General features: G+C 40.9%; 4 protein-coding genes and 1 long non-coding RNA gene across 6 annotated transcripts; all 5 read right to left on the bottom strand.

Annotated features, from left to right (window-relative positions):
• Window positions 1-4106: 4106 nt before the first annotated feature.
• Window positions 4107-17145, bottom strand: dpysl2a (dihydropyrimidinase like 2a). The gene is made up of 14 exons (XM_012881309.3): window positions 16761-17145; window positions 13762-13850; window positions 13495-13679; window positions 13230-13394; window positions 12954-13015; window positions 12731-12811; window positions 11178-11246; window positions 10949-11069; window positions 10689-10845; window positions 10327-10468; window positions 10083-10253; window positions 9107-9286; window positions 7182-7380; window positions 4107-7095 (listed from the first exon to the last, which is right to left on the bottom strand). Exons 1-14 carry the CDS (start codon window positions 16800-16802, stop codon window positions 7004-7006), a joined length of 1755 nt encoding a protein of 584 aa, XP_012736763.2. The 5' UTR covers window positions 16803-17145; the 3' UTR covers window positions 4107-7003.
• Window positions 17146-20229: 3084 nt separating this feature from the next.
• Window positions 20230-28122, bottom strand: bnip3la (BCL2 interacting protein 3 like a). Its single transcript, XM_012881300.3, has 6 exons — window positions 28013-28122; window positions 25427-25694; window positions 25241-25322; window positions 23284-23390; window positions 23034-23183; window positions 20230-22746 (listed from the first exon to the last, which is right to left on the bottom strand). Exons 1-6 carry the CDS (start codon window positions 28062-28064, stop codon window positions 22698-22700), a joined length of 708 nt encoding a protein of 235 aa, XP_012736754.2. The 5' UTR covers window positions 28065-28122; the 3' UTR covers window positions 20230-22697.
• Window positions 28123-29019: 897 nt separating this feature from the next.
• Window positions 29020-42907, bottom strand: ppp2r2aa (protein phosphatase 2, regulatory subunit B, alpha a). 2 transcript variants are annotated; one of them, XM_036144495.1, is made up of 10 exons: window positions 42538-42907; window positions 42124-42201; window positions 39577-39674; window positions 38310-38475; window positions 38030-38142; window positions 37719-37896; window positions 36111-36275; window positions 35128-35297; window positions 33765-33856; window positions 29020-32759 (listed from the first exon to the last, which is right to left on the bottom strand). In XM_036144495.1, the coding sequence occupies exons 1-10, from the start codon at window positions 42563-42565 to the stop codon at window positions 32480-32482; spliced, it is 1368 nt and encodes a 455-aa protein (XP_036000388.1). In that variant the 5' UTR covers window positions 42566-42907; the 3' UTR covers window positions 29020-32479. The 2 variants fall into 2 exon arrangements, with proteins under 2 accessions (XP_036000388.1, XP_036000389.1); XM_036144496.1 differs by having other exon boundaries at window positions 42559-42906.
• A 4096-nt stretch (window positions 42908-47003) lies between these two features.
• LOC110366508 lies at window positions 47004-51159 on the bottom strand. Its single transcript, XR_002426743.2, has 2 exons — window positions 50602-51159; window positions 47004-47340 (listed from the first exon to the last, which is right to left on the bottom strand). It is a non-coding gene; the product is annotated as an uncharacterized LOC110366508 (long non-coding RNA).
• A 156-nt stretch (window positions 51160-51315) lies between these two features.
• Window positions 51316-60740, bottom strand: vps33a (VPS33A core subunit of CORVET and HOPS complexes). Its single transcript, XM_012881308.3, has 13 exons — window positions 60594-60740; window positions 59357-59422; window positions 59125-59252; window positions 58846-59032; window positions 58547-58663; window positions 58258-58432; window positions 57958-58151; window positions 57285-57411; window positions 55742-55809; window positions 55511-55648; window positions 55289-55426; window positions 55019-55187; window positions 51316-51854 (listed from the first exon to the last, which is right to left on the bottom strand). The coding sequence occupies exons 1-13, from the start codon at window positions 60693-60695 to the stop codon at window positions 51661-51663; spliced, it is 1803 nt and encodes a 600-aa protein (XP_012736762.2). The 5' UTR covers window positions 60696-60740; the 3' UTR covers window positions 51316-51660.
• Window positions 60741-62798: the final 2058 nt, after the last annotated feature.

Genomic DNA, 62798 nt, shown 5'->3' with positions numbered 1-62798 from the left:
TGGGGAAATTTCCAGTGTAGGTGCAGCAAAGTGACAGCTTGAAATCAGCCATGATAATAATTGAAATAATCATCGTCTTCTGCTGCTATTTGTTGGGGCAGCAGTATTAGAACCAGCAATTTAAAAAAAAAAAGCTAAACAAACAGGCTGGCTCTATTCTGGGTACCACTCTGCAGCCTCTAGAGATAATTATCCAAAGAAGAATCCTTCATAAAGATGAAGGAACATAATAGCCAACCGTGAGCATCCTCTTCACATGACTGCAATTCAACAACAATTTGTCTTTAGTCAGGTGTGGAAACTTGAATAGTTAGGATTGCACAAAACAAAAACATTGGATTGGGTTTTTGGCATTCATTAAGTTATAACGCTAATCATAATAAGAAGAACAAGAAAGCTCTATAGTTGACAGAGAGAGAGCAACTCGGCAATGACTAAACAGAAATGTAAATGTCCCTCAGGTGTGAGGGGTTGCATGCATATTTATGAGTGTCTGTGTCTTTCACTCTATACACCTGCCCCTAATTGATTACTCAAGATAGCCCCCAGCTCCCCCGAGAGGATAACGCAGGTACGGATGCATGGATCTGTTGGCATATTGATTAACTTAAGCTATGATTATTGCTCCGTTCACTCCTAATTGGGCAGTTTTGGACTCATTTCAGTGATTCATCTTTCAAAGTGAGGATTAATATCCATGTGTCAGAGGATTCCGCATGTAGACGCTGGAGACTGCGTTTGGCCGGTGGGATTCCCATTAATCAGTCCCGACTGCTTGGATTTCCACCAAGAGAACTTTTTAATTGTAAAATGGAAGAAGTGTTAGGATTCTTTGGGTGAAATTAATTAAAATAATTACTCATGATTCTACTACTCATGTCCTACTGAAGAACCCTAAAAACAGTCCAGCGTCCGCCCTGCCACCCTTGTGTCTGAGATAAATATAGATTTAATTTTAAACGTTGGAGACATTGAACATAAAGCTATACTTACTGAGACAGCGCTTCTATGTGGAGCTTTTCCTGTGAAGCTTGACTGGCAGGCGGATCAAAAAAACGTAATGTAACGGTAAATGTGCCGTCGCCGTCAGATGAGTGTGAAAACCGCCGCCGTCGTCTGTCAGTCTCTGCCGACTTATTCGTGTCAAACTTCTCAGCCTGCATTTGGAAATAGCAGGGGAGCAAGATTAGTCGATATCTGAATATCTAATGTTCCACAGTACCTTACAAAAGCATTCAGACCCCTTAAACCGTTTCACATTTGGTCACATTATGACGTCTGACTTCAGTCTGTTTTGATGGGATTTGATGTGATAGACCAACACAGAGTGATTCATCGTTGTGAAGTGGGAGGCGACTCATGGATGGTGTTCAAAACAGTTCCCAATAAAAAGTTTGAAAAGCCTGATGTGCATTCGCATCCATCCACCGCGCTCCTCTGCACGACCGCAGGTCTTCTTGGGTATGTCACTACCAGACATGCATACGGGGACTGGGATTTCTTCTGTGCATATAATGGCTCAAGCTCAGGCAGAGTTCAGAGAGTCTGTGAACATCAGGTTTTCTGGCTTCCCGCTGGGTTTTGTTCTGGACTTTGATTGGGTCATTGATTCTAACACAGCCATTCCATTGAATCCATGTTCCCAAATCCACAGTAGCCTCAAACTGGATTGCCCTGTATTTAGCTCCATCTATCTTTCCATTTAAACCGCAGAAGGAAAGAATCCTCACAGCGTGATGCTACCATAAGTCCGTGCATTCTGCACTTGGTCAAGAGGTTTACTGTCGACTGTGCCTCCTTTAATACGTCTGCTGGGTTCCCCGTATGGGTTACGTTGTTTTTAAACCTCTTCTAACCCTGTCTGGGGTGTTCCTCTCTCTTTACGGTATACTTTGTTCAGTAACGTTCTCTGATCTGAGGCCTCAGCAGAACAGCCGCATTTAAATTGGACTGCATTTATCAATTAGGTGATTTCTAAAAGGTAAAAACAAGTTGCTCTGGATGTTTTGTAGGGTATCAAAATAAAGAGGCGTGTTTTTATTTGTAAAACTGGTAAAAATCCATGTCTAAAATCCCTTCTACTCTGCCGTTATGCGTTAGTTATGCTCTAGTGAAATCCCTGTAAATACTTAGACTGAGTCTTGTATTGTAAAAATGTTTAAGGAACATGAATCTGCACAATAAGCATTAAACATGTCAAAAGTTTTTCCCAGTAAATATATTTCTAATTAATCCGTCTCCACCAAACTCTCTCATCCATGCCTTCGTGGACCTGGCTTTGTGCGCTGGTGCAAAGTCCTGTTGGAAGAGGAAGGGGCCATCTCCAAACTGTTCCCACAAAGTTGGGAGCATTTAAAGTCTAAAATCTCTTAGTCTGCTGAAGCGTTCAGAGTTCCTTTCACTGGAACCGAGGGACCAAAGCCCAGATCCTGAACAACAGCCCTGCACCATAATCCCCCCTCCACCAAACTCTACACTTGGCACAATGCAGTCAGACAAGCACCGTTCTCCTGGCAACCGCCAAACCCAGACTCATCCATCTGATTGTCAGACAGAGAAGCGTGATTCATCCCTCCAGAGAGCGCGCCTCCACCGCTCTAGAGTCCGGTGTGCTTTACACCGCTGCGTCTGATGCTTTGCACTTTGTGACGCATGGATTGGAAGCAGTCGATTGGCCATGGAAACAACTTCCACTAAGCTCACTACGCACTGTTCCTGAGCTAATCTGCAGGCCACAAGAAGCATGGAGGTCTGCACAAAGATTGCAACCGCTGCGTGTAGTCAAAGGCAACACTTCTCTGAGCTCATGAGAGAGAGCCATTCTTTCACAAAAGCTTGTAGAAAATCAAGCACCTGAATGCCTACAGGTGCTTGATTTTATTCACCTGTGGCCATGGAAGTGATTGGAGCACCTGATTGTGAACATTTGGATGGGGGACTGAACACCTTTGCCAGTGTGGTGTACTTTTAGCCAAAAGCCATTGACAGGCGGACAGTGCCAGACAACATGTAGTCATCAGGTCTCACATGCAGGGTGGACATGTTTGCTTTGAATCCTCTGTGTGTGTAGATTACTTAAGTTATTATAGACATCTGATATGAATTCTAAAAATGTTAATATATTTAAAGAGAAAACTCCCTTCTGTTCCTTTTTGACAAAGCTTATAGTTAGAGTGGCTCATGTTACCCTGAGCCATCTCTATAGTTATGCTGCTACAGGCTTAGGCTGCTGAAGGACATCAGGATCTATTTCTCTCACTCTGCTGAGTTCTCCTACTGTTCTCCAGTTTGCATTGTTTGTCGTCATTTCAGCTTTTAACTTTTTGTTCTCTGTCATTTTTTTTCTTCATTGTAGGTACACCTGGTGTGACGTTCTGTTAGCTGTGACATCATCCAGGGAAGACAGATCATTCACTATTACCACATAATGTAGAAAGGATTCCTGGATCAATGTGTGCTTCTGTGCTTTTTTGTCTCTCTTGTTGTGTCTCTGCTCTTTCTTCTCTAACCCCCAGTCGGTCGAGGCAAATGACCGTTCACACTGAGCCCGGTTCTGCTGGAGGTTTTTCCTTCCCGCTAATGGGTGGTTTTTCTTCCCACTGTCGCTTCATGCTTGCTCAGTATGAGGGATTGCTGCAAAGCCATGGACAATGCAGACTACTGTCCACTGTGGCTCTACGCTCCTTTAGGAGGAGTGAATGCTGCTTGTCAAGACTTGATGCAATCTGCTGGGTTTCCTTAGATAGGACTTTTTTTTTTTTTTTTTTACCAATCTGTATAATCTGATTGAATTTGACTTTGGAAAGTGCCTTGAGATGACATGTTTCATGAATTGCTGCTATATAAATAAAACTGAATCGAAAACTTTGACATATTTAATACTGCTGTATGTTTTGAAGGGACAGTAGAGCCACTGCCTTCCAGGGCTGCAGTATACAACTAACATGAGGGCATAATTTTTGTTGAAGAGTAATGTTCCTTTAAATCTGCACCCGTTTGTTTCCTATAATTATGGTCACTTCTTGTTACATCATTAGTAAACTAGAGGTGAATTTCTTTAAATTCTTAAAAACTATTTACTCAAAAAAAAAAAAAAAAAAAACTCATAAAGCCAAGTTTGCTTTTATTATTTTAATCCATTGAATCCGACACAGAGAAGGTCAAATGCTGACGGGACCGACGGTTCCCTCCGAACTCTGGTTATAGCCAAGTAAAATAAAACAAGCAAACATGAACGAGAGCGTCACAGTCAGTGGAAGAGGTCAAACAACAGTGCTCAACATTACAACTCTAAACAATTTTCCAAGAAACTTCCCCAAATGTAAATCACTTCACAGTATATAGCTTTGCATACAAAAAAACCCCCAAAAACAACCTACATTTGACAAGGCAATGAAGAGAAATAATCCAGCGTTGTGCCGAGGAGCTGTACGCGCGTGGCCGTGAATACAGTTATTAGCTTAAGTGAATCTGGTGTTTATGTAAATAGGAAGGTAAAGGGACAATATACAGCATCTTAATACTTCTTTCACAGCACTAACACCGAGAACAGAGGACACATCATCAGCACACTGTGAGGGACTTCATGTAAACACGCACAGAAGATTTTTCATCAGGTCTCCCAAAAAAAAAAAAAACAACCAAAAATACACAAACAAAATCACTTCTTTAAAGAGCCTTCATAGATACAGTGTGCTATCAATATCTTACAGAACAGGGCAGGCAACACGTATCCGTAAAACGTACAAATATATCCGATACAAAGTTGCTATCTCACGTACACATTTACTACTTTTTGGATTGTTGCAGGTGCAAATACATCAAAGAAACTGGGTGAAACTACCCGACCGCTGCACGGATGTGGACATCGTCTGCCGTTGTACAGCAAGAAGGTCAGAAAGCACCAGGCGGGGAGAGGTGGCCGGCAGAAACCTCCAATCAAACTTCCCCCGTAGGGTCCGTCTGTTTCCTGAACGACAAACGTCTGGAGATTGGAGGCTTGTTGGCCTGACGACCCTCCAGGAAAAAAAAAAAAAAAAAAAACATGAGGGTGAAAAAAAACAACTAAACACGACATAATGAGGGCAAAAGTTCACGTTTCTCCACCAAAGTGTCACGTCTACCCGAAGTTGTCAGGGCGACGCCGAGTGAGCGGCTCGACCCCGATACGCCCCTTTTTCTTTTCCTTTTCAGTCTAAGTTAACGTTTCACGACATATACCATCCATCAAAAAAAAGGGAGGAAGAAGAAAGTGCAACTGTAACGAAACGGAGGAATACAGCACAGAAAACAAACACTGAATACTGCAAGCTTAAACGGAAAAAAAGAAATAAAAAAAAAAATACACAACCGCGAGGAAGTTAAAGAAGACAACGTCCTGCTGATGATTCAAGCTTTTTTTTTTGAGTCAGCAGCAGTCGTGGGCCGCTCGCCGGCTCAGATCTTTCATCAAACAATATAAGTCCCTTTGATGAAACGCCAGAGAAAGTGGCAGAATGATTAGCATCCCAAGCCTAATAGAACCCCTCCCCCACCCGTTGCTGCGCACTGCCGGTCAGCTGGTTAAAAAAAAAAAAAAAAAAAGCCCATTTCCTTCACAAGAAAAACAGATCCGCTGTCTGCTAACGTTTCAGTTTGTGGGTAAATGTGTGGAAACTAAAGCAGTCTCGTTACACCAACACAATTTTAAAACTACGGTGGCTCAGAGTAGCATGTCTGCGAGGCAGCCTACTGAGGATGGGCTACAGGAGCAGATAGCCCCACAAAGTAAGCGCCTAATTTCTGGTTGTTAATCTATGAAGACCAGAATGACAAAAGGTAGATTTTTAGCATCTAATTAGTTTTGTGTGTGATTTTTAATTTTTTATTATTCCTGGGTCTGCAGATTTCCCTGCGACCAGCAGGCCTGCATACAAGGCCACGGTAGCTTTGCGTTGTCTCTGATTACATAAACGTGAATTAATAGGGCTATTGTAAGAATTAGAAGGTGTGCTTAGAAAACTAATGCTAAATTTAGCAGGGATTTAAAATGAATTTCATTAGATATATCAAAAAAGAAGAAAAAAAACCCATAAAATGGTTCATATATTATTGATTGTTATAATCAACATTTTACAGCTTTTGTCACAGCATCAAGATAAATTAAGTTTTTTGTTTACACATTTTTGCTTTAAATCTTTTTACAAATACTGTCAAATTTACCCCTGAAGGTTATAACTCATGCCAGCCCATGCCTCATCAACAGTGCAGCATAACATGGTCTAAAAAAAAAGGAAACGTATCCGAGCGGATCCAAGTAAGGATCCACGCTGCTCAGCTCCAGCTGTACCCAGGCTCAAAAACGAATGTTGATCACTTGATCATACTGCTGTTAACTTTATACTTTTATACGCACCAAATTAGTTTGGTGATTTCTTGGCAAAACAAAGAAGTCATACTATAGACGTGGGTCGCTGTTTTCTGACCTACGCCACTAAAACTCTTTTGCTTCCGTCTTTTATCAAGAGTCGAGAGTATTTTTACGCGGACAGGCCGGTGCTTTTTCTGGCCAAAAGCGCTTTCTGCTACGCAGTCATCAGAACATTCAATCATCTGCAATAAGAACAACACAAAACTGAACATTTGTTGCTGTTAAAATGTCATAAAACTTTCCTTCCCCTGGCCTTAAGCTTTTATCTAGCGTTCTGATCTATTCTTGGAACAGCTTTAACATGTAGAGCAGACATTATAAAACTATGTAAACAACTGAAATCATCAAAATTCAAATGGATGTGCATAAAAAAATCCTAAATTCCCTTTCTCCTACGTCGATACAGGAATGTGGCAGGAGGCATGAAACAACATGAAATAGTGTTTTTTTTTTTTCTTCCTTGAATGAGGTGACATGGTGGAGGTGGTGAGAGTAAAAATGGACAGAAGGGATGCAGGGGAGCCAGGAGTGATTGTGGTAACCGTGGATCCTGCTCCCATGTTCCTCCCCGCGGCTCAATCGAGGGAAAGCGGCTTAACCAAGGCTGGTGATGTTTGCTTTCCCACCAGGGGGTGCCACGATACGTTGAGTGGTACGACGGGGAACGTTGTCGTCAATCTGGGCGCCTTAAAAAACAAATAAACACGATGTCGGTCAGAAGAACGCAGCTCGTCTCCGACGGGATTCGGCAGCGATGAGGAGATGCACTCACCGGACAGGCTGAAGCCAGACTGGTGGAGGTTGCGTACTGGCTGATGAGGGAGCTGCTGCTGTTGTTGCTGCTGCTGCTGCTGCTGCTTGGCGGGGGAGGTCTTCACCAAAGAAACTGTGGACATCATCTTTGGACTCACGGTCACCTCACACACCGGCCCGTCGTACTGGCCCCTGGGGACCCCTCGCAGCTCTGTGAGCTAAACAGGACAGGTGACCTCTTCAGGGACCATGGTCTGCATGATCTACAGCAGGCACGTCCAAATCCGGCCCGGGGGCCATTTACGGCCCCTGGACAGATTTTGGGTGCCCCCCCTCTCCTAACTGCATTCAAGGAAAGTTTTGGTCCACCAGCACAGATAGCTGATGCAGATGGAAACTTTTTATTTTTAATAGGGCAAAATTATTACAGGTTAGGATCTTATAACTGAAAATGTGAGATACAACACAAGGTATTCATATTTTAATAACCACACTTTTTGTAATCTGTTTAATCTCTAATAGTAAATAGGGTTATATCTATCTGAGGACTTTAACTCAAACGTTTGTGCATTAAAACCTGTTTAGAATTCATTTATTAAAAAAGTGTTTTCAAAGAAATACTGGCATAAATCCTGTTCTTTATATTGCTAAAATGATCTGCACAATGGGCGACCGCCTTTTCATAAAGCAAATAAGCAAAACCTGTTTTTGAACTTTGGATCTACAGTTTTTTACACCCATTACTTCAGAAAATCTGACAAATTTGTTCAATTAAAATTAATATAATTTTGTTTTTTTTTCTTCTTTTTAATGAGTTTTTTGGCCCTCGAGTACTTTTGACTAGTGTTGCACCGATACCGATACCAGTATCGGACGGGGTCCCGATCCAACACTAAAATGGTGGTATCGGTATCAGCGAGTACCAACAAATAGGGCACCGATACCATTTTGATGTTTGTATGTCACTTAAACGCAGCCTTCTCTCTCCTGACTAGTATTATACATGTTATATAAGTTCATAAAAGTTGCACTATTTTGGCATTTGAGAGCCAAAACTCAGGGTTTAAAAGAGATTATTGTAATTTTACTGTCTTACTGTTGTATTACTATTATACATGTTATAATTTCACAAATGTTGCACTATTTTGGCCTTTGAGAGCCAAAAGTTTATTCAACTATTGTCACCCATTCCAGGTAGGCAATAAAAAGTTCTACTACCCTAAGTAGTATGCAGTTCTTCATATATATACACACACACATCAATTTCAAACAGATGGTATCAGTATCAGCCAATACTGCACAGCCAGGTATCGGCCAAAAATTGGCATCGGCGCAACACTACTTTTGACCTGACAATTTCGCCCCGCCTGCCGAAAGGTTTGGACACCCCTGGTCTAAATACACTCAGCGCTGGCAGGGATGCCCTCAGTTTGGAGCTTTTATCAATACAACGAGCGAGGAGTGCCTTCAAATTCTTCAGCTTCCCCTCAAATCAACAGCTAGATGACTAAGACTTCATCAGGTCCACCACACATAAAAACTAGCTTTGCAACAGATACGCTCTACCAATTCTGATGGGAAAAAGGGACAAATGTTCATCAAGAATAAGGCCAGGAGATTGCTGATGGCTACATAATCTGTCGGGTTTCTGTGCAACTTGCTAAATTATGCTTGATAAAATAAGAGCGGCGGTTGATGCGTTTGACCCAGCCAAGGTGGAAACCCACAAGAAATGGAACATAATTCTTGCTTTCTACAGTAACTAATGTTAAACATTCAACCTTGAAAAAAACAAGAAAGAAAAACAGCGGTTAAAACGCATCCGGAAAAGCCTAAAACTAATACAGTGATGAGTGTGAGTGTCTCACTGACCAACGATGTATCCTTTAGAAGAATACCGAAATAACTTGAAATCTGGCGCACCTGCGTGAGAAGAGAACCCACCCTGCTGCGAGCCTTTATCCTCTTGTACACGTGGTCTGAGAAGGGTTTACGGCTGATGTAGCGCCCGCAGCCCTCCGTGGTGTGAAGGGAGCCCTCCTCCAACACAATCTTACCCTGGCTGATCACCACCAGAGGCCCCCCGCGCACTTCGGTCCCTTCAAAGATGTTATACTCAACAGCCTGCGGAACGAATAGGTTAGATCAACAACACGCTCCTTTACAAGGCGACATATAACCCACAAGTCTTTCAGCTTATTAGAAAGAAATCCCTTAAAATAATCCCTTAAAGGTGACCTATTAAACTTCCTTTTAAACATTTAGGATAGGCCTTAAAAGCCACATTGTCTGCAGTGTTAAACTATCCCGCCATATCTTTTCATCTGCTCACAAACATCTGTCTGTGTTACGTTTTTATAAAGCGTTGGTTCGTGTAAGATACGTCGAAGAGGTCGGAAGAATCTGAAAGAAAATAAGACGCTAACGCTGTTAGCGTCCCCATGCAACTTTCACAGCAAATTAGCGTCATGCTAACCGTTGGCCGTCTGTCTTTTCAGCTGTAGCTAAGTGGAAGGGAATTATACGCACATTTTTGGCATTAATGTTAAGTTTTGCATGTGATTTATTCCACTAGGGATTGTGGCGTAAATGTAAGATGTGATATAAAAGCCATGTGTTAAATTTTTACATGTAAAGGCTGGTTTACGCGACAGCATTCTTAGCCCGATCTATCCCGAACTTTTTTTTTTCAAACGGCTCCTTTTCAGACACCAACAAAAACATTTACGTATTGCCAAACAGCTGCAGGGTTTTTTTTTTTTTTTTTAAGCTCTTGGACTGTTTCTAGAATCAGCAGAGACCCAAATGGAAGTACAACATTTTTTTATCATAGGTCACCTTTAAAAGTGTGTGTGGGGGAACAAAGAAAGACGCTGTGAGGATAAAAACGAATCAGAACGGGCTCGTGTAGAAAGCTGACCAGGTTGTGGCTCTTAGCGGAGAGGATCTTCGTCAGGTCGGGGTCCCAGAGCACCAGGTCGGCGTCAGAACCCACAGCGATGCGACCCTTGCGGGGGTACAGGTTGAAGATCTTGGCTGCGTTCGTGCTGGTCACCGCCACGAACTGGTTTTCGTCCATCTTTCCTGTCACCTTTTAAAGACAACGACGCATGTGTTTTCTTCCCTCCTGGTTCGACGGCGTTCTAAAATAAGATCCCACTCACCACGCATTTGTCCCAGACCAGAGACATCCTCTCCTCGGTGCCGTTGGTGCCTTCTGGAATCATGGTGAAGTCATCTTTGCCTACTGCCCGCTGCGACGTATGGAAGGTGCAGTGGGCACTGCCAGTCACCTGCAAGTCCCCGCTGTAAACATGCACGCAGAAACCAAAAACGACATGTTCGTCTCGTGCCGCAAGACAAATATGTCTAATCTTTGCCAAATGACACCAGATAGGTTATAACTAACTATCATCTGCGAATCACAACTCTAAGAAGAGTCAAGCGGGTAAAAATGATGTGGAGTAGCAGCAGCATCGTGCCGCTGAGCTCCAGCTTTTTTTAGGCGGCGGCCCTCAGCTCCTACCATGACAGCAGAGAGTTGAGGTAGTCGGGGGTGGTGGGATCGGGACTGAGCGGCGGAGAGGTGACAAAGGCTGCTGCCTTGGCCCAGTTCTTACTCCAGTAATGGGTGCCATCCGTGCCCAGGCTGGCAGATATGGGCTCGCCGTAAACCACAGCACCTTCAGGAGCAGACAGCTCGGTGTCAGTGCAGAGAACGCGGGATCCAAAGTATCCGCAGAGAGAAAAAAAAAGTTTCTCTAGACTTTTTTTTTTTTTTTTTACCCTTTTTCCGAGCGAGAGCAATGACATCCGCCGCGCTCTTGCTCATCACCTTGGTGATGTATAGGGGGCAGTTGGTCTGATTGGCTATGGTGACCGAGCGGTTGACCGCCTCGGCCTCCACCTGTGGATAATGACAGGAGCAACCCGAGGTCACACACATAGGTTTTATGACGGGAAATCAAGGTGTTTGGCCTTTTTATTCTGCGCCCAGCACAGAGCACATCCCTACCTCTTCTGGACGGCTAAGAACGTGGCCTTCAGGACCCGTGATGCCCAGCTCTAATATGCGTTTCTGCTCCTAGAGACAACCACGCAAGCAGACCATTAGAACAGAAACTCGTCACATAGCAGAGACATGACTTTATACATTTTAATCTTTAAGGTTTTGGCAAAAAAAAACTTCAATCCATGGGTTTTTCAAATACCAATCAGGAAGGTGTGCATTTGTATTCAGCCATCCGAGTCAATCCGTCATAGAGACACGTTTTACTGCCATTACAGGTCCATTACAGGTTTTCTTTGTAGGAAGGTCTCTAGCAGCTTTGGAGATCTACACACTGACACTTTTGCCCATTCTTGTGTGCAAAATGGCTCAAGCTCAGACAGACAGATTGAGAATCCGTAGCTACGTTTACATGAACAAAAGTAATCGGAATAAGGGGCCAATCAGGAAAATAAACGTCATTTAAATACGGCAATCGGAATATGATGATCAGATTAAGCTCAATAGGAATGAAGTTGTCATCAGAATGAGAGGAGGTGGGGGGGAGAGGGGGGGGGGATTATGCCGGTTGATAATCTGATCAACATGCATGTAAACTCTTGTCGGGATCAAGTTATTCCGAATGTGGCAAACTGACCAGAGAGCGCATGTCCGCCCGACGTTAAACGTGACGTATGTCCGTGTTGTTGAGTTGCAGAAATACGTCGGGAAGAATATTTCTATTCGAAACATTAAAAGAGCTCAAAATGATCATTTATTCAGTGACGACTCAATCGTAATTAGTACCTCGTGCAAGTCCAGCCTGGAGGATGAACGAACTCAGCAAAGATGTAATTTCTTCTTCTTCTGCGAGCTTTTTCTTAAGGTAAATTTGATAACTGCGCATGTCAGAGTGGGTCTATTCTGAATAAAGCCAGGTGCACATGCACGCACATTACGATTGATTGTGTGCCCAAACAAACGACACGATCCAATCGGTTCTTTTGGTTTTTAATCCGAATACATCTCAATCCCATTGTGAAATTTTGTACGTGTAAACATAGCTTCTGCGAGCGAATCACGGATTCTCGGTTCGGTTTAGGCCTTTCTAACCATTTCTGTCCTTTGCAGCTTGTTAAGAAGTTTTTCCTCCAGCACTGCTCTGTATCCACCTCTCCCATCAGCGCTGATCCGCTTCCCTGTCCTACATCCTGACACGCTCAGCCCCGTGGGGACGGTGCGTGTTTTGCACGTGGGCCAAAAAGTTACATTTCTATCTCGTCTGACCAGAGCATCTTCTCCCACAGGTTTGCAGAGAGGCCGTCGTGGAACAGCTGTATTCATCCTGGGATTGAATGACATACAGGCGGACTCTGTGCAGAGTTCATGGGGAATGCTTGAGCTGGTTTAGGAAAGGAGGCTGAATATAAATGTAAGCAACACTTCCTGCAAATGTCTTCGTAAAAAACTTTTGTTTCCCCATTTTACATAAAATCCCAATAAAACACCCTGGAGTCTGTGGTTGTGCCGTAGCAAAACGTGAGAAAGGTCAAAGACTACGAACACCGCAGCCCTCCCACCTCTGCGACGATGTCTCCGTTCTCGGCGTGAACCTGAGCGACGGCTCCCAGGTCCCTGATGACACTGAACACCTCGTAGATCTGCAAGGACAGGAAGCGCCTCGGTTAGCCGGGGGCGTCGCCATGTGCACCGGAGCCAACCAAGCAGCCCTAACAACGACTAGCGGTTAAAGAAAAAGGCCGGCAGACGTCTCCTCTGAGGCGGGCCACGGTCAAAGCGTACCTGAGAGTCAGAAAGCTGGAAAACGTCCTTATAGGCCAAATAGACCAGGAAAGAGTTGACACCTGAAGATAAAAAGCTTATGAGAGAAAACAGCCAAAAGGGTGGAATAAAAGAGAGCGAAAGGGGGCGGGGAACTCAGAGCAAAAAGTAAAAAGGAAAGGTCAAAAAAGAAAAAGGTAAATAAGATAAAATAAAAAAAGAAGCAACACTCAGCCTTTGTCTCCCGATCGTTTAAAGGACGCCTCTGACTGGAAGCAATCAGCGCTGCCTACATACCGTGATCCTTCACCAGCGTCTCCATCTCCTCCTGGGTGCCGTGGTTCCAGTCCGTGATGTCTACATGCAGGGAATAGTCACAGCAGGACTTGCTGTCAGCCCACTCTCTCCACTGTCTGAAGGCAGCCACCAGGCTCACACCGGGCTCCGGGACAACATGGTCGACTAACGAGGGGGGAAAAAAACAAACAACATTGTTAGTTTGTCTCTTCTGGTACAGAGACGCACAGCGCTGGGCAGCATTAACGGGACCGCTGCTCGTAACTGATCATGGTTGTGCCACCAGCCAGGGCGGCCCGGGTGCCCTGATAGAAGTCATCCGCCGCCACCATGCCTCGGTCGGGCATCTGGAAGCGGGTGTGCACGTCGATGCCCCCCGGCATCACCATCCTGCCTTGGGCCTCGATGATCTTGACTCCGCCCGGGACAATGAGGTTGTCTCCAATTTGCCTGGGAAGCAAAAACAAAAAACGCTGAGCCACGGCAAGAAGGAGCGCAGATGCGGTAAAGGGAATCCTAAAGCGGCGCTTACTTGATGACTCCATCCTCCATGTAGATGTCAGCCAGGAAGGACTGATCATCGTTCACTATCTTCGCCCCCTTGATGAGAAGACGATCGCTCTGTAAGCAGATATTTCGTTTAAGTCAATCACCCTCTACTTTTCTGTAATCGAAGAAGCCAGAATAGCCAATCGCATTTTTTTTCCCACTTACAACTTGATATAACGGTGTACCGACACATAATCAAGCCCATTTAAGATCTTGAAGCTTTTTCAAGGACCTCAAGCACCAATAAGGACCCAGCCCTGTTGCTTAAGCAGCTTTTTCAACCAAAGCTTTTCCTTCCACTCGACTTTCCTTTAATATGCTTGGCTACGACACTCTGGACATCCAGCTTCTCCGATAATTACCTTTTTTTTTTGTTTGTTTGCTCACGAGAGTCACTCACTGTATGCAGAAAAACTGTCAAGTCAGCAAACTATAAACGAACCCGTCCCACTTTTTTTTCTTTCTTTTTTTTTTTTCTGACAGCAAACTATTCAGAGTTACTCCGTGGGACTTATCAGTCCTCCGTCGTTCCTCTTTGATCGAAACCCTGAAGCGAGAGAGCAAAGACTCCTGCACGCCACAATTAGCTCCGACCGAATGAGATGAAAGGGACACGCAGCACGGCTGCCCTACTTCTTCTGCGGGCTTTCTGGGCCTAGGAGGCCTAATGAAGGCAATAAATGTGTTGTGCAAGAATCACAGCAGTAAATCTTTGGCTTGTCAAGGCTGCTGGCAGGAAGAACAGCGACGCATTGGGTTTAGAAACCACGGCTGTGGATAAAGGATCTGGGTCATTTAACCTCAGCTGTAAGGACTAAGTGGTGAACAACAGGAAGTCCACAGTTTTAACTTTATTAACCAGTATTACGCATTAAAGACAATACAATTTAACTCTTTAAATTACACATCACAAAAAAAATGGATCAATCTGATGATCTACAGTTGTTGAACTGGGCAGATTGCTAGCAAGTGGATTTTGGTTTAGACAAAAGTTAGGGACACATGCCAGGATGCAAAACTGGGGGGGAATCGTGTTGTTTTCTGTTGGATTCAGAGCTACCGCTTCTACGGAAGAGCCTCCGCAACATTTTCCTGCTTTTTTTGAGCCGCAGTCATTAGAAAAAACAACATCTGCATTGGCAGGACAGTGAAAATCAGCATCGACCAAGAAAGGCCCAAAGACTGCATGATCGTTTCATTTAACTACGAAGTGGCAGTAGCTAAAGAACGTGTGGCTAATTCGGTGTAAGCCTGGTATTTTGTCCCCCCCCCCGTCCCGTCCCGTCCCGACACCAGACTCTGAAGGCCCGAGGGCTCTGCTGTGGAGCTGCTGCTGTCTGCATGCTGAGTCCAGGATTTTCCTGCTGTGCGTTTACATCCCTCAGCAGGCGTCCTCAAACTACCTGAATATACTGAGCAAATGAAAGCTACTATCGTTTTTTATTATTTTTTTTATCATAATAACACAGCTGGGTGACGAAGGATAAATCAGCGGGTAATTTACCACAAGATACAGGAGACTTGAAAAAGTGCACGGCGTGGGAACAGCACTGCTAACTCTGCTATGTGTGTGTTCAGAGATTCAAGGTGATCAGCTCCCAGAGGTAAAAACTACGGCAGGCCAGGGACTCCTGAATCAATCGCACTGATCTGATGCTGCCGCGTGGCCTTTAAGACGCAGGGCGCTCCACCTGACGTGACGGATATAGCCGGGGAAGCTGAAGCAAACGCTGCTGACAACGAACACGGTGATCTTCAGGACTTAAATGCTGTATTCTGCTTGAACCGCCTTAGAAAAGGAGCACGTTTTGCCATTACAGCGCTACTGCAGGCTATCTGAACTCATGCTACTTTAGCTGACACAGGAAACTTCTCTTTATCAAACTATGGAGGGTTTTGATTTAAAAAAATCTTCTAAATGGAGCAAACCGATCAGGCCGTACAGTTCCTCACAATAACAGCCGCTGAAGACCTCTGGAAATGAAATGTGGCCGACCCGGTCCTCTTCACAATCGGTTTCAAGTAAAAACCTTTAAAAGGAGGAATCTAATAAAGACAAGGCAGAAAAAAAAAAAACTTGGATGCATTAAATAAAACTCCGATTACCCGTCTTATGCTGCCTGAGATCGTTGTTGCTGGGATGGCACGTTATATACGACTATTAAATAACGATCGACACCAAAATTACCAGTAATACAACAAAACTGACCACGGCAAGTTCTGCATGATGTCATGACAGGCTGCTAAAGTCAGATTTTTGACTGATTTTACAAAAAAGTCTGGCAGGGGCGGGTTTTAAAGCCCTGACTATGGCAGCTCCATAATGAAGGCATGGCGTCTTCCTGCTGACCTACTTAAGAGAACTACCTAGCTCTGGTAAAATTAAACACAGTGGAACACCATTCGCCTCAAATCATGGATGAAGCAAAAACAATAATGATGATAATGTGTTTTTAAATTGTTTTTCTTTTATGTTATCGCCGTGGACGTCCGTAACAGGTCTCTCTTGTAAACGAGGCTGCGAGTCTCAAGAGATTTTCCTGTACAAATAAAGGATAAAATAAATGAAATCAAATTAAAATAATGAAGCAGGCGAACAGCTGCCAGTCCATTATGAATGAACACAAGAGGAAAGAAGCTGAAGGGTGACAGATGAGGCGATGGCTGGTGTTGTTTTTAACCTGCTGAGCACACCAGAGGGCGAGGATGCTGATGCTGATGCTGATGCTGAGGGACGGGAGGAGCAGGGACGCCATCACCCAGGTACAGGTGTATTTAGGAGAGATGGCATCGCCGCCAATGACTCCCATTGTTTATTCCTGCTCTTTAGTTTGAGGAGGAGCTGCAGCAGAGGCGATGTTCCTGCTGCTGAGCGCCTGTATGGCAATGCATGGCTGCTGCAGCTGCAGCTAGCAGCTAGCCCTGCTCGGAGTCTGCTGCAAGCCGCGCTCTGCAGGGACCGACCGTGAAAGAGACACTCACTGTGATTTTCGGGATGTTCTTCTTTCCTTGGTAGCCGGACATGTTGAAGTCCCCTCCCCCGACACACCGCTGGCCCCCTGCCTTTAGTCGCGGCTAAGCGCTAGCTGCCTGTGGAAAAGGATGAATGGATGCTCTGCCTTGACGGCCAGTCGACGCCCCGGCTCAACGCTGCCTGTTCCCCGACAGCTTATGACGATGGCCGGCTCAGTGTGCGCTGGGGGGTGGGTGTGTGTGTGTGTGTGGGTGGGGGGGACGGAGTAATGCCGCAGAACGACGGTGGCCTCTGCCCAGCTGTGGAGAATCAGGTTCACGGCGAGACCAGGTCTCTGCAGGACCACACAGCCTCCGAGAAGACAAGGGCCACGACGAGGGACGGAGCATGCGCACTGCCCCGCCCTGTTCATCCACTGATCCGTGATCCAGGCACATTGTTTTCTGTTCTGATGGGTCACATTCAGTTTGAAATACAGATATTACTCATCCTACAAGTTACATCAGACGCCGGGGAGTTTTTCAAAGAGAATCAAGAGGTTAAGGCAACCTTTTAGTGTCATCCAAGAAGACCTTTTTGTTTCCCCCACTGGGCTCACAGGAGTTCATGAATAAACTTATTGCAGGGACAAGACAACCAGTGCATGTTTGGACACACACACACACACACACACACACACACACACACACACGTATATATATATATATATATATATATATATATATATATATATATATATATATATATATATATATATATATATGTAGATAGATATATGTAAATATCTATATCTATATATTTATCTATATCTTTATCTATATATATCTATATCTTTATCTATATATATATATCTATATCTCTATCTATCTATCTATCTATATACATACATATATATATATATATATATATATATATATATATATATATATATATATATATATATATATATTGATCCTACTTGCAACAGAACAAAACCAGAGTTGCCAAATTTTAACAGCAGAGGATAAATTCCTGAAACTGTCATGATTCACATTTCTAAAATGATTTTAAGTTGAGTGTTTTTTCCATGATACGGTCTTCTGTGAATTACTTTTGTAAATCTTTAGTGTTCTGAAATCTCCTTAGTTTTATTTTTGTGTAATTTCTCTTTTTTTTATGGATTGAGAGGACATATGACTCTAGTGTCACGATGCAGTGCTTGTGAACAGTAAAGGTTCGGTCTCTCAAATGAGAGAACAAAAAGACATGCATGACTGTACATCACAATTTTAAACTAAAACTGGACAGTCATGAGGCACACCACAAGTAAATTTAAAGTATTTCTGGCTGTTAACACTATTTCTGAACCACTTTTGTATTTATGTCGCTGTCTCACCCCTATTTGCTCCGATGGTTAATAAACAATGAGAAGTGTAGGAAAAGATTGTCTTGTGTATGTTCCTGGCATTACAGCCTGGCACATATATAGCACTGTAGCTGTGCAATGCAAAGGTTGTGGGTTCAAAACCTTGAACTGCAGCCTGTCCATCTAGGGGTAATCCCTGTTTCATGCACGGTCCAAAAAATATGCATGTTAAATTAAATGGTTTCCCTACTCTGGCCTGAATGTGTGTGTGTATTATTATTTATCCTGCTTGTCCCGCTGTGGCCCTGTGATGGATTACTGGCCTGTCCGGGGTGGCCCCCATGTATCAGCCAATGACTGTTGGAGAAAGATACCATCCTCACAAAAATGTAATAAGTATTAAGCTAAACCTAATTCCTATGTGCTTTTCTACCATGCTGCCAGACTTTCAGGTGAAATCTTTTTAAAGTGGTCTTGATCAGTATTCTTTCTTCAGACTTTTGCTGCTTTTTTTCCATTTTCTGTCCAGTCCCTGTATCTAATCATGACAGCATATTTTGCAGCGTGTACATTTTCTATATAAGCCCCAGAGGTATACCATCCTTCAGCTAATTATCTGTGGTCTCCAAAGTTTCCAGCTAATACTTCTACAGGAATCACTATTTTGGTGCTATTTTATGTAAGTCAACCTGTGCTATCTTGTTTCATATATACGACAACATAACTGACAACTCGTTGCATCTTTGTGTACCCAAACATCCTTTTTGGAATCCGTTCTTTGCTTTTTTCCTGTTGACATTAGATGTGTTATTTAGTTAGGGTTAGTTACGTTTAAATGCTTCACACAGCTGAGTGGCTTAACAAACAGAAACCTTCCTCTAATAGTTGTCTTGCATTTAATAGAAAATGAGTCCGTATCTGTGATGGTTTAGAAATTTTGAAGAAATACTGCCCAAGACTCTTAATGGATCACACCCAAAATTTCAAACTGTGGTTAAAGTAAAACAATTCTTATGACGTCAGTGTCAATCAGAAAAGTTGGGATCAGTTATAGCTAACGGTGCGTTCTCTTTGTACTCTGAAATGTGATTTTCTGAGTTAAAAGGCGGAAAACAAAGCCTCCTGACGTTGGAAATCCAACTGGGAAAGTTTGAGCTTGCCTATAGGAGCCCTTAGTTTGGTATCCAATATGGTTCTGCGTACAACGACTGCTGTGAAGGTTGCTACTATTGACTACTTATTAGCTTTACTGATCGTTTGTATCTGGCTGAACCAGAGACACTCTATACTGTACAACATTGACATGTTCCTTTCATGTTTGTACACACAGAACATAGAGAAATATATTTTTATCAGTCTGTACTGTTAAAAGAAGTTGGCACAATAACAAATAGCTAATCTCAGTTTTCCAACTTGCTACTGCAACCCTTTGAACGCCTGTTCCAACTTCTGAGACACCTCGACCACAGCGATAGATGTGGCAACGACATCAAACCTAACCACGTTCTAGCTGCAAGTTGTGAGAGTTTCTCACTGATGAGCTTAGGGATCAGAATAAAAGGTGTTTAATTTTTTTTATGTTATAAAACTGTAGCTCTATCTCCACCAAAGCAGGCTCTAAAGTACTAACTTGTCAGGCGTTCAAATGTTGCTTAAACATAAATGTCTTCAGTGGGACTGCACGGAAATATCCAAATTGTCAACACAGTATTAATGTGTGGAATATCGCAAATAAATCAAATATTTGATTGGCTATTATGTATCAGTTGGCAGAATTTACTGCTCTGAATGAAAATAAAAAATGTGGCCCGCTAAATGAGCTTCTTCTCCCCTTGATGCATTAACTTGTAAAATGTAGACTTCAGTCAACAAACTGCTTAAGCTCTCAAAAATTGGTGTGGAAAATGTGATAATGGAAAACAAGAATAGGTGTGAGAAAAATTAAGGTTGATCCAAGAATCAATATCATCATTGCAATCATAAAAAAAAAATTTCGCTTTTTTTTTGGTACAGTCTCTTCAGGGCTTGTGGCCATAACTGGGGCAGATTCCCGTGTGCACTTTAATTACGTAAACAGACATTTAGCTCCTTCTCTCATTATGTATCAGTCAATGTGTACTGTATAACCTTCATTTCAATTCCAAAATGCTCTTTATTGCACACAGATATACTGTACATAGGTCTGTTAGGACCAAATATACAGTTTATGAGCTGGCCCTTTAAATCACACATCACGGCCTACGACTAAAATCAAAAATGACAATTTTGTACACTATAGCAGATATTTTTTATATGATTATAATCAATCAGAGGAGCCATGCGATGAGCATAAACATACAGAAATGCATGCATTATCCTCCATAAATGATTTTAATAGCAACACACAGGATGATCCACGGACACTGTACACAATTTGGATTTAATATGTATATCAGGTGGACTTATTGTACAGTGAAACCGACATCCAAGTCAGACAACACTTCTGAAAGAGGCCCCGGAGAATAAGCTCCTCTGTGGTGGTGATTTATGCAACTCTAGCAATTGAGCAAAAACACAATACTCACACTACCACAATGCATAAGCTATAATATGCATTATTATCAATGCATAGACTAGTTATACAATGCTGAGAGGTGTTCATAGCATGGGGCAGTTTCACAGCTTAAGTTAATTTTCAAATGTACATAATTAAATATCTAAACATACAAGAAAAAAAAAACTAAGTCAACAGAAAAAAGCCTAAGATAAGCCACCAATGTGCAGTGGTGCAAGATAAAAGTTTGGCACTTTGCTACTGCTCATATGTGTTAAAAAAGGGATAAATAGGAGGAAATACAGAAAAGTAGCATATGGCCTGGTTTTTTACCTTCCACTCTACATGCCACTATATTAAAACACTCCAATTACTTTATAGTTACATTTTGGTGGTGACAGGATATTGTTAGGCTTGGCAACCCTTCACAAAACCAAAGCTTTAAATAGAAGCCCTTCTGGGAGCCAACATGCGGCGACTTCCATCCTCAAAGTTGTGCGAAATTTCAAAAATGCTCCAAGCTTTGCAGCAGCATTGCGTTCTTAAGAGCAATTCACTGCACATTGAAAGTAAGGCCCTGTTCACACTAGACGGACCCCTACATTACATATCAAACCAGAACATTCAGCGTCTCCACAGGATCTTGGAAAGGTCCTCAATGAAGCATGGAGAATGCAGAGCAGTCCCCAGTACACGTGATGAAGCATGACACTTTGCTGAGCGTGTAAAAAAAAAAAAAAAAAGAAGTAGTGGGATATGCTGCATGGACACTGCTGAGCTCACTGTGGAAAAGGGTTCAATGGAGAAGTGCACACACCTCCGAATTGCGCATACAGGCCTGAAAACTGCAAGTTTTTCAGAGCGTGGATTAAATGAATAATGTATTTTTGACTGTGTCAAAGAAATGTCCTGGCATCGCGTTTAGTGCGGAGGAGGAGAAAAGTGTGAGTGGTGGCTTGTTGGGCCTATAATGTAATTCTACAACAGTCAGAGCGTGACTCATAAAAACAACTTCAGGGTTCGAAACATTGCTGTGACAAACTTGGAATCATCAGTGAAAAATAGAGATTTTGTATCATGTGCGCACGAGTCCTTCAGACAGTGCTCGTCGAGATATGCAACAAAGTGCTGCTGATAGGGTAAAATGGTTGTGCAACATCGGCCACTCAGTGGCGGTCTGCAATATGTGCAGTTAAACCCTCCTCACATGCATCCTCTCATGCTGCTGATGAGCTGATCAGAACCCTGATGCTATTTATTGCTTTATTCGAGGTAACCTCCAATAGTTATAGGAAAATTCTGCATATAGTAAACAGAAACCCTGGTGTGGATGACGCATGTGGCAATAGCACTGGACAAGAAACCAGCTACAAGTACTGGGAACACAGTCAAGTAATGTGGCCCTTCACACTAAGATGATGTTTTCCATATTTTCAGAATTCCAGAAAAAAAAAATGAGTAGTCTTGGAGATCCTGGAGACTGTAGGGTGGTCTCAATCACGTGTGAAGGGGGCCTTAAGGTCAAAAACTCCCAGGCGATCAAAGTCTCTCCTGTTCCACAGGGTCAATTAGTTCATATTGCAGTTATATTGCAAATAAGATATGTCATATTCTGCTTTTCAGAATAAAAATACTGTAGGTTGGGAGAAGGACCAGATTATATATGTTTTAAGATGAGATGCAAAAGGAAACTTCAACTTATTGCCACCTAACAAAAAGTCTGTGGCGAGTATTTTTGAGTTAGATTCAAGTCGGTGACTTGCATATATATATATATATATATATATATATATATATATATATATATATATATATATATATATATATATATATATATATATATATATATATATATATATATATATGACAAGGCGCCCCCGTGTCAAAATCTGACAGAGAGCAACCACATAATCAGCAGGACTACGTCTACAGTGTGACACCAGTTAATGCAAATTGGAAGAGAGGAATGTGGGTTTAGGACAGATGCGGACAGTGAGAGCTTGACTACAGGAGGCGTTTGGGAGGCTTGGAGACAGGAGAACACCCAGGCACTGCTTCATTTTCTGCTCAGTAGGAGCTGCTGGCGGCTGTAGCAATTCTTTTCCCGATGTACACCCTGAAATAAAATCGGCAAGCATGTGAAACTGAAGAAGATTTTTGATTACAAATGGGACAATCCAGAACAAATAATTAAAACAGGCACAGTTAAATACAATCTCTTTGTGTGAAGACAGGGCTGTAATTCAGCGGGTTTTTTTTTTTTTTTAATCAGCCATTGTCAGAGCTACTCAAAAAAAGTCTGTGAGAACGATATTGTTTGCCCCGTGAACTAAACAAGAAAAGTGAGATAAGTGCACAAACAAAAGCATTATTCGGAAACCACTAACAGATGTTCTAGCTTACCCAAGGCCGAGAGCCAGCATGTGTGAGATGAGCAGGGAAGGAATGAAAACTTTTAGGAATTCAGCAGAGAAGATACCACCTTTCTTCATGACGCTGCTCTTCCGCATACTCAAAGACACTGAACGTCGGGGATGTCTGAAGTGGAACTCCCTGAGAGGAACAATCACACAACCGGTTAACGTCGTTTCTGACACACAACACGCAACATCGTATGATGGGCTGCTGATTCTGATCTTAGCCGTCTGCTCACTTTGGGGGGATGTTTTCAGGCCTACTGGACCAATTGGCAACCCAATCAACTTCTTTGTTCATCAAAATGTCATCCTCTCTGTCCTTTTCTGCAGTATCATCCTCTGACTGGAAACATAAAGGCAAAGAGATATAGAAAACAAAAAAAAACACTTCTACAGTCTGTTCATATATAGAAACAGTGCATTCAATGGGATTTCATGCCACATGAAATTTTTCATATGATAACCACCAACTTTAATGTATTTTTTTGGGATTTTAAATACTAGCGTAACACAAAGTAGTTAAGTGGCAGGATGCTGTTTAACAACTAGCAATCTAAAAACAGTGTGGCTTGAATTCAAATTCAACTTCTTGCTGCAAGGCAACAGCTTTAACTAGTATGTCCAACACGCTCATTTTTGCAGATCCCTCTTGGTGAACTAGCTGAAGCTCAGTCATATTGAATAGACAGCTTCTGTGTAGACCAATTTTCAAGTCATGCTGCTGATTCTCCATTGGAGATTTTAGGTCTTGACTTAGCTGAGCCATTCTTACAAATAAATACGCCTTTTTCTAAATCACTGCATTGTACCTCTTGCTGTGTCTTTAAGCTCGTTGTCCTGCTGGATGGTCAATCTCCACCTCAGTCTTAAATATTTGCAGTTGCTTGCATCTTTCTACCGGTCTGCCATTTTCCTTAGGCTTCATGATACTGTTTCATCACTAATGTTTTTGGAGGCCTTTATTAAAAACAGCTGGCCTCATTAAAGAGATTAAATAGGCCGTTTACTAATTCTGCGTTCCAGGTGCAGTCGGGACTCAGAAATTCTGACTTCTGATCGGAACAATCAACTGGAACGGCCACTAAAGTCAGACTTCCCAATCGGAAATTTTTTTACGGCCGACTATCAGATCCAATATGGCAGCACCTCACATCACCAACAGTAAGCTGTGATGAAAACGTGTTTATTTCACAAGACACATATATAAGAGTGTGTCTAAAATCAAAGTCACATGCAACGGCTATAACTCTTGATACCAACAAATTAAAAGTAGTGTTTGCATGTGGAAAGAACAGTTTTAAAGTGACGTTCATAAGAGGTCCTACCAACAAAATAAGAGCTTTCCTGGCTGATTCCACATTGGAATCCTGACCTTTTGTCTTTATTTTCTACGACTGCGTTAACTGGAACACTGTTCCCTTGGGTGTTACCCCATTCCCAGCTCCTACTTCCCACTTCCCAGGTAAATGCAAAGCAGCATAATTAGGCACTTCCGATTGCAATTGGTCACACTGGATTTTCTTTAGGGCCTTCAGGGTAAATTTGGATTTTTAATGGAAAGAAAACCTACAACCATGTATCCAACGTCTTTACAACTATGATCAACCTTGTGACATAAAATACATTAAAGTTTGTGGCGTTAAAGCAGCATCGTGTAACTTTTGCCCGCTAGGGGCACTAAACTGATAACTTCCAGGTTCAGTGCCCCTGAAGGCCACTGGCTACACTGCACTTTCGCAAAATTAAACAGTCTCCCTCTGTGTTTTGGAATCTGATAGCAGACCACTTTGGGCCAGCAGATTGAGAGGTCATATAGTTACTTGTCAAGATAAGACCACATTCACCCCTCTAGATTAAATCCTACATCAGAGAAACAAAAATATGTCTGATCAGGTGTTATATCTGTTATGTTTTGCTGTTGCCGTAACAACAAAACCCTAACTGGGTCACATCACTCATTCAGTGACGGATCTGACCCTCTCAAGTTACATAGGTGAGTTTTTGAGAAGGGCAGCCTGCACGGAGCATCGATACGCACCAAGTGCTGCATATTGACCTGAAAAATCATTTAATGTGTCTCAAATGAAGCTGATACTTGGGTCAAAACTTACATGTTGCTGCTTTAATTTTCCAAAATAAGAAATTGGTTCAAGGGGTGTCGATACTTTTCCTAGGCACTCTAGGTAGCTCTACCTGACTTTCTCTTGGGCTGGACATCTCCACATCAAACATTATCTGGCCATCATCCTGCCCAGGACTTGGTGGTCTGTGAGGACTGTCAATGTGTTGGTTATAGTATGAAAAAAAATTTATACTTTATTTCGGTAACATAATGCTTCAAAGATTTAATGAAAACATGAAAGGAAATTTGCGGTTTACCTCACACAGGATGAATTGCTCGGGCTGGACTCGTGCTGAGCATCCAGGAGTATTTTCTCCATGTCTCCGTTATGGATGGAGGATGACGATGGCACATGCTCCAGTCCTCCGATCAGGGTTTCATCACTTTCAGCCTCGTCTAAAGGCTGGAGGCTTTGACTCATGCCTGCATTGGCGTTGATTTGGTCTTCAGCAGGTGCTGTCAGCAGGCTGGTCTGCCTACTCTCTGCCCCTGTATTACCATTCAGCTCCAGCTCCACCCAGGAGCCTTGACAACACAAAAATGACAAACACACCAAAAATGGGAAAAAGGGAAAATGGCTTCCTTGTGTTTAGATGCAATCTAAACAACAGCGCAGTTAACACTAGGGCCATGATTTATACAGAAAAGTGCTTCCCTACAAGCACATCTGAATGATTTAGAACATTATCAAAAAGTTACATTTGGTAATTCAAATGAAAAAGGTTTAACAAATACATTGTGTTTTAATTAAAATGTTTATATTTGCTAATGTTGATGATTATGGCTTACAGCTGATGAAAATCCAACATTCAGTTTCCCAGAAAATTTTAATATAACATTAGAAACATTATTATAACATTGTGTTATGGCCATGATATGGTCTACAATCATGGGGAGAAACTGCTGACTTGACAGCTGCCCAGTTAAGCAGGGTAAGCCATAAAAGGTCATTGCCAAAGTAGGTAGCTGATCATTGAGCGCTATAACCAAGCGTTTAAATGGATAATTGGACATGGCACAGAAAAAGTTGACAAGCACACTGCATTACCGTGGATTCCCAAATCATCAATTACTGTGGAAACTATTACAGGATGTTGGATTCTGTGCTAGGACCTTGATTTCCGGATAAAATGTAAGGCTTACTTTTATCTGAACAGACTTTGGATCACAAGCTACACAAGTCCAGTCCTTTTTCCTCCTTAGCCCAGGTAATATTTTTCTGATGTTATTTCTGGTTCCAAATTGTTTAGAAGGCCACAGCCCCTGTCCTGGATACATCTGTGTATGTGGCTGCTCATGAAGCAGTCACTCCTTGTGAATCCCCCCTAAACACTTGCATGGGCTTTTGCTTCATTGTCTGCTCAAGGTTGTGGAAATCTGTGTTTGCTCCATGATTTGCATAGTCCAAGGTCAGCACAGCCATCTACCAGGAAGCTTAACAGCGCTTTATGTTTCCCTCTACCGACAAGCTTAATGGAGATCCAGATTTCGTTTTCCAACTGAACTCGGCACTTTCTCCAACATTGTCAAAAGTACAAAAATCTGTTTTACACAGTTTGGCCAGTAAACTTGCCTGAACCAAACCCTCAACACACTGTTTGGGGTATTGTCAAGAGGAAGATGAGAAATGCCAAACCTAACACCACAAAGCAGCTAAAAGTTGCTAATGAAGCTGCCTGGGCTTCCTTGACACATCAGCAGAGCCACAGACCGTCCTCCATATCACGCTGTATTGAAGTAATAAATCATGCTAAAGGAGCCCTGACCAAGTATTGAGTGCATACACTACAATGACATACTTTTCGTCAGGCCAGTAATTCTTGATTAAACTTTTTTTCAAAGTTAATATTATGTATATTTTTTTTAAACATCTGACTTTTCATCCTTTGACTATACTTGAACAGCTGAGATATATAACTCGTTCTTAAAATGCATATATGAGTTTTTTGCTCTATGAATTGCAATACTGAGAAAAAAAACTTGTTTGTCTGCCATGGTGGATCCAGATGAACAGAACCCGTAGGAGTGGCATGGAGGTCTTTGTGCCACTGCCCCACAGTGTTATGCAATGTGTTAAATCCTGCGCAGCTTGTCTGAGCACAACACGAGAACCTTGTGATGGCACGAGACGCGTCTTTCCTGTTTTGAGCGGGTCTGACATGAAATGCATGCGGTTTAGAGGACAAACTAAGGCTGTCTGGCTCATCCTCTGACCACTTTGACATCGCTGCTCTCCTGGGGTCTTGCATAACAACACAGTGGCGAGCAGCGGGGGCCAGTCTGCCCAGACATGTCGCTGCTCCAGCTGCCTTCTGACAGACAACGCGAAGCCCATCAGCGCGACGTCAGCAGCAGCGTCCACTCGGGTCTAAACATTTAGTTTCGTATTTACATGCGTATGTTTCTGAAGCTGTTTACCCGCAGGCGAAATGCGACCGCACTTTATGCAGCAAGACAATTGCCTTCTGAATAAAACACGTTTACATGACCAGTTGAAATAGCTGCGATGTGTGTCTGTACACGTTTAACAGAAAAGCATCTAGAAGGGCCAAATGTGATGATACCTAATTGCATTCGCATTTTGTCCCAAAGTTGTTTTTATTTTGGCTAAAGCTAAACCCGGTCCAGACCTCTGGCGGTGATTGGCTGCTGGAGTGTCGATCAACCGTGTTCCGCGCTACAATTGGCTAATCTGTTGTGACGTCAGGAACATGTTCTCCATCCCTTCCAAAAGACAAGGAAATCCCATCCCTAATCTAACTTTTACCAAAATACAGGCATGAGTATAAACATATCAGGCAAGGTTTATGGAGAAAGACGTACCAGGTACAATGACGACCTACCTTGCAGTCCGGGATCTTCGTTATTGTTTTGAGGAGCAGGAGCGGTAGACATGTTTGTTGACTATAGTTCTGACGCCCAACACAGATCTGCGCAGGCGCAGGCTCGAGACTTCAACGACAGTGTCGGGATAAGTGAGGGACATTTTTTTTTCGTTTACTTAAAAAAATAATTTAAAAAAATATATATATAAATGTTATGTGTTACAAAGTGTACACTAAAGTAAAATGTATCGCCATGTTTGGCAAGTGTTTGCACAGGAAGATTGTTTGTAATTATTGCAAAATGCATAAAATGAGCACTTTCAAACATGGTCTAGTAATGTAGCTGTTGCAGTCTGATGCGCATGTGCGGAGTTTGATGACTGATAGAGGGGGCGGCCTCTGATGGCCTCACTCATCCTTATCTCATGATCTCAAATAACTCGATGCTTTCATTACCTTGCAAAATTGCTCAACCCCCCTTAACTTTTTCGCATCACAACCACAGACTTCTGTGTGTTCAATGCCGGATCTTTGTATTCTATGGCTATTTCATGTGATAAAACACAATGTAACCTTTAATCGTAAAAAAGGATAAACCCCTTGTAAGATCTTGTTACAAATGAAAATTGAGGCCAACATTGGCATCCAATATCCAGAAATAAATACATTGAATTAAATGAAAAAGAAGAAACCCACATGAGAATGTCAATCTCTTCGTGTGCACTACTTTCTACAGTTTCTGATATCCTGAAAAAGAAGAAACCCACTGGATTTAATGTGACAAAATCCCCAAAAAGTGCAGGGGGTATTAATATTTTTGTGAGGCATTGTATTGGGGTGAACCGTATTTATTGTAAAGAAAGTAATATAAGCTCGGTGTGTAACATTAAAAGGTCTATCATGAATTCCTGCTTGATCAAGCCATGGTCCCAAGGCTCAAACCCACTCAAGTGAAGATGAGATTATGAAACACTTGTTCCCAAAAAAAAAAGAAAAAAAAAAAAAGAAATTCCAAACAGTAGAAATAAAGTAGTACAGTAATTTAATTATGAATTCAAATTTGAAACTCTTTTATTACATCTTATCTAAACTGTACCTTATTCCATTTTACAAACAATGCTGTACAGTGAAGCATACGTAGTTATTCCCAAACAGATCGCCAAAACTCTTTATCCCCTTTTTATTTTTGAAACAACACAAAAACTTAATGAAATTCACAGAAAAAGAAGAAACAGAGAATTTTTTTTTAACCATTCTTTTGATATCTCAGATGCGCTTTAATATTCCTGCATGGGGACGAAACCTTTTAACTCCAATCTGGTAGATGCATAATTCATATGCACATTGGGTAAGTCTACTTAACCCTGGGGTTGTGTATCAAAGCCATTTGTAGAGGGTGGGGGTGGCGATTTACAGCAAAACACGATGTTTCAGTCCACAAAACCCATTTTCTTAAGGTTTGGGACAGAGCAGCTGAAGATTCCCCTGAGCAGTCTACTGGGTGCACCAGAAAGTTTCACTAATGTAGCCAATATATTTATTTTTGACGCAATAAAAAAAGAAGGAAACAAGGGCAACAGGCTTCTTGTGAACATCTTTGTTTACATTAAAGACCCAACTGACAGCTAGGCATGAAGGACAATGTCAGGAGAGATGAGAAAGTCTGTTTATTAATTAGTTGTTCAAAAAAAAAAAAAAATACCAGCTCTTATGGGTGAGCCGCTCCTTGATGCATCATTATGCACCAGAATGTTATATCACTTGTTTTTGTCAAACCAAGATGGAGATTTGCTCAATAAATGGAAGGGAGGAGTTGCAATAGAAAAGGTTAATTGATGCAGGGAAACGAAACAAAATTTTGCATTACGAACAAAAAAAAAAAAAAATGTTGCACAAAATAAAAATGCTAAAAACTTTTTATCTTATCAAAAGACAAAACCCCAGAACCCTGAGAGACTGGAACTCAACAGTAGTTAATCATCAGACTAAAAACGGTGCGACACATTCATTTCCAGTGGACGAAGAATCTCAGTGCCTTGTTTTATTAGACATAAACGTGTTGCTCATGAAGCGGAAAAGATGGCCTTCACCTTCTTCGCGACAGTTTGACCGTTCGCCACGGTTCCATCACGTTTTCTACAAAAGCTGACCGTGAGCCCCGAGTCGGCAACACATGGAGCTTTAGCTTAAACTGGCGAACCTCCTCTCCAACATCGAGCTGCACATTAGGAGCTTCACAGAGTCGTTTGTATTTTTTTTTAAAAGAGGTCCGTTTAGTAGAGCTGCACCCGACACATAAAATCAACACATCACTCGACGTAATCGGCGGATCCGACTAGCCTCGGAGGACCAAAACGCCGTTTTCAATGTCGTAATTTGCACCGCCAAAAATTATTGTTCATCAAGCAAAAACCATGGCACGCATAAACCGAACATTAAGATTCACACGAACTCAAATTCTGACGCTGAACCATCTAAATAAGTTAGATAGTAGAAACGTAGTTGGCAAGAACACAGGATTAGCGCTCATCATCGTCAGGTAGGAGGTACTGAGACCTGAAAATACTTATCTTTGGGCACCTCGCTTCAAACCCGATGCACTCCGTTGATCCGTCTACCTGCTAGTCACGGCCAGAAAAGAAAAAGGGAAACCCGACTTTTGAATGACTTGCCATACACAGTCACCCTGAGGCAGACAGGTAGAAACAACAGTGATTAGACTGTAACGATATTGCCTTAATTTATACAAAAATAAATCAGCTATAGTGAGTCTTCTTTTATCAGATACAGTACAAAACATTTCATATATAGAAAAAAATCTACAAAACCAAAAAAAGAAAAATCTAGATGCCGATGATACGCAGTTGTTCTGCAACAGCGTCCCGTACGCTGTGGGTAAAAGCTGGGGAGCGGCGCAAAGTCTGCGAGAGAGCTTTAACTTCAGGGAGAGTTCAGACCGGATACTTTGGCATCGTCTGATGCAGCAAAACCCACCTGCTAGTGAGATTTCCATTAGTTTGATCATTTGAAAAAGCTCATTACTTTGCCCCGAAAAGGTTATTTGGTTAGACCTAACAGTTAGGCGAAGGCTTTTATTCATTTGAAGCATGAGAGGAACGCATCAGATCGCGTCACGTGAGCGACAGCGATGTCCGAGCTCCTCGGGCAAGCATCGCTTTTAAGCAACTTTCGTCCCCTAAAACCAAAATGATGGGAAACTTGTGTTACACATTAGAGATGCGATCAATCAGCAAACGTTTTCCCTCGATGGGCTCGGGTGGTGATCGGGAGGTCGAGCGCTGAAGACCGAAACAAATAAATAAAACAAAAAAAAAGGGAAACCGAACACGTTTCAGAGCCGACAGGCAGTACAACAAACTGACACACGTAGAAAGGGAACATTTCACCTCCTTCCATTTACTACAAACTCAACCAGCAGCAGAATTACAGTGATAAAACACACTTCCGTAAGAAAACCTGTCATACATTTTGGTTTCACACGCATCTTTTCTGGTGCTGTCCTATAACCTGAGTGAATAAAAAATTATCAAGGGCATCTTGTGGCTCTCTCTGTCACGGACATGGGTACGCATGCACGAGCGCGGGCGAGCGCTAAAACTCAATGGCCGACCCCTTTAACAGGCTAACCCCTGGACAAAATCAAGGAAGCTGTGTATAGGATGTACCCTACGCCTAAACTAATGGCCAAAAAACGCTTGAAACAATATGTTGTAGCGAAGTGGTGGGGGAAAAAAACAAGAAAGAAAAGAAATTACAACCAGAAGATTTTCTTACAGAATAGAGATGAATGTAAACAAGCAGCTGCTTCGAAGTAAAAAAAAAAAAAAAAAAAAAAAAAGTTTACTTTGTGTTAGTTTTGATATCATTTATCCCAAAGTTTTAAAAAGAACGAGCTAAACATAATGAAATGCAAGATTAGTCCTTTAACAGTACAATCATACAGTACATGGAGGGGGAAAGGAAATTGGCAACTTTGATACTTATTGGGCAAACAAAACAAAAAAAAAAAAGAGTTGACAGCTTGTATTCATGCATCAGGGCAGTACAAAAAAAAAAAAAAAAAAAAAAAAAAAACGGTGACAAAAAGACAAAACCAAGAAGAAACATTAAAGCTACAAAAACTCAACTAGTAGCAATAAGAGACAAATGAATCAAGTCATTATGGCACAAACAAGTGATAAAACTGATATTTTCCCTTTGGTCTGGGGATGTAGTGGAGTTACGAACGGAAGCTCAGTGGATGGAGTGCTAATGGAGGAAACTAACCGCACGCTGTGATGCTTCTCTTATGGCCTGGCTGGCTGCATGTATGGCACCATTCACAAGGTAAGTCTCACATAATCAGGACAAATATGATCAAGTTTTAGGGGCTTGGCTTAAGACGGTTTAAGTGTTTGCTTTTTTTTTAAATCTGAGAGCAAAAGGGCTTAAGAAGAAATTGGGATCTGAGTGAGTTAACGAACTTTAGTTCAGTTTATCTTGGAATATGTACAGATTGTTGGTGGTGGCCACGGCAATGATGTTGTCCAGCGGATGCCAGGCGGTGTGGAGGATCTTCTTGTTAAAGTCCAGACTGTCTACACTGATCTCATCCTTTTTACGCTTCCCACCTGTGCTTATTTTGCGGGGCTTCAGCACCGACCGGGGCTTGCTGTTTTCCCGGGACGCCTCGAAGGTCACGTCCTGTCGGTAGTCCCGGTCAAACATCCGGAAGAAGTTGTTGTAGGAGCCAGTCATCACGACGCTGTGTGGGGGGGTAAAAAAGAAAAAAAGAAGAGGATGTAATCATGTAATCTCAACCGTAACGCAGGGAAAAGCTTCTGTCTTCTGTCCTGCAACGAGCAGATAACAGCACCAAAGAGCGCTGGGTCCTCCCAACTAGTCGGAACATTATGCACGCATGCATCTTGTATAGGGCTGAACCATTTTGGAAAATAATCTAATTGCGATTTTTTTTCTTAATATTGCGATTTAATGCGATTTTTTCCCCAGTTTAATTCATCATGTCTTTTTAAACATATACAAACAACAAATCAATTTGTTTCCTCTCCATGTGGATTAGTTGCTAAAAGACCCACAGCATCTAAACTCAGAGCAGTAATGATTGCGTTCTGCCTACAATATATTTCAGTCAAGATTGCAATTTTGACTTTTCTCCGCATTAACCACAAGCAACAAAAAAGGCCTCTAAAAAAAGATGTTTGTAAACAAGGACTATTTAAAACAAGAACTTTTAATGTTTCTATTAATCAGAATATTATTCAAGAGAACAGCTTTTAGTTGATTTGGACATCAATCCTTGTTGAACATAAAGTCCAACCAACAAGCAAGTCTATGTATTAAACTGATTGACCTGTACTTAATGCTATGTATGATTATATAAACTCTAAAACAAGTAATAAAATTAGATTATCTCACTGCTGCAACTCTTCCCTTCCATGTGGAGGCAAATCCACTTCAAACATTTTACTGACACCTAATGGACATGTCTAATTCCCTAATTGTTACATAGCCAAAAATTACAGACTCTGCGATTTGGAAATTGCGTTTTTTTAAATCGCGATTATATTGAAAATGCCATTAATTGTTCAGCCCTAATCTCGTAAGACAAGAGATGCAGAAATAATTTTTTTCCCCCCAGCGTCTCTTGTCAAAAAGAGCCGGTACAATTATTTTAACAGTTCTTGTGGATTAATTTTAATTAAGGAACAGCTTTTTGTTGCAAAGCGTTACGAAAAAGGATACTAACCTGTCGTTGCCATTCCAGCAGCATTCAAACTTGTCGAAAATGCAGTCGTTCTCATAAAGCGAACACAACTTACTCCTGAGATATTCGTGCACCTGGAAAAAGCAGAAGAGAGCAGTTTCAACTAAACGAAAGCAAAAGTACAACTAAGTCTTTTGTAAATAAGAGACGGCAAGAGCTGCAGATGCGCACAAATCAGTTTGTCAATTTTAAAAGGTTTACTAAAACCGATGTGCGTTTAGCAGGGTGGAAATTCAAAAATCCAATCTTTTTCAATGCACCGTACCCAACCACCACATGGTTGTGCTAGCAACAACAAAACAAGCTGTTAGTCGTATGAAAGGATGGTCAAAGTCAGCCATCTTTGGTATTGGTGGCGTGTTTATAAAAAAAAAAAAAACGAGGTTAGATGACAGACAAATCTTTTCTAGTGAGGTATGTTGGCTGTTCAGTCAGGCTGCTGAAAATGAAAGCAACACTTCGGTGGGGGTATGACATTTTACTCTTTCTGAACGTCAGATTTAATCATTTTATACAAAAAAAAGAACATAAAAAGGGAGGTGTCTCCCACAGGAGGTCAAATTGTTCTAGAAAACAGAGCAAAGCTGCTCTGTGTTTCTTCTGTTCCAGCTTTAAACCCTCGTTATATTTTTGGACTGGCTTTTGGACACCTCAAAATCAAGATAAGGATCTACGTTCTCTAGGGCTGGGGTTCCCAAACGTTTCAGCCAGTGACCCCCAAAATAAGAGTGCCAGAGACTTTTTTGGTGAGTGAGATTTTTTGATTTTAGAAATAATTTAAAAAAAGCTGTAAAGTTTTGAGAATAAAGTAATATTTTAGTAAAATGGTGCAGTCTTCCCAATGCGTTAAAATGAGAAATTTGGAGCATCTTGTAAAGTTATACTTCGATTTCGTTTCACACATAAGGAAATGCTAAATCTTTTTTAGCACATCAGCATCAAATCCTCTCGTGACCCACAAGACGTGTCTTTGCGACCTTTAACTTTGGGAAGCCCTGCTCTAGGGAACGCCAACGGTGGCTACTGTTCACATTTCCCAAGGCTAAACATGCTGGATTATAAACACAAAGCATTTCTTTAAATTCTCAACACCAAATTATTAACCTATTTTCCCTCTGGAATTATTAAAGTATGTCTGATTCTGATTCTGTGACTCTTCTCCCACACACGTTGTGACTTTGCCGCTGCTACCTATATGAATTAATAATGAGCGACTGTTCACACCGGAGGCCTGCAGAAAAACGCTACAGAATGGCTGTGATTAATATTATCAGCTCAAATCTTTACAAAATGCAAAACTCTGATTGGTGCATCTCTACCAAAAAGCACGTCTAAAAGGACAAACCTGATACGTCTCTACTGGTCGGGTTTCCATGTTCAGATCCCAGATTTTGACAGACAGATAGTCTCGCGTCATCATGTAGCGTCCGCTGTGGCTGAACTTGACATCGGAGATGGATGAGATGATTTCAGAAAAGAACGAACGGTTGTTCGGATCTTCTGGCTCCTCGAACACTTCAGATTAGAAACAGAATGAATGTCAAAAGGTTTTCCTTAAACAATCCCACTAAGAGTTACTGCTGCAAGATCCACTGTCGAATAAAAAAAAAAAGACCCTGGCAGCAAAAAACTTTAATATGACTTCAGTAAATGTTTATCACTGAATTAGTATTTTCTCTTCTGAAAACAAGCTGTGGCTCTAACTGCTGGGTATAGATGGAACCTTAATTTTTATCCACTATGTTGCATCAATTGAATGAATTAGCAAGAGAAAAACAAATATTTATAATCTAGATTAAAATACTTGTTTTTTCTTGCTAATTATTTGATTTTTCAATAAGTTTAGAATCTAAACTTATTGAAAAAAAATCAGATTTTGGGAGTCTTCAATGAAGGATAGCAAACATTGCAGGAAAGAGTTGATCCAGAATGCAACCCTTGTACGTTCTGGCTTTATTATGTATGCCATTTAATTAGGAAAAATATAAAATCAATTATGCTCAGGCATGTCCATACATGGAGATGGTTAAAGCCTGGCTACACAAGAATCGTTTATCATTATTATATCATCATATAATCAAAATTTTGTAAAATAAATCAAGACTATTGCTTTGCAGTGTTTTTTGATCACACCACCAATTTAACCCCAAATATGCAAATGTGATGCGCGGTGATGTTGCATTAAAAAAAAAAAATCTGAATTTTTATAGTCTAAAGAGATTTTAGGCTCCTGTCAGGAAGTAAAGCAGCGCTTTTTAACCCAGTAACACCACAAAGTCCTCTTCATCTCTTGATCGGTGAGGAGCAGCAGACATGTAAGAGACTCACGCTTGGCGTGCTGGTCACACAGCGCCGAGGCCCTCATGTCACACAGGCGGATGGTTCCCTTGCTGCTGCTGTAAACAAAAGTGTTGCACTGGTCGGGGTGGAACTCTGCGGCCGTGATCACTTCTGTCAGCTCCTCCATGTTGGCCGGCTTTATGTCGACGATATCTGAGAGGCAGACGTTGAGGCCCAAAACAACAGCAAGGAAAGGAGAAGAGCTGAAAAGAGCCATGATGGCACAAAAAGCAGAAACTTTTGTCTAATAGTGCAACTGTCTCAGCATCTTATGATCCTATAGCGACGTCTGGTGGCGGCACACCACCTTAATAAAAAAATAAAAAATAAATAAAAATACATAATTTGAGTACACAGATCTCACAATATGTACAGTATACTCAATAGTAGCAGTTAATTGTGGGATTTATTGCGGATACGAGCTGCTGAAACACCAGGGAATAAATGTTACCATCTTTGAAGCAAGATTGTAAATTTATGAAGCAGCTAAACTACTTTTCTGTAGGTTTTACTGCCACCTGATTAGCTGGAAGAAAGCCTGAAATGATTCCTTGAGTGACTCAAATGACTTGAAGGAAATAAATAAGTAAATTCCAGCCAGGAATGGCCGATTTAACGTCTCGTTTAATCCATTTACCTGCAGATTGTCTTAGTGGTCACATGTTTCAGTGTGATTTAACAGGAAGATGGGGGAGAAATTGAGAGGACTGTCGGAGAAAACAAGCTGGACTGCCACAGGTTTGAGACGACAGTGAAAAAAGTGCATTAAACAGAGTTGGAGCGAATAACCGTCCTGACACCACGTCTTGCACGGGGTAATGACAGTCCTGTACAAACCGGAGCACAGCGGTGCAAAGATGTCAAATAAGAATTGTTTTAATGTATCGCAGATAGAAAAGTCTGCTGGCCGAGTGTCTTTACGCACATTTTTTTGTTTTGTTTAAACAGTAAATCGGAAATTCTGCCCCGTTCTAAAGACGCTATCATTTTACTACAAAACAAATCTTCGCCTGACGGCCTTTTTTATGTCCAGGTTAGAACATCTAAGAAGATTTCACCTGTCTTGAATTTCATTGTTGTATGTTTTTATCTGATTATATTAAACATTTGATGGGGCATTGCATTGCTAGCCCTGGGCAGAACCAGATTTAAACATATTACAAGCAAAGTTCTCAACGAGTCAATTGGAAATATAAAAAACAAACAAAAACAACCTGCTGATGTTAAGCCAGCATTCTTACAGACGGCTCCCCATGACAACATGAGCTTTATTCAAAACTGCAGCTGAATGAGTCGAATCGCATTTCTCTAAAAATATACGACAACGCCTTTTGCATCTCAGAAATATTTTAATAGCCCTCTCAACTGGGGACGCAGCGGCACATTAGCTACATCCTGTAGAAGCTGTGGCCGGGGCAAAATACACGCCGCTGCCAGGAAAACACGAGAACTCAGTAATAAACAAACTTCACCAAAGAGCCGAGTGTGGGACCATCACACTTTTAGATAGACGTTACATACTGATGAGACACGCTGCGTTATTATACGTCTGAACGTAAGAAACCAAAACAAAGGATTTGAACGGCAAAAGGATACTAAAGCTGCGATCGGTGATCTCCAGATGCCAGAGGTTGATGCGCAGGTCGTCTGCAGACAGATAGGTCTCGTGATCGCTGTTGACTGATATGGAGTTGATGTGGTACGTGTGAGCGTTGGCAAACACTCGTCTGGGGCTGGCCTCCACCATCAGGTCCATGGGCCTCAGCACCGGCACCTGGAGAGCATGCAACTTTAGTGCGAGGAAAGCAACGTGTTTTAAATGGAAACCATGCATTCCTTCGCTTTACATGCCAAACACAACACATCCCCGCTCTACATCTGAAACCTAAAGAGGCGTTTTCACACACCCGTAGTGTTGTGACGGTGTTGGGATCTCTGTATCGGCCGTCTTCTTCCTTCAAATTGTAGCCTTCTGGTCTCTTGTCACGTTCGCTAATTTTCCACAGCTTGATGGTTTTGTCTGCCAAGAGGAAAGAGTAAATCTCAGTCACCTTTACGGACAGAAGAAACTGGACAGAAATGAGCATCGGGTCACAGCTCGGCTGAATCGTTCCCAGGCAGATGCAGTGAAACAACATCATAAACTTTATCTGATTCCAATCACTTGGCATCAAGCGATTTACCCACCATTTGTGGACAAAAGGAACTGTGCGGCGTTCTTCTGAGGTAACCATCGGATCTTGTTGATCTTCTCTTCGATCTCGAGACTTTTCAGGTAGTCGAACTCGGGCTCATGGCTCTGGAAGGTGCTATAAACATTGTACTCTCCTCTGCACTGTGGCTGGCTCTTGCTCTATATGAGAACAGACCATAAACGACTCAAGGTCAGAAGAAATTATAAAAAAATAAAATAAAAAAGCTGAGAGAAAAAATGTTAACTTGTTTTGTCCGTTTCGTAGCTCAAATTTTTTTCCATTGACAAATATGTTTCTGCTATAAATGTGTTACTACTTTTTCACATCATGTCATAACCGTAAAACTTCCAATGTGTCTTTATGTGCCTCCTGGGATAGACCAACACAAAGCGGTGCATAATTTTATACAAGTAAAGACCTGATTCAGCCATCTTTACTCTGTTAACGCTACCCAGAACCAAACCCGGAGAAGCAGCATTTAGCTTTTATGCTCCACTTATCTGGAACAACCTCCCAGAGGACTGCGCAGGTCCTGAAACGCCTTTAAATCAAGGTTAAAAACCTATATGTTTAGAATTGCCTTGTTAATACTGAAGTTTGTAGTCTCTACTGTATCTGACCTGCTGCCACTTTTCCTCTGTAATGCTTTTCCTTCCTCCGTTTTTTTGCTGTGTTTATGCGCAGCGCTTGGAATCGTCTTGTCACTGAAAAGCGCTTTATAAATAAACTTGCCTCGTCAGTTTTATGCCTGGCCTTGTTAATGGTTCTTATTACTCTGTACGGCACTCGAGACTACAAGAGCTGTATAAATAAATGCATTACCATTGTTATTACAACTACCGTGTTCAAATGACTAAATCTAAGCGAGGATCTGCAGTAAGAGAAGAAAACTGATGTCCACCTGGACTATTTTGCAAAACCAAAAAAGTTAAATAAATGTGCTGAAATTTCAGCGCCGGCAGAGTCACATCCCGAAGCACCCGTGGAAGACGGTTCTGTAATGTATGAACTAAGCGTAAAACACATGGGCAAACCTTTCAGATCTTTATCTGGAAACAATTTTTTTACACCAGGTTGGCTTTTTGCTTCTGCTTCACAACTACGCACTACTTTGTGTTGCTCTTTAACAGAGACTTCAAACAGGGCACACTCACGTTTGTGGTTGTAAAGAGGAACTGCAAAAAAAACAAAACAAAAAAAAAACGAAGAGATGAAGGGGAAGGAAGGCCTTAGTGAGTGACTGTAAATGAACCACATACCTCTGGCTCCTGCTGAAAGATGACAACACGACCTCCTTTGTCCCCGGTGGCGAGGAGCTCCCCGGTGTGATTGAACTCAACAGTAGATATGATGTCAGCTGTGAACACAGTCACAATAATTTAAAGCAGGGAAACAAAACGGTACGGTTAAGACACCGAATTAGCGATGCGTCGTTAATCAGACGCAACACCAAATTATTAGGAGGCTCTAAGCCTGGACTTTCTCATTCAACTTTTCTTTTTTTTTTCTCCCCTAAAATTGCTCAAACAGCTCTAAAGCGGTCGTCAGCAACGATGGTGAAAACTAAACCGAGCTGATGACGGGCTTTAATCGCAGCCGACTGAGAGCGAGCTTCCACCTGCGACAACTACGCGGCGCTTTCAGAAGAAGATCCGCTTCCCCCCCGTCAGACTCCACGGTGCGACGGATCATTCCCGTTTACAGGCTGGCACCGGCACGTGCTCCAGAAAAGCCCTCGGCGGGGACAATGGGGCCGCTCCCTGGCAGAGCAGCGCGCCGAGTGCCAGATACGACCGGGCTCCGTGCAAACCATTGTGTCCGCACAACAAGAGGCTGGCAGAGGGAGACGGACGGTCGCAGGGCCTGAACACCTACCACTGCTGCGCCTGTGCTGCCACGAGCCGAGGCTCACACGCGTACTTGTTCTCAGTTCCAGCTTACTATAAACAACTCTGGATCCTTTGTTGGCTAAGCACTGTGCACACACACATGTGAGCGCTTCTTCTTCTTTTTTTTTGTTTTGTTTGTTTGCATTAAAAAGATGACGAGGAGTGAAAGAGACACTGAACCTACATTGAAAAGGAGTCTTAAAAATAGCATCAGTCACTGCGGCTGGAAAGCAACAGGGCAAAGCGGTGAAAACATGCCAGCGGCATCGAAACATCAAACTCAAAATTTGCATCTCTGGATCTCTGTGATAAACAGACCCAATAAATAAATTAATAAAGGCATCCTGTATATTTGTAGCCGAGTCTTAGCAAGGGTCAGAACGTCGTCCCTTTGAAGAAGAGGAATAATTACAGCCTTTAACCATTTGGTGGAGAGGAGTGAGCTGGCAGGGCTGCAAATGTTTCATCATGTCAAAATGGAAAAAAAGTTAGAAATTGTTGTTTTTGCCCCCTTCGTCATTTCTTTTACTTACGCCGCTGCCATCTGCCACGGGACATTTTACACCAACCGTGTGAGTTTGCGCCTGGCGGGGCCATTTGTGACCCAACTAGACAGTAATTTAAAGTCGTTTTCCCACTAATCTACCCCTAGAAAGTACCTGCGTTCTCCAGACTCCGGTGAATAACATCTAGCAGCAAATTGTCACTTTGAGTTATTACGGTCTAATCTGTATCGGAGCTCCAACACCAATCAGAACTAAAATACACCAAAATAGGGTATAGTGCATGTTTTTTTTTTTTAATCAATAGACAAATTAAAGATCTGAGCATGTTTATAACAATTTATGTCCATAACTAAAGACAGCAGGTAAATACTCAGGGCTTTGGAAAGCAGCTAAATAAACCAAAAGATTTATTTTGGGTTTAATTGTAATTAGGGCTGAACAACTAATCTCATTTTCGATATAATCGTGATTTAAAAAAGTGCGATTTCCAAATCGCAGAGGTCTGCAATTCTTGGCTATGTAACAATTAGGGAATTAGTAAAATGTTTGAAGTGGGTTTGCCTCCACATGGAAGGGAAGACAGTTGCAGCAGTGAGATAATCTAATTTTATTACTTGTTTTAGAGTTTGTATAATCACACATAGCATTAAGTACAGGTCAATCAGTTTAATACATAGACTTGCTTGTTGGTTGGACTTTGCACTTTATGTTCAACAAGGATTGATGTCCAATTAAATTAAAAGCTGTTCTCTTGTATAATATTCTGATCAATAGAAACATTAAAAGTTCATTTTTAAAATAGTCCTTGTTTACAAACGTCTTTATTTAGAGGCCATTTTTTGTTGCTTGTGGTTAATACGGAGAAAAGTCAAAATTGCAATCTTGATTGAAATATATTGTAGGCAGAACGCAATCATTACTGCTACAAGTTTAGATGCTGTGGGTCTTTTAGCAACTAATCTATATGGTGAGGAAACAAATTGATTTGTTGTTTGTATATATTTTAAAACACAAGATAAATTAAACTGGAAAACTATTTTCCAAAATCGTTCAGCCCTAATTGTAATACTGCTGCAACACTACCTGCAAAACAATGGCAAAAAAATTATGCTTTTAAAGCCTAAGCTGGGGTCTTAAAGAAAGAAAGAAAAACGAGACTTGTGTGCATCTAAGTAGGAAAGTTAACACAGCAAAGAAAATAAAAAGTTAGTCTGGGACCCAGCTACAGTAGCAGAACGAGTTGGTACCGAATGGTTTCAGCACTTTTGGTAGGAAATGGTTTGTTTACGCAGCAGGATTATAAGGATTGGGTATAAAAATAAAAAAATAAAAAGTGTGGGGGGTGGAAATGGGCCCAGAGTGGATTTATTTACGAAAGTGGCAACAGGGGAACCAAGCAGGAAGCGCTTACCTTCAGCCACATCGTCATCCATCGCTCCTTTGACCTGAGAGAAGCACCACTGCACATCGCTGCTCCCACCGCCGGGCCCTGCGCACAACACCAAGCCAAGTTTTGACACACCGCCGCTACAGGGCAACACAATCCGAGCAGCTCGGAGCTCAAAGTGGCCCAATGCGACAGCAAAGGCCGTATAAAACTGCACGATTTAACTGCGAAAGGGAGGGAGAGAGGAATAACACACACCCTAGGAGAAGTTGGGGACATGTTTGGCTAGCTCACTTTCAGGAATTCACACGAGAATCTCGCAGTATCCTAGCTTGCTAGTTAGCTTCCTGCTCCGGTTAACCACAACAGAAGGGGGGGAGACTAATGCGGCATACGTGCTACTAAGCATGAGGATTAGTAAGGATGGCTCATACGTACGTTCTGACAGTTTTCTTTTACCTGCCATGGTGAGGGACTGGGCTCTCTGTAGCAGGTTCAGGCCCTGGACTGAAGCAGCGGCTGTGACCCGGGTCGGTCGGGGTGGTTCTGACCGAGGAGCAGTGGAGGAATGAGGCTGCTAATAGCACCAAATGCCCTCGGTCCGGCGAGTACTTATAAAAACCCCGAAGCTACTTTTTAAACGAGAGAAAGCTAACGCACAGCGTCCGGTACTGGTTTGCAGACTTTGCTCCCCACTTTGAGATTTCCCTCGCATCTGCCTCCCTCCTAGCTTTACACTTTCAAAATGGCGCTACGCGGGCGGCGCTCGGCAGGAATCAGAGAGCAGACGGCGCTCCATTCATTTCCACCCGAGACCTAAACGAAGGGTGTCCCGCTTAAGGTGAAATTTCCAAAAGGGAACTAATTCTACGTTATATCAACGTATTACCTTACTGTAACAAAGAAGAAGAAGAAAACTTTCTTATTTAAACGTCTCACTCAGTGACCCCGCCCCTTTGTGCTATCCAGTTAACAAAATCGAACCACTTTCATCTACTCACTAAAAGCCGAAAACTCATGTAAAGTTTGATTCAGCGAATTAGATAAAATAAGCTATATTAAGTGTTTTTTTTATTTTTATAAATGTAGTTAGTATTATTGTTAATTAGCTATAATCTTGGAATAGGGCATTTTATTTTGGTAGTTGTGTAGAGTAATTTTGCCTTAAAATATTAAATGACCACAATTATACATTGCACCTTGCATAGGACTCGCGAGCTCTACTTGTCGGCTGGGTATACAGACATTAATGCAGCTGCAGACAGGGTGAAGGTGTGTGGAAAGCTTTACAATAAATGTATCTTTTTCTGCACCAGCATGATCTCACACAGTCAATTTTAGAAATCTCCACATTTTAATTTGAGGAAAAAGGTCCCACATCAATAAACTGTTTATATTACAAGTAGTACCCCTTCTACTTAATAATTTGTTAAAAAAAAGAAAAGAAAAAAATGTACCAACAGGACACCAATTCGTTTTCTTCTGATGAAACACACCGAAGCATTAATTCCCAATTCCCAGCGGAGTTTAGGAATCTTTACATTTTTGTATTTGTGTTGCTAGAAAAGGTTCAACATTATATGCCTCCTAAAAAAAATCAGCTGCCATGAATACAGTGGTTAAGCCTTCTTGTAACGAGTTGCGGACCCCAAGATGCCACTCTTTCCTGCAGATCTCTCATGGGTTCTCCTCCAGCCAAGTTGTTAAAAGAAATGGCCATTGCATCAAATCATATTTGTACCCCGGAAAAACAAAAAGTCGATCATTACGAATTAGAACGTTCAATAGATTTTGTTGAACTTAAAAGAAAAGATGTATGTTAAAAAAAAAACTTTGCTGTTATTGGTACCCGTGTAGAAAGCATCATGCATGTCATTGTGAAAATAAAGAGACCATTGCACTCACATCACAGGATGGATTTAGGTAGAATAACTGGGAAAGATAGCATGAATGGGACCATTGTTCACACTGCTGAGAAACTGAGACGAATCTTCTGGTCACTGTACAGGTACGTCTCAAAAAAAAAAAAAACATTGCGTGAAAGTGCAATATTTATTTTCCAGTCAATTCTGGATGTGAAAGCCTTGCATTATATAGCTGATTACACATAGAGTTATGTATTCCATGCCTTAGTTTCTTATCATTTTGACGATTATGGCTTACAGATAATGAAAACCCAATATTCAGTGTCTCACAAAACTAGAATACTGTCACAGCCTAATCAACTAATTAAATCAAAACACCTGCAAAGTTTTCCTGAGCCTTTAAATAGTCTCTCACACTGGGTCAGTAAGCTGGGGAAGATGTCCAGAGGACCACCAGCGGCACTCTTCACAAGGAGGGTAAGTCACAAAAGGTCATTGCTGAGGAAGCTAATTGTTTATTTCTGTATCCAAGCATATTAGCAGAAAATTGAGTGGAAGAAAGAACTGTGGTTGGAAAAGGTACACCAGCAACAGGGAGAACTGCAGCCTTGAGGTGACTGTCGAGTTAAATCTATTAATGAATTTGGAGGAGCTTCACAAGGAGTGAACTGAGGCTGGTGTCAGGAGTCATCACACACAGCTGGATACTAGACATGGGCTACAAATGTCACATTCCTCGTGTCAAGCCACTCCACAACCAGAGACTGGACTCTTGCTAAACAGTTTTCAGATGAAGGTTAATTCTGCATTTCATTTGTAAACCAAGGTTCCAGAGTCTGGAGGAAGAGTGGACAGACACATAATCTACATTGCTTGAAGTGCAGTGTGCCATTTCCACAGTCAGTGATGGTCTGGGGCAGTGTTGTATAAAGTACTGAAATCTCAGAGTCAAGTAAAAGTATAAGTACCTCTCTAAAATATGACTTTGGTAAAAGTCCAAGTCACTGACTGAAATGTTACTTGAGTAAAAGTCTTAAAGTATCTGAAATGTCTTGTACTTAAGTATGACAATTACTATAAAAATAGATGTACTCAAGTAATATAATAAAAAGTATAAGTAAAAAGTAAAACAAAGCAAATGCAGTTTGAATGACATTTTTTAGATTTTGGTAAACTTAGAAAGTCAAATTCACTTAAAATAACAAACAACCAAGTGCAGGAGAAATTTAGATCAAGTTTAAATAGAAAATACAACCTTTTTGTAAGCTTTCAGTTTTCCTTCTTCAAGTAAGGTCAGTGCTATGCACTTTAAAATTGTACACAACCAAGTGCAGGCAAAATTTAGACCGGGGGTGTATACTAAGAACATGGTTTAGTTACTCTTTTTGTAACGAGTAACTAAAGCAAACATTGAAAATGTATTTAAGTAAAAGTATGCAATTAAGTTCAGAAATATAGTGAAGTAAAAGTAAAAGTTATCATAAAATTTTATACTCGAGAAAAGTATAAAGTACTCCAAAATATACTTAAGTACAGTAGTGAAGTATTTTTACTTCGTTACTATACAACACTGGTCTGGGGTGCCATGTCACCTGCTGGTGTTGGGTTCACTGGGTTTTGTGAAGTCAACAGTCAATGCAGCCATCTACCAGGACATTTTACTTCATCCTTCCCTCTGCAGACATTTGGGCCTAAAACATCCCTTTTTGATCGCTCTGTGATATTCATATCTTTTGAGGCACTTAATTTTGGGTTTTCTTTACCCGTAAGCCAAAATCATCATAATTACAAAAACAATCCATTCATTGAAATGTAAGTTGCAATGATAATGTTATTATAAATAAAAAGCTTAAATTATTTTACTGTGTAGTGAATCTATGAAAGAACTCATTGAAAATAAATATTCCACTTTTTCCCTGAGATGTATCTGTATATTAATTCAAATAAATAAATCGTGTGTAATTTAGAAGTATATCTGAATAAATTAAACTAGATAGCCTAAGCACTCAATGCTTTTGCATGATTACCGCATCAATAATGCCTGTGGCGCTGCTGAGGTGTTAGGGAAGCCCAGGTTTCTTTAATGCTGACCTGCATTGTTGGGGTCTGGTGTCTCATCATCCTCTTTACAAAACTCCACAGATTCTCTGTGGAGTTTAAGTCAGACCGCTTTGTGGACCTATCGAGCACAATAACACCATGGTCCTTAAATTGTGTGTTGGGCTGTGTGACTGTGGCTCGTCTTCGATGCCTTCTAATTTTAGTTTATGTCAACATAAATGAGACTTAAAAAAATTGACTTCCTCCCCTGAAAACCTGAACTGCTGTGAGGGAAGACTGGTTAAAAAAAGCATCACCAAGAAAACTGAAATATAATGTGCCTGAATTAAATGACGATAAGATATTTCTAGATGCAACTCCCATTTTAAAAGTGATACCAAAGGCATCACAAACAAATTACCGTTAGTTTGTTGCAGCCAGGACTGGCAACGTTAAACTCTAACTAAATAACATTTAAAAAAAGATTCTTCCACATTATGTTCTATATAAAGATCTAAATTAGATAAAAAAATAAAAAAAAACTATAGTGTTGCTTGAAGGGTACCATAGTGTGATTTGATGATGTATAGTGGAACTAGCTTTCACTTTACCAGATTATCACAAAAACATTTTGAGTTCGGTGACTGGCTGCATTTATGGGCTTCTGTGTCTCCTATTTTATTGTTATTTCTTTGTAATTCATTTTTCTCAAGCACACAGGATTCAATCGGGAGTTAGGGTTTCGGAAAACACTTCTCTGATGCTGATGTTTTTGACCGACCTAAATGTAAAAAGAAAATTAAACATTCTATACTTTTCTTTAATACAAATACACAACACTGTCTGTTCACAAGCATTGTAACATGTTTAATGGCGTCCTTTAAGGCTGCATTGCAATGCACACGTTATAAATTGCACATTTAATTTTTAACAACAATCACACATTTTATTAAACCTCTAAGTGCCCTTTTTTATTTCTTTTTTTTTTATTTTTTTGAAAAAAGCAGACAATAACAGAGAGTGCAAATCACAGAGAGAGGAAAGAAATATTTCAAATCCTTCCTGCTATTGCTCGTTTTGTAGCAACTGCGTCAGACATTTAATCCCGGGAAGGTTGGTTTAATCAGTCTCTGCTCTAAATGCAGGAAGAAGCTCATTGTTCAGCTCCTTTTACTTTCCCACTATAAAGTAAGTGGTCCACCTGGCCAGGAGCAGAGCACCGAAGATCACCGTGTAGCTGAGGAGGACAAATTTGAGGAGTTCCTTGAGTGTCCGGAGGAAGCGCATGAACAGGGGCGCAGCATCCCGGGGCTTGACGTTCTCATCTTGATCCATTCTATTGACACAAACGGTCAGAGTTTATCATAAAGGGGAAAAAGGGCCCTGTGAGATCATAACACATAAAAAAAAGACATTGCTTAGAACAAAACAGAGCTAACTTCAATAAATAATTCACCAAGAGAAAATAACGCACAATAGTCGTCTAGAAATTTCGGGACAGTTTTTATAACTGTAGCGTTAAGAAATGCACAAAAAATTAATTTTTTCATCCATTTTCACAAAGATGTATACTTCAATATTTTCTGGTGAAGATTCTCAGTCATCCAGATCATGGTCATTCCAAAAAAGTAAAAAAAACATTACAAAAAATAAATTAAAGTCCAGTTGTTTTGTTTTTTTGCTTTTTTGGATTACTTCAATATTGAATGGTGATAATGCCTTCATGCTGGATTAGTTTGAACCAAGTTATCTTTCAATTGCACACACTTTGTGTCTTGATGCAATGTAATGAAGTGTTGCTTACTCACTGTATTTATCTGCTCTTTGAAACTTTTTAATGTGTGCTGTTTTTATCGTGATTTGTGATTGTTGACTTTGTACAGTGTCCTTGGGTGCTCTGAAAGGTGCTTCCAAATATACTGTATTATTGTTAATAATATTAATTAACATTAAATTTTGAGAATAAATATATTTTCTTATAAATTCCTCTCATCCCTTACATGCGATTTAGGCTCCCCAACAAGGGAATTTACCCTTCAGACAAATAGATCATGACAGATTTGAGCCTGATAATATTTTGTTTAGGAGAGAGGGATTTTTATTACCTAGTGATGTTTCCTCTGCCTTGCTCCTATGCTTTAGTAGTGAGAAATTTATCCGACAACCGACTGCATTGCTACATAATATGGATGTTTGAGGACAAAACATTTGTGCTGTTTGTGCGTGTTCTAAAGATCTGGAATGATGCTGAAGTTGTTTGGTACAGGGTGATTTTGCCTCTTTTTTTTTTAAATGTATTTATTTATTTATTTTTTTTTTTAATCTGATTTAAATCAGTTATTTCAAAATCAATAATGCTGGGATTTCACAAATCATCCATAGCCAATTTCTTAATGCATTTTTTTAAATAAAAAGAACAGTTTGTTTTACTGTTTTGTTTGGTATTTAAACCCCTTATACTCGTGCTTGGTTTAAGAACCGCTGCTTCTAGCATGGGCGCAACAAGGTCCTGGGTTCAAATCCCGCCATGGGGTCTTTCAACTTGGAGCTTTCCTTTTCTCCCCACGCATGCTTGGATTCTGGCCGAGTGCTCCAGCGTCCTCCCACAGTCCAAAAACACGACTGTTAGGTTAAATGTTTACTCAACATAATCCTTAGACACGACTCTGATCTCTAAAAGAAAAAATCTATGAAATTAACACATTTTTTGGATGCTGAACAAGTGTGCATTTATCTGTAGTTTCTTACCCACAACTTCAAAAAACAAAATAATGATGGTTAAAACGGCAGAGCTATTTCAAAGCAAAATCATTGGCAGAGGATATCAATGAACTATACAGATAAAAGTCAAATTTAATACATCCCTGACCAGTTTAGGTTTAAAGTAATCATCTGGTTTCACCAACATGTTTCATTATCAACTTTATTTATAAAGCGTTTTAACATCAGCTGCAGCTGACACGAAGTGCTGAACATCGCAAGCAATAAAATGACAGAGGGATAAAATGGAAAAACTAAACACATAATAAAGTAAGAAACTTGCCATAATACACAACAGAACAATGCAAATACGGATAAAAACCATGCCAATAAAAATGAAGTAAAATCAAACCATACAAATTAAAAGTAAGTTTTCAAATGAGTTTTAAAAATGGACAATGAAGGGGCCTGACTGACAGATCTATGAACATTTTAGAGAGGCCCGGCCAGAATCCTGCCAGCGAATCTGTGGAGGCAGCTAAAGATTAGGGAGATGGTAATGAGGCGCTCCAAACTCAAAGGCTTGGAGCGTATAGCTTAGAAATAAATAAACTGTGACTAATTCCAGTGAAACCATATGAAAAGCTGGTCACTAATTCTGGATAGGGTTTGATTGCTGTAATGGAAGATGTCTTTTTTTTTTTTTTTTACACAGGCCATTGGAACAGGCAAGTAAAAAAAACAAATTCTGGAAATAAACATGTTTTTTTTTTTTCCTAAGTTGACGCTCCTTTTGCATCGTTTTATCATCTTTTCAGAGATGCCCGTCTCATTCCCTGTCGGAGACAAACTTCTTGGTTCGATGGAAATCATTTTAAAGTCTTTGGGAACAATTGAATTAAAGGTTCAAAGTTTTCAATAAAAATCTTTCAGAACATTTTAAGAAAAATCCAAGTCAAAAAGTTATGCACCAAGTTTGCGTTTAAGGACCTAAATAGTCTCAGCTGCACCTCGGGCCATCAGAACGTAGAGGTGCTTCCTCACAGCAGGTTTCCTTCTCACTGAGTATCTGAAAGGAGGAAGACGCTAAAAGACCTCAGGGATCTCAATGGCTTGGTGCAATAAAAGCAGATCGGGTAAACATGTGGAGCTCTAATTTTTTTTAAAGTCTTGAAAACATGAGTGATGCGAGCGCTCTGTCATGTTTCCATCAACATTCTTGCTGCTGGATTTTGTTGTCACTGCTGAGGAGTTTTATTCTTTTTAAGAAGTAAGAGGCAGAGGGATTAACGTGTGTATTAAAGTCTCTGCACAGGGCTGAGAGAGAAATGGAAAACTATAACAACGTCCACTAGCTGACAAAATATCTTCTTGGAAACATTTTCTAACAAGAGGTACAAAACATAAAGCAAATTTAAACAGAGCACCAAGATTTAAGGATTTCTTTTTTTTTTTTTTCCCAAAGTTCAGAGCTTTACAGTAAGTTTCTCTCAGGCTACAGAGGGACAAGGTGTGGTTAATAATTTATGTTTAAATTGCACTAAGTGGGTCCTATTGATCCGCTTTGTTTGTGTGCAGGCACTAACAGATTGTTGAACATCATTTATGTCTGCTTCATTTCAGATAGTTGTAAGAAAAACAAAATGCGTTTGCAGTCATACCAAAGGCACCTGAACATTTCTGGAGTCTAATAAGTCAGGGCCAATCACACCTCCTTAAATGAGGATAAATACATAGACATAAATGCAATGGTTTTTTGTTGTTGTTGTTGTGTGTATGAGTCAGTACTAATCAACACAATTCTTGTGCTGTAAACTAATTCAAACATTGTTATATGCATGCCTCCCCATGCAGAAAAAGTCAAAGGTTAAATTTTGTGCAGCAGAAAAGTTCTTACCTTGATGGAGCTGTGATGGGAGAAAAAAAAAAGCGGATCAGATGCTGGAGTCACGTCTCTTCTGAGGTTCAAGTCGGTGTGTGTAATGTTGTGCGTTTTGAGCCCTTACAGGAGAGGAGGAGCCAAGAGCAAACAAAAAAAAAACAAAAAAACTGATCACACGGATCTAAATCTCCCAGGATAGATCTGATGCCAGCTAAACCTTCTGTGCACCTGCTCCTCAAAGAAAGAAAAAGCGGGAGGTTTTGCCAGTTTAAGAAAAACAAATCCACCAAAGCAGCTTCCAGGTTTTTTTAGCCAATCAACAAGAAGGAAATTAACATCGACTCAAGAAGAGTTACCCAGAAATATCTCTCAGCAGGTCTCCCTGGGTGTACAGTGTAAGGCAAGGAGAAGGTATTGACTGATACAGATATCAAACACCCTCCTGCAGCACAGTTATCCTCCACCGGAACACGGAGCAAATGGCCTCCTAATTAAATCAGCGTCCTGCTCTGTCAAATCACGGGCCGCCATGGGCTGAGCTCTCCAGACAGCGCAGGGCTATTATCGGCCGATCGGGAGGCCTGTTACTGTGCTAATTGCTCTTTCGGAGAGCTGGACCGCTGCTGACGGATACGCTGTCTTTAAAAAAAAAAAAAAAACGCAAAACAAAACACTAAACAGCAGGAGAAACGGCCAAACGTGTGTTCATGTAGCACAAGACTAATTCTGGTAGATTAATCTTTTATTTACCCAGGTTCATGAGTAAAAGACGGGTCGCAAAAAGAAACAGAAGCTTTTCAGATGCCAATTAAAGAGCATCAATATTAACACATTGAAATCTTGCATACATACATATATACAGTATATCTTTAGTTAAGCAGTCATGTAACAATAAAATAAAGAGATGTGAAGGAAGTGGAACTATTAATCCAGATTCATCTTGGTTGTGACCAGTAAGCGAACGTATTACAATTGGGTCTTGCTTGCATGTGAAGCCGAAAGTCTTCACGTGGGGGTTAGATGCTTTCAGGTGGATGGGGGGGTCTGACGTAGCAGGCTGTACATGCTGGAGACTCAGGGAGTCTGGGATTCGGGTCGGTCCATGAGGGATTTGATCCAGTTGGTGCCGTTGATGAGCTTGGTCGTGGCTATGATGTACTCCATCCCGCTGTCTTCCATCTGAGAGAGGAAACGCAGAGCGGCTATTTCTGCGTACGTCACCCCGCCGAGGAAGAAAACCAGCGTGGTTCGGTTTTCCCCCTGCTGGCCTGCGAGCGAAACGGGGAGAGGAGGAAAAAGATAAAAAGCTCTGCCGAGGTCAAAACAAATGGCGCCGACGATCACGTGCATTCAAAAGTATTCATACCCGTTTGAACTTTTCTGTGACATTTTGCCACATGCACACCACAAGCTTGAGATTTTATGGGAAAGTTGATGTGAAAACTAAACATGGATTTCAACATCTTTTTCTTTGCAAATAGAAAACTGTGAAATGCATTAAGCCCTCTGTTTATTCTGAAACCAATACATGAAATCCAGAGCAACCAATTGCTCCCAGAAGTCATCTAATTAGTAGCTGGAGTCCACTTGGGTGTAATTTATTCTCAGCATGAGTCCAGCTGTTGTATAAAAGCCTCAAAAGTTGGAGAAGATTAGTTAACGAACAGCATCATGGTGACCAAGGGACCCGGCAGACAGTGCAGAGATGAAGTGATGGAGAAGTTTATAGCGTGGGTTAGGTTACGAAACAATAACTCGAGCTGTGGACATGTCACAGTTAACTCTGAGGTCTATTATTCAAGAACTGATCGATTACACAAACTGCTAACCAACCAAAATGCGGCGTTTGTGAAACCGCGATGTTGAGAAATTTTTTTGTTGAAATGAAAGACATAAGAAGTCTCTTTTACCGTTTGCAATAAATCGTATCAGAGAACTGTAGAAATGGGGAAGAAGGTGCTCTGGTGAGACAAGCTACAAATGAAACTTTGTGGCCTACGCGTCAAGCGCTACACACAGATAAAAACGACACAGTGACACATGGAGGTGGCTGCATCATGCTGTGGGGATTCTGTTCCCCAGTAGGGAAGCTGGTCAGAGACGGTGGGAAGCCGTATTTCACCACTAGGTGGAGCTTGAGCAGTAGTCAGTAGACCAAAACAAGAGCTGGATCAAGCCACACCTCCCTCTACCTCGGTTTAGCACTCGGCACCCATTTCCTCTGTCCCTTTGGGCCTATTTACAAAGGATAAATACATAGCAGAACAGCATCACCTTTCAGAGGTACACGTCTAGTGAAGATGTAAGTAACTCGTAACTTTATAATGTTATACATGATCCAATGGGTATACTCGCCGCCATTTTGGGCCTGGCAGTGGCATTTTATGGGCAGGGAGGGGCTAAACCTGAGTGTCACATTTAACCATAGTCCATGTAAAAATATACCTTAAGTATATTTCACAAAACAATTTTTTAGTTCTATCAAAAATAATTAAATTTCGCTTATTGTTCCTTTAAATACATGACGACCCTGGAAGAAAAAGAGAGTGGGGGCGAGAGAGATCACATTAAGTCCCACTGCACACATACATAAATACTACAAATTCTGCTAAGGTCCACAATATAATAATTTTTAAAATTTTTTTTTTCATTTAGCAGCCCTCTTTCTCTAAATTAAAGTTTTTCTATTATCGCCTCTACAAACCAATTTAAAGCAGGCATGCAGCAACAAGTCAGCCATCTAATGCCCAAACTCACACTTCTAATTAAACGAAGGATCTAATTAAAACATATTATTAACATCTACTGCAGTATGCCGCCTAAAATAAACTGATCCTAGACCACTGAGTGAAAACGCTGGCTGTCGCACAGGCTTTTCTAATCCAACTTCTCCTTAACGCAGGCACACAGGAAACCAAACAGTGATGGCGGCTCTGGTGAATTGTCAGGTCGCAGCCATCAATCGTCCGCTGGTCAGCGTTTGCCTTCACTAAAACAAAGCCTGTGCCTTTATCTGCGCGTGGCAGGCAGATGGTTGCTTTCATTCTGTGACGAGCTGCAGGACGAGCAGCGGCCCGGCTCCGGGATTTTTTTGTCTCAGTGTGATAGCTTAGGGTCCAACTCTGGGTTCTCCGTCAGGAAGACTGTTTGCATCTTTCCAGGCTGAATTACCATGGTGACTTTCACTGGATACCGAACAACACAGATTGTGCTAAAGATAAAAGACGAGCACATGTGCAAACACAGCCTCCTGACAAGGTAATTCTGTTGTGGGGCGTTAGAAGAACCCGTGCTTTTCCAGCACAGCTGTTGAAAGTCAGAGCATAAGCTCATGGACAATAATTGCAGCTGTTTTTCTGCATATTTCTAGGCTGATTAGTCATAAAGCTTGTTAAATTCATTAGATTTAAAAAGGGTTTATTTTCTTCATTAATATATATATATATATATATATATATATATATATATATATATATATATATATATATATATATATATATATATATATATATATACACACACACACACATATTTATAGTGTATTTTTATATATTACAGTGTATCCTAAGCCGGTGTCTGCGTCAAAGGTAATTTCACAACAACTAATGGAACGGACAGGAGAACAGAACAAGCCAATTAAAAAAAAGCCCAATATGGGAGGGAAAGTTGGGTTTCTGTGTATAAATTGCTTCCATAAGCCCACACAACTACACAACCAGAAGAGATGCAGGCACAATGCTTTCTTTCACATGTACTCCGCGTTTTTGAGTCTGGGTACAGTCAGATTACGGGATTTGACCCACTGTCATCTGATCCGGGAAACATCTGTGTCCTGTAATGGATTACAGTCGAGTCATCAATAATTGAATATTTTATGGTCTCCGTGGAATGATCTTACGAGCCTCCTGGGGCCACTGTTTGGTGAGCAGTGGAGTAGAAAATTATCTCTTAGAGCGACTGTAGTATTCGTCTATAATCATCTGGAGATGCCACATCAATATACCAGTTTTACACTAGTGTACTGGCATATACAGGAGTAATAATGACATGCATAGTTCAGTAAATATTCTCTATAGCTCCTACGTGGCCTGTGGCAAACTAACAGGCAAACTTCTCGATGCTTTCTCTCAATAATTCAACAACCTTACCACTGTTTCATTCAGGTCAGATTTGTTGAGGGCACAGCTAATAGTTATCCTGTCTGCAGATTCTTCCTCCTGGGCTGTGGATCTCTGCAGCTCCTCCAGCTTTACCTTGGGCATCTTGGCTGCTTTTACTAATTGGTGCGCTCGTCATACTTACTTTGTGAGATCTTTAAAAGTTGGGATATTGTTTTAAAACCTGATCTGTCTCTAAATATCTCCACAACTTCATCTCTGAGCTCTTTTGCCACTGTTAACTACAAATTATCTTCCTCAGCACTGACTCTTACGTTTCTTATGGAGTCCAGACGGAAGCTGTTGTCTCTCCTCAAAGTGTGGGCCTGGGAGCATCTTCAGCACCTCTTCGATGCTGCGCCAGCCCGGCCTCGCCAGCACCTGAGTCAGTCGGATGCTGAGCGGCGCGTAGCCGCTGTACACATACGAGATGTCGTTCGGGTTCTGAAGACGCAATGGGGAAAAATGTTCAAGGCTTCACCTTTAAAAAAAAAACGGCAGGAGTCTCATGTTCAGCGTTCCTTGCTAATTCACTCAGCTCTGACCTGCTCGTTGGCGTCTTCCATCCACAGTTTGAGAGTTTTTCTAATAGTTGGGTAGTTGTTTCTTGAGCCTGTCTGTGGCTTCAGAAGACCCGCCTTCTCCAGGTTGCTCAGCGTTAGTATGTGTTCATAGCCATAAGTCTAAGCAAACCAAAAATAGAAGCATTTTCTTTTAACAGAATATAGACCTTCAAAATCCATCCTTGTTTTTTTTTTTAACCGTACCTGGAGTATCTCCCTCTTGTAGTAGTCCAGCACCTTCTGCTTGAGGCCATTGTTGCAGACCGACTGCATGCAGACCAGACGCAGAATCTTGATTAGTGGGTCTTTCTGGGCAACGCAGTCCTCTATGTACGTGTTCACCTGGAAAGTGAAGGCGTTCCTTACAATTAGGACAGTTCGTGTCAAGTTAGCATAAATATTAATAGTTTGACCATTTTTTTAAAAATATATTACCTTGTCTGTGTCAACACCTGTCATGAACTCCTGCTCCACTGTTAGGTTATCAAAGAAGGCCTCGGACGCTGAAACCAGAAAGCGTCACAATTTATCAAGTGCTCACACAAATAGGTGGAACTCTTATAATGTTGCAAAGAAATGCATCATATAAACATTATAATACAACAAATACACCGTTTTCAGTCTGTGACGGTGACATGGATAACCGTTTTGAAACCATATGCTACTTGATGGAAGTCGCTGAGATGGTAGCACAAAGTTATTTTTGTGCAGTGCCTCAAAATAGGGCTGGGCCTTTATCATATTGTTTTATCTTGATAAGATTTTAAGTTTATCTTCACATCGATAAATTCCAAATAGTGGTGTCTGAAAATCCCCCCAAAAAAAACAGCCAGTATTGTCGGGATTGTTATTTTTGCTATTTTCTTCCCTGATGGTTTCTTGAGAGCATCATAAATATCAATACATTTAAAGAAATCTAACTAAATGCAATTACTTTGGGCAATTTGGTGATAAAAATCACTCTTCTTTATGTAACTAGGGTCCTGATGAAACAAATGTTGTTTTAATATGTCATATGTTCCACTGTTAAATGTTTTAGAAGCACAGTATTTGTGTTGATATGCAGTCACAGCCACAGAATTACCTAAAAAAGCTGCAAGAAGCTGTAAATAATCTTTATCGTCATTTATCACAATAGTATCACAATATATCGTGATAACATTTTAAGCCCTCCCTACTTCATAACTCTTAATCTTTTGTACGTTTTTATTGAAACACATTTACTGTGATTTTACGTGATAGACAAACTCAAAGTTGTGTGAATAAAAATAGAAAACATGAGGCATGCGTATTTATTTAGCCTCTTTTTACTCCGATTACCCTCAAGAGGAACCAATAGGCGTCCAGTTGTTTGGCCAGAAACCATGTAGGGATCACAGAAAACCTCATGAAGTAGGCGGTCTCATCAAATTAAAGCTAAATTTAGCTTTTTTTTTTACCACTATGCAAAACACTTCAAACTACAACTAAACAACAATGCCACCAGAAGGTGTGTGTGTGTGTGTGTGGGGGGGGGGGGTAGCATCATGCTTTTATTCAGAAGGGGAAAAGAAGCAGGTCGGCATTGATTACATGACGGATGGAGCTAAATTCAGGGTAATACTGGAAGAAAATGAGCTAGAAACTGGGGCAGGGGTTCATGTTTCAGCAGGACCATCCCAGGCATACACCCAGAGCTACAACAGAATAGTTTAAATCAAGCATATTCAGAAGGGCCCTGTCAAACGGCTCAACTAAATCTATTTAGGACCCTTTCACAATACTTAAAATATCTTAACTATTTAATGTTCACAGAAAATCTATCAACAAAGAAGCCCAATAAAATACAATGATCGTAGCCTGAAAAAAAAGCAACATTTTCAAAGTACATATAATTTTTTGAAAGGTATTGCAAGTGTGGTTTTGCTTAATGGAATGAGAAGTGTAAAAAATGACAAAAATAGCCAATTGTGATTATTGGAACCTCTAATAGACATACTGGTTATATCTTTGATCAGCTCAGCAACAGAGGTGTGGTTAGCCAGCGAGCTTCGAGCCGCCTGCATGTGAGGTAACTGAGACACAAACTGCTTTATCTCGCCCACTGTTTTAGCGTTATGGCGCTCCTGGAAGACAAAAACGCAGAGAAGAATAAATGTTTAACGTCTTAGTAATGACTTTAGACGAGTAAAAGTTAATATTTTAATGAAGATAAATATACTTAAGAGTGCTGACTGTGTAAAATATTTCACACATGTACCAAGTTTTCAACTGTTTTCTAATAAGAACTAAGTACATAAAAAAATGTGGAAACTTTACAAATAACCTTTTAACCCGCTGAAAATGGTACAAGGATGATCTGGATGTCAGATCAGGTCATCCTGATTGTTTGGAAGCAATCAAAAGGACCTTGACTTGAGGGTCAATCTTAAAAATCTTAGTACTTTAATCTAGTACTGACATTTTTTTTTTTTTACATTTAAATAAAAACTGAGGACTATCAGCAGTAGTGTCTGCACATTTTCATGTCAAAATGTCTTTTCTAGTCTTGAATATAAAGTTGATTTTATTTTTACATAATCAGATTCCATCCCAAATATCTATTGTACCTAAATTGTAATACAATGCAAAAGAATACAGAGAAAAGAGCAAAACTAAAACTAAAGACCAACCTCAAAGGCTGCCGATATAATTTTGGCCTTTTTGCTGAGCGCTGCACCGACTGCGTTGAAGTTTTTGTCCCGGATCTCCGCATACAGTTCCTCTGCCGAGTTCAGCTGCAACTTCTTGGGCTCTGTGGGCAGATCTTTACTACCTTCACCTTGCTTCTTCTGTGCAAACTTCTCAGGAGGCAGCTTGACATATCCTGTAAAATACAGAAATATATTTTTACCTCTCTAATTAATCCAAGCTGAGTATAAACACTCCTAGCCTGCATAAAAAAAGAAAAAAAAAAAAACATATATTCTGACCATTATTTATTCCATAGATCTCATCAATAAGACCCTCGTAGGTGAGCTGTGTGGCCAGGGGGGTCAGCAGGTCAACATTACGGTCCAGGAGAAGAAGAGTGTCAAACACCGGTAGAATCTGATTCTGAGTGCCGGCAAACTCCCTCTTCATCCGCAACATCATGTTGGCAACGTGCTGTGAAGAAGCAGAGGATGATGATTGTCAGTGGAAAAAACAACTGAGACACATCCGTCTATATGCAGTCAGGTGTTTCAATACTGCACAGAGTCCTACTCACAAACCACGTACCCGTGCACAGTCTCCCTTCCCAAATATCTGAGGGATGGTGCCGTAGAGGGCCTGTAAGGTCATGAGGCCCTTGGCTGTGTGGTACAAACTTGTCTGGTCATTTTCCAGGTAGCACTCCTAAACAAGCAACAAACCAGAACACATGCCTTTCAGGGGATTTTACACCATCCATCCATCCATCCATCCATCCATCCATCCATCCATCCATCCATCCATCCATCCATCTCTAAACCAATAGAAAGCGGTGAGACCATGGGGAGCTAAACAACGTTTGCACAGTTTGCGCGCGGTGAGCTCACCCTAAAAGCACTTTCATACTCCATGGAAAGCAGGTCCCCGTCAAAAGGAATCAGGTCCAGGATATACTCGTCGATGTTGACGAAGGAGCCCAGCACGCCCTGCTCCTTCAGCCGCTGTTCACACAGCATGCTCCGCCGCGGCACGAACAAAATGTGAAAATCTCGCGCTGGATGATGCTTATCTTCACTGGAGCAATGGAGGAGATGCACGTCACACCGCGGCGGACACAACAAGGCGAAACGCTTCGGTGCTGTTTTACAAACCCCACATACGCACACCTGAATATGTTCTCGGCAATGATGTCCATCAGCTCCAGCCTGGGACGGACGAAGAAGATTATGTTTTTGACGTCAGCAGAGGGGAGTCTGCCGTTCTTCAGGGTGAACATCTTTTCCACTTCATGTTCCTGAAACGCAAACCACGCGTCAACGTTGTTATATGTGACCTTTTCTTTCATGTTTGAGTGTTGAGTTTCACGTATTTATTTTTGCAGAAGAAGCACTCGCTTACCTTCAGGAGAGAATACTGGGCTATCAGACCAAAAGGCCCCGTCAGATACTCGTCCCAAACGATGGCCTGCAGAACATGATGACACAATATTACAGTATTGTTTTAGGGCGTTTTATGATGCAGCATAAGTTAACTTTCCATGCAAAAAAATAATAATTGGTGCACAGGTTTATAATTATTGCGGATGTACTATAATCAACATTTGGGCACAATTATACCGACACGCTCAAATGTATACACTAGGGCTGGACGATATAGAATAAAAGCATATCGATAAAATAGATATCATATTGATCGATATCGATAATTATCAAAAAAAATTAAAATATACACCTTTTAAGTGCAGCCCTGGCCATTTTATACTGTTGCTTGATGACCTATCGTTAGATAAATGGATTCAAACACGACCCTTTATTCAACCAACTTTTTACAAAAACTGTAAGTGTTAAAAAAGAAAAGAAGAACACGTGCTCTCTGAACTCTGTGAAGGCTGATGGAGCTTTCCTGGGTTTGTGATTGGTTGGGAGGATTCGATGACTGTAGTATTAACCTACTAGAAAGGACTGTTCTTTTATTGACCCCTGTTTTTTTATATTGAACCATACGTCTATTGATCGATATATATGGTTATTGAATTATCGTCCAGCCCTAGTATACACTATTTACAACACTTATATTTGATTCAATCTCCCTGAACAAGTTGCAAGCAAACCACGGAGTGTTGGTGGCGTATAACAAGACCCCGGCGTCATTCTTGGCTGGATATCTGACCACTCTTCCTACAAGAATTTTATTGAAATTGCTTCGAGCTACGCTTTCGAGCACAACACATTCTGATCTGGGTCAGGGTCACAAAGTTCCTGAGCACAGGTCAGAAACTGAATATGGAACGGATAGACCAGACTAAAATTAAAGTTATGGAGTCGGTGCAACTTAGTAAATGACACTTATCAGACAAGCAGTATGCCACTTGACATGCATAGCATCCCTCTGATGTTTATGTTCATGTTGCAAGCATTTGGCAGAAAGCTTAATCCAAAGCAAACATGCAGTTAATGTCAAAGCTAACTACACCTGTCGTCGGAGGGAATAACCTCTGTTGTTATGCTTGCGTTTAATAAGCATCTTGGGTGGGAACTAAAGAGGAACATTCAACCACCGCGTTCTGACTTTTTTTTTTTTTTAGCGTTGCTTAATTTTTCAGACTCATTGTTTTATATGTGCGCGACTGTCTTACCTTACTTCCCGCACATTTGTCCAAAAACTCTCGAAGCTCTTTTCGTGCCGCTTCTCTCAAGATGTTTAAATTCACTCTGCCGTATGAAAGATGGGCAGCCATTTTTTTCCTTCAACAGCAACACATGAAGTCAGGTGACTTCCAGCGCGAGCCCCTAGTCACGTGACAAAATACACTCGCAGCCACTGAGCTATATAATACACTGGAGTGCTAATCGCCCGCAGTTAGAACGAGTCGCTTTGAAGCCACCAGCCGCCATATTGGTACTCCCTATTTCCCCCCAGTAACTAGGGAATATGTGCGCTACAGCATCGAATAACGAGGATTTTCTCATGTTCAGGGAGGGCTTAAAACTTTTAAAATGTCAAATGCCATATACTTTTATGTTATGTTCTAAAACTATCAAGTACTGAGAAAGTCATGTGCTGAAATATTTTGCATTTTATTCCTTTAAATATATATATATTTAACATTTATAAATATATAAAAAACAATATACAAAAACATATATTTACATATGTGTATACATATATATATATGTATGTATATATATATATATATATATATATATATATATATATATAATATGAATAACATGTAAAATATTTCAGCACCTAATTTCCTAGTAGTTGATAGTGTTAGTACATCCACTGACTGTAGAATTACCTGTGAAACGTTTTCACACAGCCAGAAAACTGCTTGTTGTTGCAACCAAATCCTATGGGATTCTGTGAGAGTAGGGAGGAGCAAGATGGCGGCCAGTGACTTCAGTTTTTCGGCAAAATCAGCACTCCAGTGTATTATATAGCTCAGTGCTCGCAGCGCAGGAACTTCTTCTTCTTCTTTTTGTTTAACGGCAGATATAACGACATGACTTTTGGGTGCATACCGCCACCTGCTATATCGGAGTGTGTATCATGACTCAAATCCCAACGTGACGTATACTTTATATATAATTATGAGAGAGAGAGAGAGAGAGAGAGAGAGAGAGAGAGAGAGAGAGAGAGAGAGAGAGAGAGAGAGAGAGAGTGAAATAAATAAATGAATTACAAAAACTTCCATCTTATAATATATTCCTATATTCCTAAAATACTGTTGTTCCTATTAAGCCTTTACGATTACGTTCCCTTCATATCTGTCTTGTATTTTGTTTTAATCTTTTCCTTTGTTCATCATATTTTCTACTGTGCAGTAATATGTTCTACACTTTCTGTTATTTTACATTCTAAAAACTCATCTGTTTGCTTGTTCCTAATACAAACAATATTTTGTTTAACCCAGTATGATCAAATCTTAGCCTAGTCCTCTCTTCAGCTCTTTCTGCTCACAGCCTTATTGGCATTAATAGATTTGTGCACACTATTTCCTTCTATTTTTATCCACGGTCCACCTATCCTGACACTTTTTTTCTTTATTTCTTTTTTAATTATTGTCTTAGCTTCTCTTTTCCCTTAAGGTATATTCGTAATATCATTTGTTCTAATTGATTTTTTTTTAGCTATTTTGTGTGCTCCCTCATTTCCATTTATACCTATATGGGCAGGAACCCAGCAAAATTTCACATTTATGTAGAGTTTTTTCCAGTCTGAATAGGCTTCGATGAATTTCTTATAATAAACCTTTTCTTTCAGATTTTATATTTTGGATACTGCGAAGGGCTGCCAAAGAATCAACACAACAAATACTCTATCTTACTTCTTCTATTCACTGTAATTCTATAATTTTCGCCATCATTTTTGCCGTGTACACTGACATCTGATCAGGTAATCTCTTCCCAATGCTTACCTTGGTATGTATATTCCTATACCTACCTTATCTTTTTCATCTTTAGATCCATATATGTATATCTAAATAGCTATAATATTTGCTTCTTATATATTGATTTGCCAATTGACCTTTCCTGCCCTCTTCCAACTCTTTTTTAAATTCCATTATATTAAAATCCTTTTCAATTTTTTGGAAACAACCAAATAGAGATGTTACCAATAGTTGTAGGTGAGTTAAACCATTTACTCTCTATTTTATCCTTCTGGTTTATCTTTTGCTGTCCATCCAAAACCATTACCTTTAAAATAGTTATATTCCCAACCCTCCTGTATAACAGTCTCTGCAGGGTTTTAATTTCCGCATCCACGTAAACGGCACCAGTTTAAGAGCTTGAGTTGATCTATTCTTCAATCTAAAGACACACTCACAGGAACAAGA

The sequence above is a fragment of the Fundulus heteroclitus genome, chromosome 12, assembly GCF_011125445.2.
Source record: "Fundulus heteroclitus isolate FHET01 chromosome 12, MU-UCD_Fhet_4.1, whole genome shotgun sequence".
NCBI classification, from domain to species: Eukaryota; Metazoa; Chordata; class Actinopteri; order Cyprinodontiformes; family Fundulidae; genus Fundulus; species Fundulus heteroclitus.
This window is presented reverse-complemented; position numbering and strand designations above follow the sequence as displayed.

Coding starts and splice junctions, on each gene's coding strand:
- vps33a (XM_012881308.3), bottom strand. CDS start 60,695: ATGGCTGCCCATCTTTCATACGGCAGAGTGAATTTAAACATCTTGAGA. Junction 59,423..60,593: donor ACAAATGTGCGGGAAGTAAG/GTAAGACAGTCG, acceptor CATGTTCTGCAG/GCCATCGTTTGGGACGAGTA. Junction 59,253..59,356: donor CCCAGTATTCTCTCCTGAAG/GTAAGCGAGTGC, acceptor TTTGCGTTTCAG/GAACATGAAGTGGAAAAGAT.
- dpysl2a (XM_012881309.3), bottom strand. CDS start 16,802: ATGTCCGGCTACCAAGGAAAGAAGAACATCCCGAAAATCACA. Junction 11,070..11,177: donor TTCTTAGCCGTCCAGAAGAG/GTAGGGATGTGC, acceptor CATTATCCACAG/GTGGAGGCCGAGGCGGTCAA. Junction 7,096..7,181: donor GTCTGGCTTCAGCCTGTCCG/GTGAGTGCATCT, acceptor TTGTTTTTTAAG/GCGCCCAGATTGACGACAAC.
- bnip3la (XM_012881300.3), bottom strand. CDS start 28,064: ATGTCTACCGCTCCTGCTCCTCAAAACAATAACGAAGATCCCGGACTG. Junction 23,391..25,240: donor CCAGCCCAAGAGAAAGTCAG/GTAGAGCTACCT, acceptor TTATGTTTCCAG/TCAGAGGATGATACTGCAGA. Junction 23,184..23,283: donor CCTGAAAACATCCCCCCAAA/GTGAGCAGACGG, acceptor TGTTCCTCTCAG/GGAGTTCCACTTCAGACATC.
- ppp2r2aa (XM_036144495.1), bottom strand. CDS start 42,565: ATGGCAGGTAAAAGAAAACTGTCAGAAC. Junction 42,202..42,537: donor TAAAAGAAAACTGTCAGAAC/GTACGTATGAGC, acceptor TGTTGTGCGCAG/GGCCCGGCGGTGGGAGCAGC. Junction 33,857..35,127: donor GACCAGTAGAGACGTATCAG/GTTTGTCCTTTT, acceptor TGCTTTTTCCAG/GTGCACGAATATCTCAGGAG.